The sequence below is a fragment of the Anguilla rostrata genome, chromosome 3 (genome assembly GCF_018555375.3).
Source record: "Anguilla rostrata isolate EN2019 chromosome 3, ASM1855537v3, whole genome shotgun sequence".
Taxonomy (NCBI): domain Eukaryota; kingdom Metazoa; phylum Chordata; class Actinopteri; order Anguilliformes; family Anguillidae; genus Anguilla; species Anguilla rostrata.
Window position 1 is genome coordinate 40,964,118 of NC_057935.1, and position 72,089 is coordinate 41,036,206.

The following is a 72,089-nucleotide window of genomic DNA, read 5'->3' on the forward strand; positions in this document are numbered from 1 at the left end:
CGCAGTTCAGCAAGGAATGCACTTCTGGTTTCAGCATCCAGATGAAAGCAGTTAAAGCCACACATTTATGTTGATTTTGGATCAGCACAGGGTAGTAGGGTACCAGATCTAAATAATCTGCTATTGGTTGACCTACTGTATTCAGTTGGCATACCATCTGAAGCAACCGAGCAGTGTTTTGAATGTTGGTTAATGTTAGCACTTGTTCTTTTTGGACTATTCAAACATTTACTACTCTTTGTTTCTCCCTAACAGAGCACTAATAGCAGGTCTCTATTAGAAGGGGGTGACCTGCTGTACTTTGGAAATGTGAAACCATTGCCTATAAACTTTAAACCAAGTAAAAAAATCACTCATCCTTGAAAACAACACACACACACACACACACAGTGTGTGAGAGAGAGAATGAGACATAGCACTTGAAAACAGTTCTGCAATAAGTAACTACATTTCCCTAATGTCTCAAATTAAAGTTAAACACAGCTTTATTATGGTAAAATAATATTTTAATGAGAAATATTTTACTGTAATCTACTGGCAATATGACCTTACTACAATAGTAAAATACAGTCTTTTTGTCTGTGTTCAATGACAAAGTTTCTCTGAGAATATCCTTATTAATACCCACAAAGGGATGGGAATCATTGAGAGAAAACTACAGTGAGATACCAGAGGCACAGTTCGTCTGATCTCCCCTCCATGGGAATTATCAAAGGCCATGGCTAAAATAAGCACATGGCACGCACGGGAAATTTTCTCTGTTTTCCTTGGCCCATCTTTTGTTGTATTTCATCATTGTTTCAAAATGAAATGGTAAATCTCTCATAGGTTATGAAAGTACAGAAGGGAAGTAGGTTTAGTAGAATTCCGTTCAGTCATTTACCCTTGTCTCATTTTAAATATGTGTTTGGTTATGCATTTCTGTGTCTTGGTGTTAATGTATACCTGGCACTAAGGTCACCTGCATTAGAGTTTATCTTATGCTTGTTGTATATGTAAACATATATGTGCATTATGATACAGTAGCCTATACTCTATTCAGTTCTGTTATGTTTAAAATGCACATCTTGGCATGTGTATTCAGGAATTCCATTGTAATTCACTCACTGAAGACCAGATACTATGTCAGCTGTTGTGTTAATTCCCTTAACTTAGTCCTTTGGATTGTTTGAGGGACAATTAATAGATGCCCACCATCTACTCAATAAAGCCATCATAAATCCAGCTCCTTGTAACCTTCCACTGTTGAAAAAACACCATGGTCTAAACTTTTGCCACAAAGCTGTTGATTCTAGAGTGGCTACATCCATACAGGTGATCTCCACAAGGCTGTCTCAAGAGAACTAAAAGCTGATCAACAGACATGATATTTAGCAAGTTCAGTTAAAAACATATAGCTGTATTCTATATTATTATAAGTTTAGTATTAGAGCCTTTTTATCTGAACTGCACATTTATTACATTGGCATCTTTTTAAAAGGTGCTACCATAAAGGAAAAACTATTTAGTTATTTCAATGCACTTATATTGACGCTGTACTGTACTAATATAACAGAAGCTGTAAAAGCAATAATAATAATAATAATAATAATAATAATAATAATCAACCACCAACATTTAGCACACACCACGGTGATGCACATCAGTCATTCTTCACTCAATAATGCACCACATATCAGCTTAAATTGTCAATGGAGGCCTAAACTGAGGGAGCTTTTGTGGGAATTTTCCCAGGATGGTGCCGGTGCTATGTGCTGTAGGATGTTCTAAGACCACAGTGCGACCTTGGTTCAACATTTCATCCAAAAGACAACCTCCTATAATATAGTGTCCCCATCACTGTATGAGTGCACTGGTTTTCAGATGGTTCCAAAGGGAACACTGCCCCCTACTGATCTACCAACACCACTTATGGAAGCTATCTGTATTTTTCTGGGGACTTTGCAGGGTGGCAGGCTGCCAGCCAATACAGTAGATATTAATGTACTAAACAGAAGATATAAATATATGAATAGTTACTGTATGAAGTACTAACATTGTGATACTATAATAATACTGTTGTTATGTTGCAGAAATACTGTAGCTATACTATAAGCATGATCTGCACACGTTACCCAGTAGCGTGTATTTGACAAAACAAACACTGAGTAGTGTTTATGAATTCTGTAGCCGTACAGCTCAGCCTAGCATGTTCTACACCCCCTTAATTCTTGAGAAAATACAGAAATTTGTTAGGGGATTGAGATTTATGTTATTTTCCATTTAAGTTTTTTTCCAGGCTTAAGCTTGATAATACCATTAATCATTATATATCCAAAGCTATGGCCAAAATAAATACAAGAACGGAAACATCTTTTAAAGTTCTGGCAAAAGCAGGGATATTGCAATCACAAATCGCTTTTGCACTGACCAAAAATGCACTGTCATGACAATAAAAATAAGGAGGAGTGGCTTTTTTACAACCGTCAAAACAACTGCATGCAAATTGAGTCGTGAAATGGCTTAATGAAAAACACATCTGTGTGTCACTGATTTACGCAAATGTTCCTTCCGCACACCTTGCTGTCTGCGAGCCCCTGGGTAACACCTGTGCAGGGAGTTCAGTTGTCCCCATAAGTTCTGATCTCTTAACTGTAATCACAGCCCCTTTGAAACGTTTCACTCATTCCCTTTCATACAGTATGTTCCAGTTAATACGCCCGCCCAGCGTCATCCACAAATCATATTACTGGTTTGAGTGACAATAAGGTTTCCACTTGGCATGCCTGGCGGGAGATGAGCGCATTTTCTTTTTTTTTCCTTTTTTTTTAGCTAAGCGGAAAAATTACGCTCATGTTCTAAAGCTGAAAACGTGCGCATAGGGCTAATGATGAACTTCACGCCTACCTGTTCCTAGTCAATCCGAAAGCGCAGCCTCCTACAAAACTTCAGGAAGAAACGCACAAGTAAAATCATCACTGCGAACCGGACCAGTTCTAAAAAGCGTGCCTTTTCTTCGCAGAATGTGTTTGCTGCTTGGGTTTATTTTTCTATAACTCCTGTCTGGGGTCTGGCTTTGCTCCATGCTCCCTCGGGCGGTGAGATCCTCGCTGCCAAATTGAAATCGCTCCGTACTATTGGAATTCAAGAGGTTTTAGTTGGGACGTGCTTGTCACCTTCAGAACATTTTTGTCTCTGGGATTTGAAAACACCAAGAGCTGCGAACCCCGTGATTCTGTTCCTGAATGTCATTGCGATTGTCTCCATCAACTACACTTCTTCCACGGTGCGACTTTGGGCAAGTTCATAAGACTTTCCACGCGTTTTGGCTGGATATTTCCCCAAACTGTTCAAACCGTTCTACGGAAGCTGCATGATTATCAAGGTCCTAACGTGCAGGTTTGGGTGTTGAATAATTAATTTTCTTTTTTGGGACATATTAACACAGGATGACCCCAGTAACTCGAACTCAGCTCGGCGTGTTTTTCATCCTCCTCTGTCCGGTCAACATAATCGGGTTGTGGTGGTAAGTTAATCTTCAAAAATAAGTTGTGTATTGCCGTGAATTAACTTTCTGTCATAGCAGTAAATAAAGCAATCGTAAACGAATAAACACTAGTATTGTTGATGTTAAATTAATTGTCGAAGCTGTCACGTTTACTGGTATCTATATATACATTTTATTTGCGTCTGTCCAGGTAAGGTGGAGAAGCATACTTGTCGGAACTAGTATGTGTTGTTTTTAAATGGTCCCTTTGCTTGCTTATATTGGTGGATATAATAAGCCATGTTGGTTTTTATTAGTGTTAATTCCTTTTTAGATCAAACGATTCTGTATTCAAACCTTTTGGGCGTATGGACATTAACATGAGTTCATGCATGACATATGCTTTTATACATTAGATTCATTATTTGCTACCTTTTTACTTTAAGGGAATTTATAATAAATCATTTTTTTAATAATTAATTTTTAAATAACACAGTATCAGAAACCAACAGATAACTCAATTTTGGATAACATGTATATGAATGAAAATGAAGATTGGAAATCTCTGACATGAATGTCTGACAAGGTTTGAGGAGTGTGTTGGAGATCCACCACGAATGGAGTGGAAAGAAAGGGTCAGTGTAGGAATTTTTGTTGGACCTTGAGACAACATATCTGGCATCATAAATGAGTCCTTGTTACATACATGTATGCATACGTGTGCACACACTCCCACAAACAAACACACACGCTTGTACACACACACACACACACACACGTCTTCTTAGTTAATAATGAGACAACCATCATGTTTATGCTATTTTGGTATGGTATGGTAACAACCAAACTTTCCTAAAGGATGTTCTCTGAAAATCAAGTCTGGGTCTTGAGAACTTGTAAGGTCTTTTTTTGATGGACAGATGATAAGCGCTACTCCACTTGGAGTATAGATTGTGCCAAATAGGACAAAGATGCTTTCATTTAGGAATTTCACAGGCAGCTGCTGGGACTACTCCCAGCTCTTCACATAAATATTCTCTGAAAAAAGATTATTATTACATGGGATTATGTGAGTTGTGTACATAACAGTCACCCACACCCCGGACTTGCATTATACACACTGTCCATTTATTCAGCTGGACCTTTGCTGAATCAGATAAGTACCTTGCTCAAGGGTGCAACATCAATGTCTGTGAATCTTTTCGAATCAGTGACTGAACATCAAACTCATAGTCATCTGGTTACTTGTCTTATTCCCTTGTAACAATACCCACTGCTCAATACTACTGATTTGGATGACATGGTATTCACATTGAGTAAAAGAGATGCTCCCATTGAAATCCAAAAAGTCCTGTCACAGAACAGTTTGATTTCTCACAGACCTTAAGGGCAGAACTGAACTCCTGCCATCCAAGTTTTGGGACAGTTCACCTACCTTGGTGTTTCTGGGTCACGCTCTGGCTGACAGCCAGGAACATACTCCACAGATGCAGTCACAGCCTGGTCTCACTTGCGTTCTCTCTCTCTCTCTCTCTCTCTCTGTCACAAAGCTGGAGAACTACTGAGATGGAGGGGTTTGGACCACCTGTAGTTACAAAATACTTTATCAATGTTTCTCAAACTGCAGCACTAGAAACAGCTGGCTGGATACAAAGTGGGTGGCACATATCTCTGGCTGAGACTTTATTCCCATCCTGGAAGCTGTTTTATAAAACCCCCACTCTTCAAATGGGTAGGAGAAATAGGAGGCCAGTGGAGGATTCTACATGGTCGCATTGCAAAGACTGAAAGACTAATTTTATCAGAGAAGTTTAGCCTTTACGCATTGCTGGTGAGTGCTTTTATTACCTTGAGCCAGAATCTAGACATTAAGGAGGGTCAAAATCTAGGTTGAGAGATGTTTTGATATAAACTCACTGGTTTAACTCCAGTACAGCTGGGGTTTTACCTGGGTAAAGCCTGGCTATGTACTAGTCAGCTGTAAAACTTTCATTTTTCAATCAATTGTCGCTGGGTTTTCACCTCAACATTTTGACCACGTTTTTCCGACTTTTCACAGCAAAAATGTTCAGTTTTTTTGTTCATTTTATTTTGTATCACTTTTTATTCAAGGCTGAGAAACACTCATGCCCAGTTGACAGAGGCTGATACTGTGCTATGCCACCATCTTAATCCTAAATGATAATGTAAATTCATAAAATACTAGATCGATAAATGATGGTAAGGCTACAAACGGGTGACAAATTAAAGGAAACATCTGAATAAATTAGTGGATAAACATAACAAATGCTGATGCTTCTATACAGGTGTACTGCATGATACAATTAAGCAATTAACATTCTATCATGCTCTGTGGCATGTATAAAAATGCTGAGAAGGCCCAGTTTGACCTCAATTTTGTATCAAGATGGCGAGAGGAAAAGATCTAAGTGACTTTGAAAGAGGGTTCATTATTGGGGCACGGATGGCAGGAGCTTCAGTCACAAAGACTGCTTAACTGGCTAGTGTTTCAATAGGAACAGTGACTAAAGTGACATCTGCATTTAGATCTATGGGAAAGACATCAGTAAAAAGGGTCGAAAATTGTGGTTGAAAGTACACATTCGATGATTGTGATGTTTCTGCATTAGTGCGATCTATAAGGAAAAACAGAAGAGCAGCTCTTGACTGAGAATGTTAACGCACACACATTGTTTTGTTTCGGTTTGCAGTGACATTGCTGGACTTACTGTCAGCTCAGTGAGAAGAACACTAATTGTAAGCAACCCTAGCCAAAGCTAACTCTCGAATAATGCCTTGAGAACCATGTCAAACTGCAATGATAAATTTTGTGAAACAATCTGCTCTGAGCTGCAGAGCACTCAAGAAGGGCACCATGTGAAGAAGACCTATATAGTCACTTTGGGATCAGTTTCTGAATGGCATCGGGTTTAGGGGCGTGTGGGCTCCACGGATTGCCTGAGGCTCCGATATTGGGCTGCTTATGTCCCTCGTCCCTCTGTCCATGTTTATTAAAGGACACATGATGGACAGCAGTGGCACACAGCACTAGAGTGGCGGTCATTTTAATTTAGTGTTTCGCTCATATGAAGATTTGGTCGTGGCTATGAAAGAGCCCACAGGCCTGAAAACATGCTACTTACGCACTTTCCAGCACTGTCACAGCTGAATTCCTATTGGTCAAGTTTTTATTTTAATGGAAATTGAGCTTGATGGAATTCACATTCATTTTCACAATGAATGAAAATGGGCTTATCATGTGACTGTTAGTATGGGTTAGGTTAAATGCTCTACCTCATGGTCTTTAACTGTTTTTGTGCTTTTAATTTTTCAGACGTCACCCACAGCATGTTGTCAATTAAGTAGATCATTTTCCATGTACAGCATACAATGATTTGTTTCTACAAATTGTGGTGTGCCAGTCAGAGATTTTTGGACTAGTGGCACAAGAATGCTACATAATGAGGAATATTTATAATGCATTACAAGTGACATATTATGGGCCATTCCTTATTTAAATCTATATAACTCTCTCCAGTCAAATAGAAAGCAAGATTCAGAACTGAGTGAGATCTATATTCTTTCTGCAAAACAGAAATCTTCTTGAAATCTGTTCCTTTAAACAATGAAATAGGATTTGAGGAAGAAAATGTAATTGTCTGCTTTTTTTTTAGAGAGACTGCACCTCCTCCTGTAAAAACCAGGTGAATTTTTGTGAGCGGCTTCAAGCGCCTATTTCAAAGCTTGGATTTTGGCACATGAATCCACATAAATTTGGAAGCCTTGACGCAGAATAATCAGAGGATATATCTGTAAGCTTTAATAACATGGGGATACATTGGGCATATTACACCAGGGATAAGGTAACACATGTCTGTGATGTGTTCCTTCTTGCTTTGTTCCCATGGAAACCTTGTCAATAAAGTGTTGATAAGTAGCAATGCTATATCCATTTCCAAAGATGGTTATTGCTGAAGACCTGGGTGCAGGGCAGATCAGAAAAAGCACAGCATACTGTCATGGATTATAGTCTCTAAGCTAAGAACTAGAACCCCTACTGAAACTAGAATTTTAGACCAATTTCTAACGTACCCTTTTAGAGTAAGATCCTTGAGAAATTAATGCTAGAACAATTGAATGACTTTTTAACCTCCAATGAAACTCTTGAAATATTCCAGTCTGGTTGTAGATGCAGGCACAGTACAGAGACTGCTCTTGTAAGGGTAGTGAACGACCTCAGAAGGAGTCTGCCTGTTCTCGTACTATTGGACCTGAGCTCTGCCTTTGACAATGTTGACCATGCCATCCTCGTAGACAGACTTGAAAAATGGGTGCGTATCACAAGCACTGCTCTTAACTGGTTTAAGACCTATTCAACAGACTGTTCCTTTACTGTTAACCTTCGTGAGCGCACTTCTGAGAATTCTAATGTCATATGGTGTCCCTCAGGGATCAATTCTCAGGCCAGTCCTTCTTAACCTTTATAAGCTACCTCTAGGAGGTGTTATCAGGAGGCACAGAGTGCAATTTCAGGTATGGTGATGATACCGAGCTTTACAGCTTTATGTCCCCCAGTGATAAAAGGCCAATAGGAGTCACTTATGAACTGTATTTGAGACATTCATATTTGGATGTCAAAAAAAAAAATTCTGCAGTTTAATCAGTACAAGACAATGCTGCTTCTTGTAGGCTCAAAGACCCAAAGAGAAACATGTATTACTTCACTCGGGTCTCTAACTGACTTTGCCAGAAATCAGGCGAAGGACCTTTGTGTCATCATGGACACTGAGCTAGCCCTTGATACACATGTTAAGCACATAAAGAAATCGGCTTTTTATCATCTTGCTAAGGTACATCCATTTTTAAAACAGGAGAGTGCTGGAGAAACTAATAGGTGTTTTTATTATGAGCAGACCTGACTACTGCTCTTTCTTCTGGTTTGTCATTATCCATTATCAATCATTTACAGTTATTGTAAGTCTCTTCATGGCCTAGCACCCCTACCTATCTGACTTGCTTTCAAGGTATGTGCCTACCAGGGCCCTCAGATCCTCTGGCAGTAACATTTTATTCACATCTCTAGATACAGGTGGTCCTTGGATGTTTTTTAAAACTATGACATGCCTTTTTAGCATTGCTTGTACTTGAATTCTTACTGCTCCTCAGCTCCTGTTTTAATAGTTTTTATGTTCTTTATTGATCTGTTCTTTTAATTCATTGTGATTTTATGCTGCACTGAGATGTATGAAATGTGCTATATAGAGCATGATTGATTGATTTATTGATTGATGTGAATATATTTATAAAAAGTTTGTGAAACACACTACAGATAAATGTCATCCCAGGGCATGAAACAAAATATTACATACTGTACAGTACAGTTATAGCAGCATTCTTTTATGTTATCACTGAAAATCGATATTTTGATGAGTTACTGTGCTGGCAAATGGGGCTCAGGGGAAAAACTGACTAATTTAAATAAATTATAATAGACAAAATATATAAATATAATAGACATTTTGTTCATTTTTTAGAGGTTTTGAATATTATTTTAATTAATAATTATAAAATGTATTAATTAATTAATATTATTAAAATGATTAATTATAGTATTGTGTGTAGCATTACTTTAAAGGTGTGCAGGAAGCCAAAGGAAAGAAAAATGATATTGCAACCTTAATTTACATAAAATTGTGACAGCCCGTTGTTAGTTAGCCCATTGTATTTCTTTCCGCTGAGTTGCTGTTTTTGCTCTTTCCTTGAAAATGAAGTGAAAGCCATTTTAAAAACTGAGAAAATAAAGAGAAAGTAATAAAGTCAATCAATCTGTTGACATGACATTTAAAATTATTATTCCTATTGCAATACAAATGTCAGTTTTCAGAATGAATGGCATGACATTGTTAAAGTGTACTCATCACAATGTGATGACATGAGTGTTCTCTTTTCTCTGTAGGGTGATGGGAAGCCCTTTGGTCATGGACCCCAACAGCATCTGCAGGAAGACTAAGAGGCTAGCGGTCAAGCAGGCCGAGCTGTGCCAGAGGCAGCCTGAGATCATCAATGAGGTCATCAAGGGCACGAAGTTAGGCTTGCGGGAATGTAAGCATCAGTTCCGCTTCCGTCGCTGGAACTGCACCAGTCACAGCAAGTACTTTGGAAAAGTTCTGCAACAAGGTGAGGACTGAATGTGTAGCATCCAAATGTACAGCCATTTATACCTGAAATGTCCATAAAGCATATCTGTCAAGGATATTAGTGCCTGTGTTTCAGGCTGCACTGGCCTACTTTAGCTGTGACAAATTTATGTTTAGATGCTCCTCTCCTGCATCTGATTGCCCGCTACTCTATATGTGTCTACTATACCTTTACAGTTGGTAATAAATGCTACATTAAATGGCTGCATTAACTTTGGCCCTGCTGTGCAAATTTTCTTAAAAACTGGCCATACTGAATTAATGTGCATTACTGTGTGTCTAGCAGTATTTCAATTCTCATAGCTGCATTAAAGCTGTTCCAGTCACATGTTTGCCACTCTACGGGGATAGGTCTGCTCAAGGTCAAGTTTTGAGCCGCTGCTCAATAAAGCAAGAGATATTCGCTGCCTGAGCAAAAGACAAATCATCCCTAGACAAGGGAAGTTACTCTTATTGCATCACAAGGAGTGACGTCACCGTCTGTACTGACTGACTGTTCATGTGGTAACTTGCATCTCCAAATGTTTCTGACACTTGAACAGATAATGTGGATGTCCAAAATATGAATTCAGCTTGCAGAATACGCTAACCTAAATTTATTGTCAACAGGTGAAATGGTTGTTTACTGTGAAAAACTTTGACTTCTATGTTGGTCACCCCCTATTCATTAATAAATAAAATAATTTTCTCGTTCATATGCCCTAGATATGAATTAATCCTGGGAAAGAAATACATTAGTTAATTGCTTCTTCCCATAAGTACTGCATTCCCCAGTGAGGCTGGGCCAATAGTCACCTCACCAATGCAGACCTCTTGGCCTTAGCCAGCAATGGTGCGACTGAGACTCAAACACCCAGTCACAGGGTTCACACTTTGCTGTTGGAATGAGCATCTTCACAGCATGGAGGCCCAAAAATGTCCCATGTTCACCCATCTTACGAAGCAACCCATGCAAATACAGGCTCGTGTTCATCCAAAAAAGGACCTGTGTAGATCCAACAGAATCCCCTGTGTTCTTCCTCTGCTGAAGAAATAAATACTTTTTTAATACAGATGCTGTTCATAAAAGCTGATCAGATTAAATCCTGGTTAAATCCACAGTTTCCCAGAAATGATCATGACTCAGAGGACAGAACTGCAAAGACAGTCACCCAGGGCCCACACAAAGTGGCATACATTTTTCTCCCTTAGCATAAATATCTTGGGGCTAACATCTTCTTTTCAAATGTGTGAACTTATTATCTTACCCCCAGGAGAAAGTTTTTTTGAGAGTTTATGCCTGTTGCTTTAACATGTTGTCCATAATTAGGTAATTTAGGATACTCACAGACAATATGTGGGGAATATTTTGTTCCAATTACAAAAAAAGGGCCGTCTGTGTTTCCTTCTACCTTTTAAGTAATGCAACAACAATGCTGTCATTCAGGCATACCTGCTTCTCTGTCAGTCAGACTTTACACAGAGTGACAGTATGTGTGTGTATGTGTGTTTGTGTGTGTGTGCGCTTGTCCATGCGTATTTGTGCAGGTCTGTGCATGTTTATGTATTTGTATATGTGTTTGGATATGTGCAGTGTGCGAGCGTGTGGGGGTGGGGATTAAAGCTTTGGTATTTTCTTCCGGTGTGCATATTGTATTATGAAACACAACCAGGCTTTGACTGGATGCTAATTGGTGAGTCACCTTTCCTACACAAACCAAGCAGAAAATGAAGAACATCTCTCCTGGAATGTTGCCATGAAATAATTCCAGATCCAGAGAATCCAGCTCAGCCAATATGAAGATTTTACTTCCAGCAGTTTGATTTGCTTTTCATTTTTTCATTTGTGTGTTGTCTTCAGCTGGAAAGGTCACCCAGTACTCTGCTTTTTGGGGATACTTGGTGATACACTGCCCTTGGCTTGATAATGTAAATACTACAATAAGCCAATTGATTGTTAGAAATTCATCTTTAAAAATGACTGGCAACAGATTTCCCGAGAAAATACAATACGTTTTGTTACACTGTATTTTTTACAATATTAAATATAATTTTGTAAACCTTACTGTACCAAATAAATGACTAGTTTTTACTGGTTTTACTGCTCCAATACACAACATTTTTCTATCACCTTTATAAGAATATACAGTATATATTCCACTTGTTCCAATTCTGTTACACAGCTGGTGATTTTTCTTTACAATTGGAGAAGCACGTTCATATTTCTCACTTGTAATGTGTAATGGTCTCCTACAATGTATGTCTATAAAAGTGGGTAATATAGTTTATAATATATTATAGTTGTATAATAATAAAGGAAAGTGAACTGAACTACATTATATCAACTTCCCAAAGAGTAGCTAAATATCAAAACTTTCCCTGAACCATAACCTACGAACACATTCATTCTTTGTCTGTGGTGTGAAAGTTCATTGGATTATAAAGTAATGCCGTGCAATCTCCAAAGGACTGAATTCCCCACCATTTAACATAATATACAGTCTAATACTCTATTTAACCAGTGTGTGATTTACTGTGAATAACCACAACAATGCAAAGCATTGCATACACCAGTGTAATATTAACCCAGTATAACTGAAACCATTTCTTCATTCACTACAGACTCACTAAGTCTCAGATAACAAGATGACTGACTGAATGACTCAAAGAAAATAAGTCATCCCATGGTCCGGATATGAAACTCATCATATGTCAATATTAATATGGTTATATGAGTGAGATGTGGTGACAGAGCTTCAGGTTGAGCTGCTTGTGAGCAGAGGCTTGGCATCCTTCAGCAAGGTGATATCATTAAAGCTTATTATCTCTCTCACACTGGCCCACCTTACATCTAAGTGTCTTCTCTGCCCTTTCCTTGGAGCCCAGGTATCTAGCCCTCACTGTTTTTCCTCAGCTTTAGCGTTCCTTGACGTTCCCACTGTGAGCAGGCATGGTAGTGATAGTCACACTTCCAAAGGAACATAATCCCCCAGCAGTTAATGAGGCCATCAGCTCTGTTTCCACTGGGTATCAGCTTGCTCCAGTAGTGGGATGTTTTTCTTGGCAGAGCTGATTACAGACTACAAACTGCCAAAATGGAAGCATTGCAAGTTTCACTTTTAATATTTTAAAAGGAGCGTTATTCCTCAGGCTAAACACTGTGGTAGCTCAGATGCAAGGGCTCTTCCAGAATGGACCCGCTGCTTAGGTTCTGGATGGGTTCTGCACATTTTGCATTCAGCTTTAAGAGAGCTGGGATGAGTCCTTGGGTGAGTGGACAGGGAGTTACTTTTAATATCAGGACTCTGGTGAAGGGATTGTTTTATTGGTTCTAATGAATTCCATTCTAGGAATCATGTGATACGAAGCTGGTAGCGTGGAACTCTGACCTCATGCTCATTCCAGAGCCAGAAACAATAAGCGAGACAATAATTTCATCAACATCGGCAGAAAAGACTGATGCCTTGCTCCTCCTGTCCTGCAGCATTCTGAATTACTGTGCTGTTGTATGACTCCATGTTTTAATTTCTGTTTACCAAACTTTGTACAGATATAAAGATTGTATAGAACTCGAATGTATAGGCATATTCAGAATATTAACAATGAGAGAAGCGTACAACATAAGAGGCTGAACCTGCATGTATACTTGGGGGATACACAAAAGGACTATGATGCTCTGGCACCCATTGGCATTGGCACCCATAACTGTTGCTATTATCAGAAAAAAACTGTACAATTCACAGAACACCAGCAGTTACAGCAAAGCACGTACAAATGCAAGAAATCAGTGACAACGTATGCTGTCTGGGTCACAGCTACTTGGTCTGGTTGAATACTTTGTTGGACAATTTCCTGATCATAGATTGAAATCGATTCTGATTAAATATTTGCTAAATTGAAGGAACCCTATTTATGATACTTGAGATGTGTCTTAATTTGATTTTAGTAAGTTTGCATTGGCCCACTTCACCAAGATCTCTGCTGCCTGTTCAGAAAGTCTGACGCTTCTCTTCCTTGCCATTGTTTTCACTCATTTACACGTCTTGGACTTGTGCTTTTGCAATACAAGGACAAATCATTTGGGTGTGGTTATTTGATTTGGTTTGTCAGTACTACAGCGAATCAGTCTTTAATATAGAAGATTTGTAACTGATTCACAATAAGTAACATAACTGCTCACAATTCTTTCTCAGTGGATCATTTTGGCCAAACATTCTTATTTTATTAATGTACTGAATTGTTGCTTTATAGTAAAGCATTTTATCACAATTTCATTCTATCATTGTTAAATGTGTTTTTGTGTGTGTGTGTGTGTGTGCATGCTCACATGCATATACATACAAATGCACACACGCACGCACACACACTCACACACATCCATTACAGCTGCATAGCACATTCACAAACAGTACAGCAGAGTAACAGGCATCGCACACATGCACAAACACACACACACAGTCACACACACCCATCCATTACACACAAACATCCATAACACAAACCCATCCATCCAACTAGATTCTACAATGGTTATATGGACAGGAGCTGGTAGCAAATGACCCTGTGTTTGTGAAGTCATTCCATTCCATCCCATTCCATAAGAGCTTTAAATAAGCTAGGCTAAGCTGACAGGAAGAGACATTTCTGACACTTTCATGTCTGACATGTTGCTTCCTGACAGTTCCTAGTCTTTGCCTGTATTTACCTGAGGTAAAATCTCACATTATTTGTTTGATGCTCTTCCTGGAACAAACTTGAATGCAAGTATTCACCAAAAAAAGAAACAAAACAAGGTGAAAGGGAAACTATAGTCAGTTGTTTTTTAATCTGAGAAATGCACTCTGCTACCCGAATGGGCTTTTGTGTGTGAGCATTTCACGGTATGAGGGATAGCAATAACATCTGAAAGGATTTTCTTATGGTTTTTAGTATTGAGGTGCTTATGAGATTTACACTACTTTGTAATTTACATGTAAAAGAACACAAGCTTGTTTGAGTCCCTTTTGTAATTTACATATAAAAGAATGCTTGCTTGTCTTTGTCCCGTTCACAGCAGGTAGTTGCATGTTGTTGTGGCTGTGGAACTGGTTGTATTGTTCATGATTATGCACTGTTTGTATTGTGTGCCTGTTTCTCCTTATGCTCTTAATAATGGTCAAGAAGGGAGGGTGTTCAATGCACAGACTCCCCTGACGTCCCTGTCCCGTGTGTTTTATCTGGCAGATATTCGGGAGACGGCGTTCGTGTACGCCATCACGGCAGCGGGCGTGACGCATGCGGTGACCCAGGCCTGCAGCATGGGCGATCTGCTGCAGTGCGGCTGTGAAATCACGAGGAGCTGGGCACCTCCGAGGCCCGCTGCCAGCACCGACGCCAGCGCCGGCACCGAGCCCGTCAAATGGGAGTGGGGCGGCTGTGGGGACGACGTGGAGTTTGGCTACGAGAAGTCCAAGCAGTTCATGGACGGCAAGCAGAAAAGGGGGAAGAGCGACATCAGAACCTTGATGGATCTCCATAACAACGAAGCAGGAAGACTGGTATCTGAAAAGACCCGCTATATAGCTCATATATTTATAAGTAGCTAGCAGAAAGCTATTTTGCATGCACAGATATTTTTTTTCGGGCAGGCATCAGTGCATAATTTCATGGTGTTTTTTGAAGGTTCAACAGCTCACTAAAGAAAAGTATTCCAGTTTTGACTCATTGATACACTTACAACATTTTTCCCTCACAGCCAAGAGTTTTACTACGAGCCCGGATCTTCCCTGATAGTTCTGCCTAAGTGGGCACACAGCACACACTTATAATATATAATATAGCAGTGAACCACAGAATATTTATATTTTCAGTGAGCTCTATAATGTTTGGGACAAATACTTTTTTCATATGTGGTTAAAGTGCACATTCTCAGCTTTTATTACTGGGTATTTTAATGTAAAATTGAGAAATGACAGCACTTTTTTTTACATGTGGAGCCAAAAGACCAAAAAACTTCCCAAGATCCAAAGCATCCCCTCATTTGTAAAACATGGTACTGGCTCAAGTTGAAGCGTACAGAAGTGTCTTATTTGCTCAAGTTCAAGCAAACATCTCCAAACTCATTGGATAGTGCTTCATCCTACAGCAAGACAGTAACCTCAAACATACTGCTAAAGCAACAAAGGAGTTTTTCACAGCCAAAAACTGGAAAATTTTGGACTGGCCAAGTAATTCACCAGATCTCAATCGAATTGAACATGCTTTTTATTTGCTGAAGAGAAAGCTTAAGGCAATTAGCCCCCCGAAACAAAAAGGAGTTGAAGATACAGTAGCTGCAGTACAGCCCTGGCAGAGCTTCACCAGAGAAGATATTCACCTGGTGATGTCTATCGGTCACAGACTTCAGGCAGTCATTGCATGAGAATAATATGCAACAAAGCACTTAACATCATATTTTCATTTATGTTGCATTAATATGTCCCGAATATTATGATGCCCTGAAATGGGAATGCTGTGTATAAAAAGTGCTGTAATTTCTACATAGTGAGTGAATACACTTTAACTTTATTAAATACACTTTAATTAAAGCTGAGATTCTGCGCTAATTAAATTTAAAATTGTTGAGTACAGAGCCAAATCAAGAAAAAAATATGCCTTTGTCCCAAACGTTATGGAGCTCACTGTATGTCTGCAGCATTTATTTTTCAAAATCTTTACATTTTAATTGAGTTGCATTTTAGAACTCCACTCTAATGCAGAGCACAGATGTTTTCATCTACCTAATGACATACAACAACCCCACGTATCTGCTTTAGTAAAACTGTGATAGTCATATGCCAGTTCTTTAGGTAAAACTGTGATAGTCATATGCCAGTTCTTTAGGTAATACTGTGATATTTCAATGTCAGTACTTTAGTAAAACTATGATGGCTCCATGCCGCTCCTTTAGTAACAGTATGATGGCTACATGTCAGTACTTCAGTAACACAGTAAACTTACATCTCAACATAAATAGTGCCACTGGAGTTATAAAACAAATTCCCTTGATTGTGTGAATCCGTAACATAATGTTTCCCATTTTAAAAGTTGAAAGACTTATTGGTTATCAAAAGGTTTCTTAACTTTGGCTTTCTTGTTAGGCTGAGCTCACAGCATTGTAACCTGTTGAAGGCTGGGGATTGTCTGGTCTTTACTATACGCATGACTGCAGCTGTTAATTACACTGAATTTTAGTGAATTGTGTGGGCCTCACCTGTGTTTGCCCTGGGTCAGAATCAGTTCATCGGTGTTTGAGACCTCTCCATACCACTAAAGCCCACCTCTGCAAGGGGTCAGGAACAGGTAAATGAGCAGGTGGGGTAGAGAGAAAGGGATATAAACAGAGAGACAGAGAAAACAGGGAGTGAGAAAGAGATAAATGATACTGTAGGTGCAGATAACAAGATTAAGGGTAACTCTTTACAATGCCCAATCAAAAGGTTAGAATAAAAAAAAAGAGACTGTACCATGGCATTTATCATGGGCTAAATTATTATGAGCTCATATCTGAACCATCTCTGCCGTCAAGACCTGTAAGCTTTTAAACAGCCAGAGGCTGAATTCCTTCAGAATAGCATCTTGGCTTTATCTCACAAACCTATCTGTGTGTCTTGACTACAGGCGGTGAAGAATTATATGAGAGCAGAGTGTAAGTGCCACGGGCTCTCTGGCTCCTGCACGCTGAGGACCTGCTGGAGGAAGATGCCTCACTTTCGTGAGGTGGGAAACCGACTGCTGGAAAGGTTCAACGGGGCCTTCAAGGTAATGGGAGGGAACGACGGAAAAACTCTGATCCCCGTTGGACGGAACATCAAGCCTCCCGACAAGCAGGACCTCATTTACTCGGCTGAGTCTCCAGATTTCTGCCTGCCCAACCGGAAAACGGGGTCGGTGGGCACCCGTGGGCGGGTGTGCAACAGCACAGCCCTGGACATGAGTGGCTGTGACCTGCTCTGCTGTGACCGCGGTTACAGGGACCAGACGGTGGTGTACGAGGAGAACTGCCTCTGCAGGTTCCACTGGTGCTGCGTGGTGCAGTGCAAGAAATGCTCTGTCAGGAAGGAGCTCAGCCTCTGCTTGTAGAATCTTCTGCATAGATGGGTCTACAGTGCTGACTACAAAGACCATTTAACCGGAGCTCTCAACTCTATTCTCATATCCAGAAAGTTCCTTTGCTGTCAGTGCTGGAGTAGCAGCAATGGATATTCTGTCTTTGGCCATGTCCATTCATGAAAACCTATAACGGTGTATGCAAAACAAAAAACTTTCAGCTTTAAAACAATGACAGAGACTTAATATTTTGTTTGTTAAACAGAATGCAGACAGCTTAGTCTCTGCTTTTAGAATTCATTTTCAGCTGGTACAGATAAAGCAGTTGCAGCTAGAATTCAGAAACACAAGCATGGCTACTTGGGTGACAGTACGAGCCAAATAATAAAACTGACTTTTAATGATAAGGTCTATTTCTAGAATTGATTTAGACTGTGAGTCTGGCACTGTGAAATTAACATTACTCCCCAAATGGGGTAAAGTAAGTAAGCAGACATGTTTACATTGTTCTCCCGAAAACAGAAAACTCATTCTGTTGACCAAATCACATGGGGCTTTAAGAGGACAGCATGTTTTTGTTGTTTTTGGTGGCCAAAAAATGTCAGTGTTTGAAATTTCAGAAGTAAAAAGGGAAAGTGTGCATCCTTGCAGAGATGCACACTGTCACTCAGATGTGATTAGAGGGCCTGTATTTTAAACATCTTACAGTAGGAGTGCTGATCTAGGTTTTTCCCTGTTCATACAATAAACTTATCCATTATGAACTAAAATACAAATGATCCGAGATCATCAGTTTATGAAGACAGGCTATATTAGCATTAAGTAAGTTGCATTGCAAGACAATGTGAAGATTACGGAACGGAACGTGCTCAAAAACTCAAAAAAACACTTTGAATATAAGAGATGTGTAAACCAGGATAATGTTTTATATCTGTACAAATTTGTTTATTTCTTTAAAGTACTGTATGTCTTTGTTTTGTAAAAAAAAGAGAACAGTCGGAAATATAAGTTTATGAGCTGTAAAAAGATTTATCTTTTAGTCTTAATATTTTACGTACGTTTGTACAGTGTGTGGTTCCTGTAATGCACTTTTGTTGAACATTTATAAGGTGTATATACTTTTTTTTTTTCTTGCGCAATGGGCTGTCTCATGCCTAACACTGCCAATAATTGGATTCATGAGGTCGGTGATTTGCTGAATGAAAGCCCTGTCATTGAAGTCCAAACATGGGCCATGGTCCCATTCTTTTACTCAGTTGTATTTGACCTGGAGAGATTTTTCTTAACTATTTCAAGATGGTGGAACTAATTCAAATAGCCTGACATGAGAAGGCAATTGTTTTGTTTTTTTGTTGCTTGTGAAAAATACATTTGCATTTTCTTTTGATATTTGATGTAATTTATGTTTATAATGTCCTGCTGCAGTCTACATTACAGTGCAGTCTACATTACAGCTTACAGATCTCTCATCCCAGTCCATTTCTGCTTTACTAGTGAGCTGGTTAGGTGGCTAACTAGCTAATTGCATTTACTTGCTGGACACATCTAATTGGCACAGCTTTATTGCACATTTCTGTAACTTCGGATTCTTCTCCCTCAAACTGCCAAGAAAACCATAATTTGTCAAAAAGCCATCAATAATGGAGCTATAGTGAGCTTTGAAAATGTTGGAGACGAAGATATATATATATATATTTGGCTCTGTACTCCACAATTTTAGACTTGTAATCAAACAATTCACGTGGCAAAAGTGCACATTTTCAGCTTTTATGAAAGAGTATTTATATACATTTTGATTTCACCATGTAGAAATTACAGCACATTTTGTACATAGTACCCCTTTCTGATTAGTCTGGTACATCTGATTGTTTCTTTAGTGCAGGTATAAGAAAGCTTATAGTATCTAGACTTGATTCTTGGCTTTTGCTTTCCATTGGAGTTATTTGCATTTGTCAACATGAGTTGTGCCAATGAAAGTCAAGGAATCCATTATGAGGCTGAGATATAATAAAAAATCAGTCAGAGACATAGGCCAAAACTTAGGCTTACCAAAATCAACTGTTCAGAACATCATTAAGAAGAAAGACAGCACTGTGAGCTCAGTTATGACAAAGTTCTGGTTGGCCAAGGAAGGTTTCTATGATTAATGACTGTAGAATTCTCACCATAATGAAGAAAAACCCACAAACATCTGTCTGACAGATCAGAAACACTCTTCAGGAGGCAGAGGTGGATCTGTGACTACTGCAGAAGACTTCAGGAACAGAATGAAGCTGCAAAATGTAAATCACGAATTAGTCGCCAAAACAGGATGGCCAGGTTACAGTTTTCTAAGAAGTACCTAAAAGAGCCTGCAGAGTTCTGGAAAAAGACCTTGTGGACAGATGAGACCAATATTAATGAAAATGGCATGTGCAAAATAGATTCAGTGATGATGTAACTGCTGATAGTAGCAAGCTTTACATAACAATATGCCCCAAACATTATGGTGATATGATGCCCTGAAATGGGGGGGCAATGTACAATACGTCTTGTAATTACTAAGGCTAAAGCTAATTATGGAATCAGCAAATGGTACTGCGTGCTATTTGCATTTTACATATGAAGCACAGCTTAAAAGGTTCAGTTCAACAACAAAAAAACATTTAGTGCATTGCGTACACAGTAAAATGTCCAGTGTCCAATTCAACTCTTACAGAGTTCATATGAGTTCACTCTGGCCATAGTAGACTATATAAACTCTGTAAAAGTAGATTTTACACTGAACATTGTACTGTGTATCTTTATTGTATGAGGGGAAATTGCCATGTAAGAGCGCAGGCTATCCAGCACTATGAACAAAATGTGTATATTCTAGCTGTGGCAGCAATTGCCAAATGAATTAATCCAGATGCGAGTGTAATGTTTTAAGTAGCTTGATTCTTGTTGGGATGGAATGGGAAAGTGAGGGAGGATCTATGTTTCTATGTTATAATTTTTTATTTTGCCCAAAAGAGTGATTATTTCTATGGCTGGGTGTTTGTCACAGAAGTGCAGGTATCACAGATTCCATTATTTTTGTCTTTTTTGGCAGTGCCATAAATATTACTGTTTTAGTGCTTTCTCTGATTTTTGTAAAACTCTTCCTGTAGCTATCGTAACATTGTAAGTGACAACAGACGCTCAGATGACTCAAACATCGGAACATGTACCAAATCTTAAAAAGAAAAGAAATAAAAGCAAACCCACAGTAGCTCTGTATTTTATTATTTTAGTAATGCAATATGAGCATGCTCTGTATGCTCTGTTTCTAACAATGTTCTTTTAAAGTAAAAAGACATGCTCTTTCCATGATGGACAAATCCAATTTAATGCACCAGCCTATCATTCCATTTGTTTGTATTATTTAGCAACTTGTGGCAGCTGCCCACTGATTCTTTTGAAACTTTAAACCCTTGTTACTGTTGCCAAAGCTGTGCATGTTATTTCAATCATTTCCTATGGCTGCACATGAGATCTATTGGTTAATTTAATAAATTAATGGTTTAAACACTGTGATTAATGCCTCTTTTTTTCAGTTTTCCATGATTTTTAACAACTTTGCCATGACTGCTCAGTGACTTTAGCCAATATTTTCTGTGATAAACACCCAGCCTTAATTACTTGGCTGCAATAATGAATTAATAATAAATAATATTAAAAATCTGCAATGTTTGATAATTTCTTGTTTGGAAAGTTGAAATAATGTCTCTTGTTGCAAAGACTCTCTCAGTGCATCTTCGAAGACTATACCTGTGTCTTTGTCTTGCTTGCGCCTTGATTTAGGCTCTTCAGGGGCGGAGACATTTGATGCAAAAATTGACCCTTGTTGATTGTGCAAACATTAATAAATTCAACAGAATACAAACAACCACAATTATAATATCTCTGCCCATTTTTTGTGCAACCTTAAATGCAAATGAGAGAAAGAAGCGAGCGCATCGTGCAATGACTCATGGATATGCTTATTGCGCTTCCAGCCCCGTGGGCCTCTTTGATACATAAGACATAATACATAATTTCAGAATACATCACATATGCTCCTAAAAATAGCCGCAAAAGGCTTAGTAAATGTAGCCCTATGTCTTTGTCCCTAGCATCATGGAGCTCACTATAACTATATTCATTACCATATTAAATAGCTAGCTAGCTCCCTTGCTTTTTTAACCTAATAATTTTACGGCTGGTAGATAGAAAAATTATATAACCAAATATACCTGGACACCCCTTGGTCTGGGGCTGTTTTTCATGGTTTGGGCTAGGCCCCTTAGTTCCAGTGAAGACCAATGTTAATGCTACAGCATACAATCACATTCTAGACTATTCTGTGCTCCCCCAACAGTTTGGGGATGGCCCTTTCCTGTTTCAGCATGACAATAGCCCCCAGGCTCACAGAAAGGTTCATATAGAAATGGTTTTGTCAAGACTGGTGTGGAAGAACTTGACTGGCCTGCACAGAGCTCTGAACTTAACCCCATTCAACACCTTTGGGATCACTTGGAAAGCCAACTGCAAGACAGGCCTAATTGCCCAATCAGTGCCCACCTCAGTAATGCTCTTCTGACTGAATAGAAGCAAATACTACAGCAATGCTCCAACATCTAGTATAAATCCTTCCCAAAATAGTGGAGGTTGTTATAGCAGCAAAGAGTGGACCAACTCCATATTAATACCCATAATTCTGGATATGATATTGGATGCCAGGTATCCACATACTTTTGGCCGTGTAGAGCATACAGTATAGTTTCAAATTACTATCAGATGTACATGCTATAATGTACCTTCCATCCTGCACTTATTGTGTCTTGTATCATTGTCTTGATGTTGTAGCTTGTAATGCTTCCTAGTTTGACTTAGCATAGGCTAGGTCAGAGTAATGTTCACTGTGTGAACTGGACTTAATATGCTAATAGCTATGAATAACTGTACAAAATGAGTATTGTGCCTTATCGGACCTGTGTTTTGTAGTTGTTCCAATGGTATGCACTTGATGTACGTGGCTTTGGATAAAAGTGTCTGCCAAATAATTGTAAAGTAATGTAATGTATCACAGGAAACACCTGATTGATCTAATGTTGGATTTTGGTGGATATGGTGATACTCTCTGCAGGCCAACCCTGGCACATTACTGGCTGTGTTGCAATAAACTATTGCTAATCTCTTAATAACCACTGTTGCTCCAGTAAAGCCAAATTACCTATCCCCAAACAATATTTCATCAATCAACAGACAATGTTGACATTCAGGAGATGCCATTCCATTTCCCTAGAGCCAGCTTCATAGGGTCGGTTTGGCTCTTTGTCAACTACGAGAGATGGCACACAGTTACATGTAGGCCTATTTTATAAAAAAAGTAATGAAGTTGTATTGCCAAAGGCTTAAGGCCAGTTTGGAGGATTGGTGGCCAAAGTAAAAGCATTCATATTCACCCAGTGGGTTACTGAAAAACAACTCTAATGTTTTATCACTGATATAAATGACATTAGGACATATTGTACCATTTGTAGATTTGTTTAAACTGTTGCTAAGATATGATGATTAAACCTGTTATGTACAAAACCTCTTGGAATACCTTCAAACTCTGGCAAATATAATTAAAGTTATGCTATGGTAATAAGAGACAGGTTCAGGCATGGGCAGAACATTACTCCAGTAATGGGAATGGTGCAAAATAAGGTTCTGCATCTTATTGAAAATATGAATAAGCCCTGTATAAATACAATAAATAAATACATGCATAATGACTTGTATTACGATTTCTTTGTGCATTTGGTGTTCATATCATATCCAATTTGAAGGATTATAATTCAACATTTCTAAAAATAATAATCTGGTATTATATTAAAATTGTATCCAAAAAAGGTTTGGTAATGTAATTTAACATTTTTTGTCATCTTTCTCCTTGTGATTTCTATTTATGTGTTTATCATTTCCATTGATTAATTCACAGCTTCACAGTGCAAATTTACCTTAGACATAAATGTTGTTTAAATGAGGCTCTTTGGGAAGATGACTATAACACTTCTGACACTTTTTCTGTTGACCTTAAGTACAACATGTAAGTGTTGTTTAAAGTGGTCTTATATAAAATTATTCATGACTGAACAACTTTCATGCCTGTTCTTTCATGGCATGAGATTTTATGCTCATTTTCTAGATTCTTTTGCTCCATGCCTATCCTTTTGCAACTTGGCATAAAAGAGGTGTTGTTTTGAGTTATTAACGCAGTTGGAAAATGCACCCACTCTCCGTTTTAGCCTTGCAAGTCGGCACAAGTTAATATTTTCCAGGAATTTGGAGCTAGTGGTATTAAATGCAGAGGAGGGTTGAAAACAAGAACACATCCAGAAGCGCCTTGCCTAAAGGTATGACTCCCCGACATGGGCATGGGCACATTGATGTGGGCAGGCATGCGGAGCCACTTCTCAGAGCGGAAACTATTTTACTTTAGTAGTAGTTTATTTAGCCTTTATATGTTTATATGTTTTGCTCAATTTCATTCAGCCTTCATCAATTAAGTCTCCCTGCTATATACACTGCCAGCACTGTTGTGCATGTGGAGGCACATCTGTCTGTCCTTGTGAGGCACACATGGTCCTACTAAAGGGTAGCCATTGTAAGCGCATAGCTGTCACACATCTGTCATGGGGCAGACTCATTATCTTCTATCATTCAAACAAGCAAGAGTCTCTGTAGCATTTAACCATCACTATTATGCACATAAGTAACTTACTGAGAGTCATTATTAGAAATTCATTGATTTGGCTTGTGGGGATTTTTTCTAATGGCTCCCATTTAAATGGTGACATAGGATTCTATCATATGGATTAAAAATCGCTGTTGTTACAGAAACACTGTCTAATATCAGGACAGCAATGCACTACAAATAGAATTTCAACCGAAATTAGAAAGAAAATAAATCCGGTAACGCAACACCACAAAAGGCATCCAATTCTGAAAGGTACTCTATCTAATTTGAAGTGCTTAATCTGTGTGAATCTCCTTATAAAACCCTACTTGGATACACATCCAATTCTTGCAGTAATGCTTCCTTAAAGCAGTAGATTCACTCCCATGGTTAACCAAGAGACATCTCCAAACCAGAAAAACGTATTCTTGGTCTGGATCTTGGTCTTGACCCACAAGTCTGGATCTTGGTTTTAGCATGCGGTCTTGGGACAAGACCAAGTTCTCTCTCTTCAGCATGCTCAAGATAGTAGTCATTCCACTGTACCACTAGACTGTGCCATGACATTGCCACTATGGAGAATTCACTGATTGCTAATTCCTTCTGTTACTCACATTAGTCAACACTATGGCTGCCTAGTATTTGCTGGTGCCTCACTTTACATTCACGTAATTCAAAATTATGAGCGATGGTTTAATGATGTTGTGTCCCAGAAACTCATGTTTATGCAGGAATGATCCTGTTACTTTAGGCTACTTCAAGAAGGCTGCTAATAGTAGTTGTGAGGCGCTATTAGCAGAGGTGATCTAAATTGAGTAGCCGATGAATATTATATTGGTGCTAGAATGATTAGTTTTTCAACAAAAATAAATAAATGTCACATACAGTATATATTGCAACAGAAATGCTGACTATCTCAAAGAGTTTACCCATAATTCCTGTTAAATCTTTGTCACTACACTGAGTTCAATTTCACCTTGTTCCACCATGACAGTGGAATGTTCTAACTTAGCCATGCTCATTCACTGTTTGATGCAGTAGAGGCTGTTGCAGGTAGGCAGATGAGCCACTCCCTCAACAAAAGCCAAGGTAAAAAATTTTTAAAGCTCATTATGACAATATATAATGATAATTCAAATTAATTGTATAATGACAAATAATGGACATGTGAAAGCAAACAGCATTGTTATCAGAAACAGTAAATGTTTTCGGCAAAGGCAAATATCAACTTGTTCATTTAACAACAATCACAAGAGCAATACAAACTGAAACCTTTGTTCTTGTTTGTATACGTTTAATGTTCAAGGGGTTAGTTGACAAATTGTCTGTGCTTCTAGCACTTTGTCTCTCTTGGGACTGTATGGTCCCCTTCTAGGGAATTACTGCACTTTGATCTCTGATCCTTGAACTTGTTTACATTGTAAGTCGCTGTGGATAAGAGTGTCTGCCAAATGCCGGTAAACTAATGGAGAAAAAGGCCTGTTGAAGGCTGGAGAAACACCAGTATAGGTTTCTGTATCTGCAACATAGTGCTATTCATGGAACCCTGCATGCTGTAATCTGCAAGTGGTTCTGGATAAGAGTGCCTGTATAATGAATACATTCAGAGCCTTTTTCTTCTTCCAGCAGATGGCTTTATCACATCAGAGTAAAAGAAACAGCAGGACCGTTCCAGTAAAAATGGCACGACTTCGCCCACAGACCTGATTCCGAAAGGAAATCATTGCTAACTTGTAAAGTGGCAGTTCACCCAAAGATTTCTGTGGCCTCAAAGCACCAGAAATTAACATTTGAAAAAGTCAACATCCTCAGAACTTAATTTCATTGAACAAATTCTACCAAAGTTCAGCAACTGTGTAGCCTATATCCGTGCAACTAATATGAAATTTGAGTGATAATAATGTGACATTGGAATAATGCTACCTTTTGTAGGTTCAAAATAGCAACTTGTTAGCAATGTACTGTACTTTATTATGGCACATAAGAGCATTGAAATTCATGGTTGAGATATGAACAGGTGTAATTTCTATGATATAAGTTTTAAAAGTATTATGGCTTTAATAAAGTAAGGTGCTAATGAGTTGCTATATTGAACAGTCGCATTCCATCACATTACGTCACCACCACTCAAGGACACCACTTCAAGTCCACCTGCATGAGACTTGCTCGATTATGACCTGCATGGTGGGCACACTTCAGTAGAGGAAGTAGTTTGATGAAACCATGAACAAATTATGCTCTGTGGATGTTCGTGAGAAACCGCCGGGTTATATTGGGACATTACAGTTTAATTTTTAGAAACAAAATTTTTGGCGCTTTGAAGCAACACGAAAATGGCTGAACCTGTTTTTTTCAGGTCACACAAAAAAAGATGTATTTTATTTTCAAAGAACATGTAATGGAACCAAAAATAAATTGGAAGAAAGGAAAAAGCCAACTAAATTATTATCTATCTGGAGCTTGACATTAAAGTGAGATATGTATTTTAAAATGACCTGTATTTGCTTTTTCAAATATTTGAAAATTATACTCAAATCCATCCTCCTTCCCATACGTGTCACATGCTTTCCCTTGCCAGCACTGAAAATGTCAATTCCACGTTATACACACTAGATGGTGCTGTTTGAGCAGTGTCCTTTTGTCAGCAAACGTATGAGTGGAAAACAATGTCTAATTATTTAATCAAGAGTTGTTCTGGAACATTCTGTTATGTCCTTGCTGAATTTTGGCAAGCTGATAAATAGTTTTGACTATTTCTTAATGATGTACACCACTAGTGATGTATTGTCACCCTGTGAACTATTGTCCAATTTCTCCTCTTAACTGACCACTTCCCACCTTAACTCTACTTCCTGTGTAGGCTTTCTCTCATCTCTCCCTCAAGGCTTAACTGTAATATTTAGATCTCTATTTGGATTCTCCTTCACCCTCACTTTGAGTACACTGAGTACATTGTCTCAACAGCATTACTTCTGTAAACACATGCATTTTCAGGTCAATTTCAAATTTGCCGTTTTACTGTGAAGCACACATCTTCCTCTTTTACACTGCATCAATCTGTTAGCATATATACAGATGATATATACTATATCATCTGTATATATACTGATGATTTGATATTTGAGCTCTTGGAATTTTTTAAATCTTTGGTTGTCCAAGGAATTGACTGGCTTTGTGGCATACACCTTTACACAAACCTAGCTTTACACAGTATACTTGTACAATCATTCACTCACACATACATATTTATCTCTACACAAACATATACCTATATTGATATAAGCACAGACATTACATTACATTATAGGCATTTAGCTGACGCTCTTATCCAGAGCGACTTACAACAGTGTAACCAAACTCAGGATCAAGTCCACTTAAGTCCATTGAACAAAATGCAGATAAAAAGCCTTTACTATGATAGCATACATTAAGGAGAAACAAGATAGTCTGAACCAAAAATTTATTTATTTATTTATTTATTTATTTTTTTTAATAGTTATGGGAGGGGGTTTAGGGAAGAGGAGAGAGGTACACAGAGAAGAGGTGCGTCTTGAGTTTCCGTTTGAAGGTGCTCAGACACTCTGCTGTTCTGACCTCCACTGGAAGATCGTTCCACCATCGTGGGGCCAGAACTGCAAAGAGTCGAGACCTTGTTGCTGCTCGTGTTGGGGGAGGAATCAGCCGCCCTGTAGTAGCCGATCGGAGCGATCTGGCCGGCTTGTAGGGTCTGATCATCTTCTGCAGATAACCAGGAGCTGACCCCTTGACTGCTTGGAAAGCAAGCACCAGTGTCTTAAACCGGATGCGAGCTTGCACTGGTAGCCAGTGGAGGGAGATGAGGAGGGGAGTGACGTGGGAGTCACGAGGGAGGTTGTAAACCAGACGTGCTGCTGCATTCTGGATGAGCTGAAGGGGTCTGGTGGCTGATGCTGGGAGGCCAGCCAGGAGGGAGTTGACATATGCACACAACTATGAATGCATATGGTACCCATACCCAAACATAGGCTCACATGTATATATGCATGTACACACATGCACATAGGCACACACTGAATTGTGTCTATTTAGAGAACTATTTGACAGGTGTCTGTCTCGGGTTGGGCCTGTTTGTAATTATATCCTCAGGTCCAACTAATGGCCATGAATGTTAATCAAACCTTTAAATCAAAAGCATTGTAGTATCGTCTAGTGATTTGTTACTGTCATCATAATTGTGGAAATATAATTGCTATTGGAAAATGTCTCACTCCTACAGATATTCATATTAACACATCTCACAATCCTCTCTGGGTAAGTCATCTGCATTGTGCATGCAGACAGTCCAGCACATTAAGCATTTCAGCCTACACTGTAATTATATCTGTTCACTGATAACCACACACAAATAATGGATAAAAACAAGCATGGTCTAGTTTCCCTGAAGCTTAAGTGTGCATGGGCAAGCATAGTAGGTCAACATCATTGTCAAGAGTTGGGTATTGAGTTAATTCCAAACAAAGCCTTAATAAACATCTGCCTTGCCGAGACTTTGCTTGATGTGGGCTAAAGTACTCAGGCATACCCATGTCACTCCAGAAGAGGGAGCCTCAGATTGCACAGTTACTTCGAATCTCATCTATCAGGCTCAGTTACACACCTTTGCTTTCTCACTCACACTCTTGGAGGGGCTGAAACCTTTCTATAAAAACTGGTACAGGTTGAATACATGCAATTATATGAAATCTTAGGGAACAACATGTCATCTCATCTGAATCAGTGAATGTTTGTGATTTGAATCCTTAACTCTCGTAGTGCTTTCTAACATCAAATTAATATGGCACTGGTAAGGCCAAGTTCAGAATTTGTATATAAGCAGACCGTTAGAAATCAAATTTAGATATCAAATTATGTAGGTTAAACTATCTCAAGCTTTGTATGAGACAGAATACTGATTATTTTCTGGCTGATGAATGGCAAGAGGAAAAGATCTAAGTGACTTTGAATGAGGGTTCATTATTGGGACACAGATGACAGGAGCTTCAATCACAAAGACAGCTCAACTGGCTAGTGTTTCAATAGGAACAGTGACTAAAGTGACATCAGTAAATAGGGTTGGAAATTGTTGTCAAAAGCGCATATTCAATTAACATGATGCACACGCATTAGTGTGATATTTAAGAACGAACAGAAGAGCAATTCCTCAGGTGACAAAGAATGTCAATGCAGGACACGTTCAGACTGTGTTAGCATAAGCCCCTTATTACAAAGATGATGGAATACCTTTGATGTTGGAATATACAAATCAGGGAATATCTTTTGGAAGAGTGGTGTTCCATTCCTCCAGTGGAGTTCAAGAGACTTGTAGAATCTATCCCAAGGAGCATTAAAGCTGTTCTGGTGGCTTGTTGTGAAACAACACCTTACTAAGACACTTTATGTTGGTTTTTCCTTTAATTTGTCACCCGTTTGTAGATATACTGGCACACTAAGATATGCTGTGATACAGACCTCATTTAAATAAATAAAAAAATTCACAAACTTGAACACTAACACTTCATAATTGGACACAGAAAAGGCAGTTTCCTGAGGTTCACACTAAAACAAAAATATTCCCCAGGCCCATATGTAAGCTGTTAAAACTGTCCTAAAATGGGCATTTCTCCAAAATATAGTATTTCCACAAAGACCGGTCACTTGATTCACAGGCTGTAGTTCTACTTAAAAGATTCAATTCAATTCAGACACAAATGATTCACTGATCCCCTTTCAAGCGACTAAACGCCATGTCAATTGGGCTCTCATGTTCATACCATGTCTACCATTTAATAAAATGGAGATAAGTAAACAGAATTAAAAGCCATAATTGGCTCTTTAGTGGTTACAAATTTCTGGGACATGATGTGGAAGAATGTTAATAAGGTAGCAGCAGGTGTAGTTCAGTGGGATTGGATTGGATTATATAACATGTGTAATATACAATAATTTTATGTTGAGGAAAATACACTTTGTCCTATTTTAAGAGAAACTTTCAAATAAGAAGATCACACAATTTATTCTTTGGGTAAGCAGAATCCCTTTGAAAGGTTGATCATTTCTTCTATGCATATCACCTGCCAACAAGTTCTTATTTCTCAACCACACTGTCTTTCTTCTTCCCATGTTTCCCCCTCTTTTTCTTGCTAGAAAATTGTTACTGGAGACAAACATGCAATTGCCTAACCTCTACTCTTTCCCTCTCATTCCTCCTCAAGAGATGTGGGGTTAAAACTTAACGCAAACTTTCAATTCAATTCAGTTTTATTTGCACAGTCCTTTTTAGAGAGGAGCTGTCTCAAAGACAGTTTACAGAGGAAACAGAAAGTAAAATTGGGCACAAATCAGGCCTGAACCCCCAATAAGCAAACAATTCAGGTAAAAACACTTTGCTTTGGTCCAAATCAGCATTTTCCCATTGGCTCAGTTTGGTTTCACATGGCAACATTTCACACAAACCAAAATGCATCAACAAGCCTTGTGGGAGCTGTCACTTCCCTCATTGGTCCAAAATCGTGCAAGAAAGGAAACTCAGAAAGAAAGTGCTTTTCTTAAGGATAGCTATCCAAATCCAACATGGACCATCAGCTGAGTCATTGTTTGGGCTATATAATAATATTTTGTTCTAGACATTATGCGCCGCTGCCAAAGTTTTTGAACTTTCATACAAAGTTCGACAGACCTGTCAAATATTCTCTCCTTCAGCCATTCGCTAAACATTTTAAAGACTTCAGTATTTTTATGCATTTTCTCTAGCAGCTGGCAGGCAAGACAGATTCATGTTGCTTTCCAACAAATTCATCCTGAGCTCATAATGCAAAGTGCAGCTGGCTACGGCAGCTTTATCCCAAAAATTCACAGTGCTTCTTGTAGTTGACTGGGCTATGTCCTCACCATAAACAAACCACTCCAGAGTTGTAACCGAACCGGGAACAACTTTCTCAACAGGGTCTTGGTCTATACCCAAATGCGATTGGTGTGTTCACTCCTGCCCAAACGAACCACACCAAGGGGGTATATGGTTAATTCGCCCAAACAAGGGAAATGTGAAAGTACACTTGTCTCTGACATGAGTAATTTCTATGGTTCAGCTCTCAAATGATTACATCTCTGTATAAAACCTAGAGTAAATCATGCTATTGATTCAAGTACACTTTGCAGTTTTTGTTAGTAGGCTTTGAGCTAGTATCAGTTCTGTTTCAACAAGTTTCTTTTTCAAAATACATTTTTACTTAGAAAATTGCCAATTATATTTCACCAGGCAGTAAATGTATACAGTTCATAATAGAATTAGTGACTGAGTGGATTTTTAAATAGGATTGTCCTGGTTTAAGTTAATGTATTTATATAGCCCATTTATACATAAAATGTCTCAAGTGGCTTTACATGACCACATTTGTACAAGTGGCTAAAAGCATTGTTAAACATAAACATAACATTCAAAAAATCAAAAACATTGGAGCAACACACAAACTGTACATTCATATTATTTACATATATAGTCTACATACATACAGTACATACATACATAAATGTAAAAAAGGAACAGGGGGCACAGGGTTGAGGGTAACCAGATGCTAAGGAGACAAGTTTTGACTTAAATGCATTCTTAATTTCTTTTGGAGTGTTTCACAGAATGGGGGCACATGGGAGCACATCATTAGAAAGCTCTGTTTCCTATAGTTTTCTTCTTTGGTTATGACACAGATAAGAGGTTGATGTTCTGTGACTGCAATACCTGTGATGCTATATGACACAATGAGTTCTGACAAGTAAATTAGTGCAAACCTAAGCAGCATTTTATATGTAAGCAAAAGTACCTTAAAATTGGATCTGGCTTGATTTGTGATCCAGTATATGGATGCTAAGGCAAGTGTTATACGATTGAATTTGTAGTTTTAGTAAGAAATCTGGGAGCATTGTTTTGCACACGCTGAAGAGTTTTAGTGGTAGCAGATGGGAGGAGAGAGAACCAAACATTACAATAATTCAGCCAGAAGGAAATAAAGGCATGACCAAGCGTTTCAGCATCAGGCATCATTAGGATTGGCCGAGCTATGCTTCTCAGGACGAGGTTTTGGTGCTCTCTTTGATGTGTGGGTCAAATGACAGACTGAGATCAAACGTAATGCCTAAATTTCTAACTGAGATATTCTTACCAACATTTCTAACAATATTCACACATAGATGCTTTTGCACAGTTGACCAGATAACTAAGATCTCAGTTTTGGTAGCATTAAGAATCGGAATTAGATACACCCATTTTTTGATAGTTATGGATACCATGACTGTGAATAATGTTTGGCCTATCTTCTGGGATCTTTTGTGACTTGGGTGAGTTGTCATGGCACTCATGGAGAAATCTTGGCAGGAGGGCCACTCTTGGGAAGGTTCACCACAATTTTAAGTGTTCTCTATTTGAAGATATTGGCTCTCACAGTGGTTCGGTGGCATCCCAACGCCTTAGAAAGCTTTGTAACCCTTTTTTGAAATACCCTTGTAAATGAAATATTAAAAATGTTTTTGTTTACTCAGTTCCCCTTTGTCTAATTTTATATTTTGTCTAAAGATCTGTTCAGTGTAACAAATATGCAATAATATAGGAAATCTGCAAATACTTTTTCCCGGCACTGTAAGGTTTCATTAATTATTAACTACACACAAGTCTAATTTGACAGAACAGAATCTGACCAGGAACCAAGTTGCCAAGCAAAAGTGCTTCAGTTTCTGGAAATTTCCAAATTCATGGGGATGAACCAAAAATGTCACATCCAAGGTTGTTTTGTTTCTTCCAGAAAAAGGTCTTCACTGCAATCTTTATATGTATCCTGCAAACCATCTGGTGATTAAAATCGTAGATATGACTGCCCCAGTATAAAAACATTAAACAAAATAAAATACAAAATATAAAATAGCCCATTTTTAATCAAGAAGCAAACTCATCTAAACACTTGGAGTCTAAAAGCTTTAAACTCTGTCATGAACTGTTGGTGGGCCTTGAACAGTTGTTCCAATGAAAAATCCAGCTGTCTAAGCATTGTAAAATTTAGATATACTTTCTGTTTTGAAAGTTTGCCTGAATAAGTTATCTTTAAAGAAATAAATAAAATGTAAAAGCACTTGAGAGATCAGCTTCATTTATACAGAGTAGAACTTTCTCACATTAATTAAAATACATCAAATTTATTTGTTCATTATTTATGTTCAGGTAAACAAAGGTGTGTGTTCCAGTTGGACTGGATGCTAATAATGGCCTCAGATGAACTGGCCACAATACACTGTTTTCATTTCCCATAATAGTGCAGTAAATCTAATAGGACAGAAATCCCCTGAGAACAATGAGGAACAATTAAAATCAGTGCGTATAAGAGACTGGACCACATATTGTCTTGGCAGCAGGCTGCGCTCCAGCTGGGACATGTATTTTTGTTTTCCTGGAGATTGCGACATCTTGCAATTGTGCTGGGAAAAACAAATGTCATTGTGATGGTTTTTATTTGGTTTAAAGACAAAAAGTCATAAAAATTTAAAGGGTGTTCCAGGTCCAGTTACCCAGCTGAGGTCAGTATCGTCTTGAGCAGAAGCAGGTGTGGCATTTTCATCACCCCATGTGGGATTGTCTCTAATTGCATTACTCCTGTTGATTTGAGCTTGTTTCAGCTGGGGTGCATTAGGATGTGTGACATCAATTTATGCATTGGATATGGCATTGCTCATCAGCTCTCTACACATGTGACAGTGCTCTAAGCGCAGGTCAAACTTGACTTCCACAGCACAGTGCTATGCAAGTGTACGATCTACAAAATTACCCTGATTGGGTGCATAGAGTTGGTGTGATGTGTGGGATGTGGTGCAGTGACGTGTGGGCTTCATGACCTGGTGAAGTGGAGGTCAAGGTGCAGTCTCAATCCCTTCCACCTGTTAAAGTTAGATGGTCTTACACCAACTAGGAGCCATTCTACAGACCTACCTTCTGAGTGCTACAGTGCACAATGCAGTCTATACTGAGGGGCCTCTCATCATCCTTAAAGAGCCAGAGTGGTACTCAGAGTGGTATTTTGAAAGAGTGATCCCCAGGGCTCATTTCAACAAATGCATGTTTGACAGTACAGTTCTCATTTTTAAAGTTACAGCATTATTTTGGGAATCATATGAACAACTCATTTTGATCTGTCAGAGATGAGGTTATACCTTCATCCAGTTCAGATACAGTTAACGTTTGTGTTTGATTTGGGTCAATTTGACTTATTTTTTAATTTTAGTCAAACATGAATGACTCTGTAGCAGTCGGTCTGCCGAAGAGGTGGATTGGTCTCGGGTGTGCCGGCTGGTGGAGAGAACACACACACCTGGGCTGCGTTAACTAATAAGGCCAGGTGCTTAAAGATGTGCTGCTCTCCACAGTTTGGGACCGAGTCCGGGGGCTAACACCGAGATAGCAGTTATGATTTTTGTTTCATTTTATTTTGAGCACTGAAAAGAAAGCAATCCTCAGCTGGGTTACTGGAGGAGCTGGACCTGGCCGGGAAGGCGGGTCAGCTACAGAGCAGGGGAACTGAAGTCTTTGTTATTTTAGTTTGTTATTTTAGTTAATTGTTTTTGCCCGGAACCCGTGAGGGGGAAGGGTGAAGTTGTCAGTTTATTTTATTTCGTGTTTGTGTGGGTGCTCTCTATCTCTCCATGTAACAGACAACAATCTCTCCATGTTGCCCGGTATTGCCGCATCACCCTCCCTGAGGTGTCACGCTTGGCATGTGACAGACACTTTTGAGAGATGTATTTCATAACCAGACAAACCACAGTAAATGTCATTCTTGTTTGCGTTTCTATTTGTTGTTGATCATCTGTATGTGCTTCATGTCTTTTTGCCTATATGGGTTTGAAAATAATACGATGTAGATTAAGCAAATTGAGAATGTCAGTTCAGAACAATAAATGCCAATAATCTACTTCATGAAAACCTTGTTTCATTTTAATTTTTCACAGGTAAAGATGATTCATGCCCTTCATGCCTTCAAATTAATGATCTAACAGAGGTAAATGGCAACCATTAACCAGATACAGTATATTGTTTACATTGTTTGGAATTGAGATAAAGATAGTATATACTAAGTATTTTTTTCATAAAATGTATTCTTGTATTTCTTTAAAATCCCAATATATTTGGTATATTTGATTCAGGTTAACTGTATCACAGGTGCCAATAAGTAAACAGAACACAAGGGTTAAAAGAAAACAAAAAGGTTTCCTAAATTCACTCAATTCAGCTCATAGGACATCACACATACAGTTTAGTCTGTGTTCCCCTATCAAAAATAATATTATTGTAGCTTATCACCATACACAATGCCATACACAAGGAACAGAATAGTTGCAGTATGTGGAGTTTTCACCAAAACCTCAACCTCATAAGTTTATGATTTACAAAGCCATGACTTTACATAAAGTTGAATGAGAAATTTCAACGACAATTTTAAAAAACCAGGATAATAAAAAATTGTGCAAATGTCCATCTGCAGCCTCTGGTGCAGCAAGAATTTACCATCCAGAAAGGGGCAAGGGAGTATTAAATCTGGACAGAGGAAGTGGGAATGCCTCAGGCTATGAAAGATCACCAATAACAACAAATACCAACAACTGATTTTTCCCCATTTCTTAATAATGTGTGTGTGTGTGTGTGTGTGTGTGAATGTGCACTCGCACGTGTGTGTGTGTGTGTGTGTGTGTGCGTGCGTGTATGTGTGTCGCTTTTTTATATCCTTTCAGATCATGCCAGTGCCAACTGTGGCTGGCGGCACAATTGGTGATAAAAGTCCCCAGATACGGGAGGGTTTCAGTCAGTCAGGATGATGCTATTTTATTGTGCACAAGTTACCTTCACTGGCTGATCAGGAATCCATGAGTCTGCCTGCTAAGCAGCAAATGGAGACTCCTCTGACTGATGTCTGTGTGAACTACTGTGTGAAAGGAACAGTGATTGGCATAATGTGCTTTGGAGGACAGCATGTGCTTCTCTTTGCTCTCTTGTGTCAGCAATGGGCACTGGTGTAAAATATGATTGGCCATTCAAAACTGGGAGGAAGGCCATTTAAAAAAGTGATTCAAACTTTCAAACTCTTACTCTCTCTTCTTCAAGTAGGCCTCTCAATCTGATGTCCACAGAAAATGAGCACCTAAACAAAGATCATTTTTAGGAGAATGTTCATTTTCTCTAAAGGATTTTTCTTGTGAGACCTATTATTTCTTTTTCCATTTTCAAAATTGTCTTTCTTAGTAGTTTATTGAACTTTATAATGAAGGATGACAAAAAAGCTCAGACTACCTGTGAGACTCAGATTGAATAATTACAATATAATATTCCTTGTGTCCATATGACACAGCCATGGTCATTCATTACTGCCTGTTGTATCTTCCTCAGAGTGCACACAAGCATGTATCCATTGTATGTTAGTGTGCTGCATAGTTAGTGTGCTATTACATTCATGCTTGACAAGCAAGCTTGGCACAAATACATGTTCAACACCCCAGGCATCTGGATTTACAACATTATTTAGGAATTGACTAATTTGATTCAGCTCAACAGATTTTTTTGCGTCATTGACACATACACATAGCAAATCGCTCTCCATTGTTTACTGAAGTAGACATTATGGAGTTGCACATTACCAATATAGTAACGTGCTACTCTGCTGCATATGTGGTCATACCACAGAACTGGAGTGCTGCAAGACTTGTTGTCTGTGGTCCATCATACCAAGCTATTAATTTGTTTGAGTGATGAAATTAGCCTTAAGTATCTTAGTTCTTTTCAGATGTTTGGTAATTACACATTTGTACATTTAATGTTCCAGACATGGAGGGCGTTTAAACAAGACCCAAATGGTCTGGAGGCGTACGCTCTTACACCACTCAGACGTGACGAGGCAAAGCCGTTGTGGTGAAGCACATCTCAGCGGTTTTAACTTCTGCACAAATCGCATTAACACATTGCAAAAAGCAAATGTACGATTAATCCATTTATAAGTGAATTCACTCTTTGTGTATTAGTAATAATTACCATTCTTACAGCAGTTGACTGACAGATGCAGTTGGAAAATTCCTTGCCTTTCCCAATGTAATGTATATAATGTTTATTTGTACATATATAATATTTTCCATATTATGATTAATCAACAGATTACAGATTATATATTGGGAATGCATGTATGACAAGACTTCTATGTCACACTGGCATCCTTAAAACCTTAACATGGTAAAATAAAACTTTTATTTCACAAAAGTCATTTCTTAAACAACAGATGATGCAAAAAAAAACAACACAATGTGATTCATCAAAGAAGACGAAGAAATAAAAATATCAGATATCACAAATTGTGTGTGTCCCCAAATTAAGCAAACACACTATGTTACTGAGTTTCACTCATCTGGAAATTACCACGCGCTGCTTTTTGGTATTCGGCAGAAATTATTTTACTGTCACGTGACGTAAAAAGTGGGCTGGGACAGGGCTAAGCGGTGGAGTTTAGAACGCTTTCAGGACAAGTAAAACATCACAAGCCAGTGAGAGTGGAGATACTGTAGGGTGTTGCTATACTATACGGTCTGCTGCTTTCGGATCAACTCCAAACCAAATATCGCTTTATAGCCGTAGAGTAAAGAAGTGAGTTTTCATTCATTCCGTCTTCAAAGTAATTATACTTCTGAAGTATAATTCTGAAGCATTATGCTTTACGCCACCAATGTTAGATGTTAAGTTGGTTTTATGTTATTCCAGGTGTAAATGCAGAATCAAGTTGACTGAATAACACATGTCCTCTAACACATGTTGCCTGGAATTTATAATTACAAGGGGAACGTTTTCTTCAATAAAGCTATCATTGTTAAAGGACATTTACGGAGAGATTCCATTCCTTCAGCTCTTCAAAGGCATCGAAAGTGCGGTGAAAACAAAACAAGACGAAACAAACTAAAAACGATGGGATTCTTATTAGAAATGTTTTACCGATTCTTGATGGTTGTGACCCTGCTCGTACAACGGTAAGTGTAAGATCAATACCATTCATACAAACAGCAAGCATTGTTTTAAGTGTCCGCATGATATCTGAGCTGGGTATTCTTTCCTTCAAGAGTTTTAATGTTTAACTAATTGATATGTGCTGGCAGTGTGTGCCTCCAATATAAATACAGTACATGCAGTAATTTCTATTGGCATATTTACGTGGCCATTCCTGAATTCCGGTTTGTGTGCAATTAAAAGTAATATTGGTGAAAGCAGCATAACGTGCTAATTTATGTTATGTTGGGCTTGCCAGGGTATTGTCATAAAACTTGTATCCATTCAACCTCGGAAAAACTTATGACTAGTTTGTGTATCCAGTTGCTCCTCTGTTTTTATCGAACAGAAATGTTGCACACAGACTTACTTATTTACCTGAAACTTTTTTTTCCTTCTGATTCGTATATTTTCACTTGGAAGTTGATAAGTACATGTCGTTTGCATTGAGTAATTCGTGAGAGTGTGCGTTTTCCTGATTCTCCTATAAAAGTATATGGCATATGTTTACATTTGAATTTGTTAAAAATGGGTAATTTTATTTGGCTAATATCCCACTGTAATCCAAATGCATTTAGTTTAGTACAGTAGCACCACTTGATCTTGGGTTTGTGTTACTACTTTATTTACTTACTTAATTACTTTCCAAAATTTTAACATGTAAAAATATCATTCAGTGCACTCTGAAACATAATTTTATCCTGAGAAAAACATATTAATTTGACTTATAACGCTGCATGGTCCAAACTTCTAAACTCATAGAATTAATAGAATTTAATACTGAAAGGAGTACGCAGGCCTACTTAAAAGAAATCAGAATTAATATTTAACAACAATTACAAAATAGCCAATGCAACATTGCAAATATGTACATCCCATATAACCCTGCTTCCTCCATGTCTGAGGTTTGTTTCTTTCTTTTTGTTCCATACAGGTGGGTTTAGAATGAGCAGAGCCAGTGCAACTGAAAATCAGCCCTTGTGTGTTTCAGGGTAGACTCCAATGAGATCTTAGGACTGAAGATCCCCTTTGATCCCATTCTCAATGCCAACACCGTGTGCTTGACCCTGCCTGGCCTGACCCGCCGACAGCTGGAGGTGTGCATGCGGAACCCAGATGTCACCGCATCCGCCATCCAAGGCATCCAGATCGCCATTTACGAATGTCAGCACCAGTTCCGAGGACACCGATGGAACTGTTCCAGCCTGGAGACCAGGAACAAGATCCCGTATGAAAGTGCGGTCTTCAGCCGAGGTCAGTCTCTGAAGCAGTCCTCATACCACAACAGAACTGAACTGGAAGAACACCAGATGGCCCTTCTTTTTGACTAAATTACCTAGCGGTCTTATGTTTCACATAGCATATCAGTTTAGCAGTAAATTATGGATGTTTTGTATTTATGTGTTATTGCTGAGTTTTTCTTTGCAGACGTTCGTGTGAGGCTACTAACAGAGTCTGAAAATTAAACATTTCCCTATTATTAATTTACAACAACAACAACAATAATAATAATAATAATAATAATAATAATAATATTGAAGGCATTGCACATTCTTTCATCACTATAAAGGAACAGGAATTTACTGTCAAGCCATGAAAAAGGCAGTGTGAAAAAGTGAGTTTACTGCTATCCACCTGCATATCAATATTAGTGTTCATTAACTCTCAAAAAACTACAGTGCAAGTAAGACATGGATGCAGGTGGCACATATAGAGGGTTATGAAAATTCAATAGGTAACCTCAGAGTTACACCCTTCACAGGTAGTTTTGAAGACCTCACTTAGTGTGCAAACAATCTGGGAGCTTGGTACCCATGCACATTTTTGGTTCAGATCCGGTGATTGAGAAGGTCATGACATAGATAATACAACCACTTAGATGACTATTTGTGATCTGAGGAGGGGGAATTGTAATTTTCAAAGACACCTCTCTCTACAGGAAAGAAAGGCTTCCTTATTTTGGAAAATGATCAATCTGTACCATTAAGTAATGATTGTCATTGACTTGGTCATCTAAGGATGAAAAGCCTACCCAAATTATTCCTGGAAAATGCAACTCAAGTCATTATGGAACCACCAGAATCACTTCCCACCAGAATGCACATATCAAAGTATTCTAAACATTATTTGTTTTGAACATTATTTTACAGTCTGCATACTCTTTAGGAGTATTGATTGACACTTTGTAGACAGGCGTCTGTGTTCATCTGCCTGAAACTTACTGATACAACTTGTTGCCCTCCATTGAATCTTAATGTAAGTCAAACAAATTTGTATTTTTCACTTTAAGATATTGCCCAATAAAGCAAAACAATTAAAAAATAAATAAATATACCACCTGCATCTTTTTCATTCAAATTGCAGAAGATAAGTAGGTGTAGGTTTCATTAGTAGTATTTGAATGGGAGACCTCCTGAGAAAACTACTGTTGCTGCTGATAGGTCTTGCTCAGCCAGTAGGGGGCACTCTTCCCTCTAGACCAAATAGAAGACCCAGCACAGTGATGGGAGCACTGTGCTTTTAAGTGCTGTGGTCATTAAAGATCCCACGGCACTTTTCAAAAAAGTAGGGGTATTACATTTGGTGTTCTGGCCAAATTATTCCCACAACATTGGCTGTCTACATCTGGCCACCTAATCACCCCCAATATTTATGATTGGCTCTACAATCCCCTGCATATCTACCCAATTATATTCACCCGGTTGTCACTGCAAAAGGGAAGTTTTCTCAGCTGAAATACCCCAAATAAATAGAAAGATGAATAGGGTTGAATTTGAATTTACAGTATGAATGCCTGAGTCCAGGTCTGTGCCTGAACACTTTATAGTGGTCTAATAGTTCACTGGGTTTTAAACAATGGTATCAGATACAAGCAGAGAGATGATATTATGCAAAGTAAAAACTGCTGCAACAGGTAATTAGGTGCACGTACGTAATAAGTGCATAAACAGCATGAAATAGTATACCTTTACAGTTCCGTCTATTTTAATGTTTTGCATACATCAAAACAAAAGCAAAATAAAGGCCCCATTGTTTGACATTTGGCATATCTCCCTGCTTGCACCAAACTATCAGTAGTAGCACTTATTCACAGTATGTGCAAAGCAGATACGCTACTGCCTTGTACTTTTTCTGGCATTGTGTTTCCCAGGTAGGCTAAGAAGAATCAACCCTGTGGAGCAGGCCTTCTCTAAGCTGACTGATGCTTTTGCCAGTGTGAGGGCTGTGAATTTGCTCTCAGCACTTTCCCAACTCTCAGTGGCAAAACGCATAAACCTGTTCAGTTGGTTTCTGTAACTCAAAGTGACAGTTTCCTTCAATCTTTAATTCATTTTCCCACTTCCTCAGCCATCAGCTCAGTGGGCCGTGCCCCTCACTTTAAATTATTTGTTGGATAGTCTCTGGCCTGTTGGGGAGTATATCTAAAACAGCATTTCCATGTCAGTGTGTCTGGGCTGCTTTTAAGTGCCATCCACCCCCCCATGGAATCACAGAAGTATGGAGAAAACAAGGAGTACTCTCCAGATGTGTGTGTTTCTGTGTGTGTGTGTGTGTGTGTGTGTGTACATATGAGTGTGTATATATACATATGTATGCGTGTATGAGTCTTTATCTATTTCTGAACCAATTTCCTAATCCTGAAGTCTTTTTGCTCTCAGGGCACATTATGAGAGTTTTCTTTTAAAAATAACTCAAATTCCAGGCATAAGTTATTTCACACATGATTTAACTGTTTAAGGATGATAATTCCGTTTTCTCTGAGGTGGACAGAACAGGATAATAAGGTCAGGTAAGGCTGTCAAGCCAAGGTCTCTACATTACCCATATAAAGACTTGATTGTCTCCTGATTTTATCTTTTCTCCCAATTTGGAGTGGTCAGTTGTATTCATAAGCCCACAAAAGTATAGTCTCTGCTTTCAACAAATCAAGACTGCAGGTGCCCATTTGGCCAGAGGACGTCCACAATGAGACAAGGACAATCATATTAACAATCCTCTCTGCCTGGGCTGCACTCCCCAAAAGACAGATCTTTCCTCTCATTTGAATAGTATACTATCTTGAGAATTGCAAGACCTTGCATAAAACTATCACCATTAAGCCTAAACTTGGATTTTTTCATGTTTTAATGGCATGGCCCTGTTCTCTGTTCCACATGTCCTCGAAAGTGACCTTTTTATGACAACATTATGGGTTAAGCTTGCTCACTATTTTACCCAGGAAATGGGTGAAGCAGCATTTTGGATGGTCTCTGTGAAAAAAAAAAAAACTGAGGGAAGGGAAATTAGCTCACCCACTGTAATATGTTTACTATGATATTTACTATGATGTAGACCATAATAAAGCAAGATTGGAATCTGCATTTGCGCCAGAATGCACAGCTACAAGGCCGCAACACGCATGGCTTGCCCTGCATCATCATGGGCCCAGATGAGATCAGCAGATAGGATTATACCTTCAGTAGTCAGAGTAGCTGTAAACACACTGGGTGTGAACAATGCACCCCTTGGGTGGAGAATAGACAACTCAAAAGGCCACAATTCCTTCGCTTTTTGTAGGAGCTAGAGCCAATCTGATGCTCACCGACAGATCATTTGGGTTTAGGGGGCATTAGAGGTGAGTGTGAAGTAGCCTGTTGAGTAGCATGTACTCAGTTCACTCATTCCTCTCCCCTGATTTCTATCATCCTAGATGCACCAAAAAGCCTTATAGTGGTACTTTGCTGTATTGTGGCAGCACATGTTCATAGGTGGTTTATCTTTATCTGAAAGATACTTATCGGTTTTGCACACACAATACACAGTACTATGAGAATCCTTGCCTTGAAGAAGAAGAAAAAGAGGACAAAAGACAATTGGTTGTATTTTGAAGAAAATATATTGTGTGTGCCAAATAAATTTTATAAAAAAAAGAACATGCATTGGGGATTGCTGGGTGGTTCGACTGTTAAGGCCCTGCTTCAGTGAGTCCCACAGTCTTGTATTGAATCCTGACCTGACCAATTGTGGCCAGCAGCCCAGCAGAGTGATGTACGAATTTCCATAGCATTGCTAAGGAAGGGATGCATTTGTTCTGTCCTCATCGTCACCGTTGGTTGATCAGGAGTACACAGTCTCCTTGCTTAAGCTGCCCATGAATGTGTATTCCTCCAACTTGTATTTGTGCAAGCTCAGCTGTGGAAAAAAGCAACAACTGACATCACATATTTTGGAGGAGAGCATACACTTGGCTGCACTCTCCCAAATTGATAGCAGAGATTGCAGCCATGAGCATGGCAGGTGAATGTGATTGCACATTCCAATTTTTTTTTTAAAGATGCGCAATTAGATGTCAATTAGATATGTGTGTCATGTCACGTTTCCAAATAGTCTGCCAGTGGAAATGTTGAATTTTTCATCCTCTTCCCGTTCAAGGCTTCAGAGAGAGCGCTTTCGCATACGCCATTGCGGCGGCGGGCGTGGTCCACGCCGTCTCTAACGCCTGCGCCATGGGGAAGCTGAAGGCCTGTGGCTGTGACGAGAAGAGGCGCGGGGACGAGGAGGCCTTCAGGATCAAGCTGAACCGCCTGCAGCTCGAGGCTTTCCATCGGGGGAAAGGCATGGTGCACGGCGTGATGGACCACTTCCCGGCTGATGCCCTTGGACCCCAGGACTCCTGGGAGTGGGGAGGCTGCAGCCCTGATGTGGATTTTGGGGAGAAGTTCTCACGGGACTTCCTCGACTCCCGCGAGACATACAAGGATATTCACTCCAGGATGAGGCTCCATAACAACAGAGTTGGCAGGCAGGTGAGACGTTTGAATTTATGCCACTAGCATGCGGCTCAGTGTGTATCATTGATTGTCTTTAATTATGTGAGAAGACAGGAGATATTTATTGCCACTCTTCCCTGTAACATAATGTTGGACAGGTTACTTTGGTGATATTTGAACAGAACCGGGACACTCTGAATCACACAGCATGGCTGATAGCTCATTGATGATGCAACCTACTCTAGATCGAGGTGCCTGGCTTGTATTTCCTCAGCTGTAAATGGATCTCTGAATTTATACTGTGCATTTTTTATCAGTTTTGATACCACAGCATTATGAATCGTCATTGTGCAACCACATATCTTGGTTATTAATGATAATTTAAGATTACTCAATAAAATTTAAATATTTTAGGATATCCTTTAGACCTTCCTCTCTGTTGTCCATGTGATGCTGTTCTCTCTGATCTTCTGGCAATTTTTAGAGTCAGCTACGACCTCAAATGTTTGTGAAAGTTATAGCCATTTGCAGCTGCTGGGCGCTCACACTTTAAGCATGCTCAATTTAATGTACTTATGAGCTCTGAGCTGCTCTTAATCCACTTGTACACATGGCACATCGCAGTGCAATTCTTATGTAGGGAACCTGTTTTGAAACTGAAGTAAACGTCCATGGTTTCTGTGATATTCCACCTCTCTTTGATTGTGGTGTTTCTAGAATAGTGTCCTTCCATGTAGAGTACCATGCCAATGTATTACTTGCGATGCACAATCTCAAGCTATGTATTTCTCATGTATGTGATTAATGGAAGTTCTGTTGTTCTCTAAGGAGCTGAGGGGCTCTGTATTTCTGTAAGGAACTGAGATAAGCTGTACAGCAGTTCTGTAGTTCTGTGAGGAAATTAAATGAGCTGTAGTTTGGTAGTTCTCTAAGGAGCTGAGAGGATCTATAGTTTTGTACTTGTGTTAACAATGTACCTACTGGAATGTAATTGCAATTCATAAAAAAAGTGCCTCAAGCCAAATTTGTACCTGTAAAGAAATTTGTAACCCACTGGACCTCATCGTCATGCACCTCATCATCTTTGAATAAGCAATACACATTTTCTTTCCTCGGGCCATATTATCAGTTTGGTGGCAGCAGAAGTAAAGAATAACAAAAGTATAACAAAAAACATGAAGGAAAATATGCAGTGCAGGTAGTCTATTATCCAGGCTTCTTCGATTAATCAGTAGCAATCTCTTGTATGATGATCCAGGAACACACTTTGATCTGAGATTAGTTCAGAGTTTTGCTCTTGAGTCCTCATCACCGTTTTTCTTGTTCTGTGGAGCCTATTATATCATCAATCCTTAACATAGTGGCAACTGATATGATAAGATCAGCAGTACTTGCTCTCTGGCAAAAGAAGAGGTGAAGCGCACACTGGTAATTTGGTCTTAATGTCTTTCGGTCAGGTTTTTTCCTTGAGGTTTTTTTGATTATTGAGACAAATGCAGTAATGTGGAAGTACTCAACCAGGACAACAATGTGTTCCAGGGAACAGCGCTGCATTAAATGTAATAGGATACATGTGATATGAACCGTCCAGGTCAAAGAAACATGCTTGCATTTATCTGCAGAAGTGTAGTAGAATCAGAACAATCAAAGCAGAGCTGGCCCAGCCTACATGTGATGTAAGCAGAAGATTAGGGCCCTGTGTGTGTGTGTGTGTGTGTGTGTGTGTATGTGTACACAGATAGGTGACAAATTAAAGGAAAAACCTGAATAAATGAGTGGAGAAACATAACGAATGCAGATGCTTCCATACAGGTGTACTGCATAATACAATTAAGTAATTAACATCCCATCATGCTCTGTGGCATGTATAAAAATGACACAAGACTAAAACCATCATTGGCCAATTCCTTCAGAAAACAAATTATATGTAATGTGATTGCTTCCATAGAAAGACCAGGCAGATCTGGGATAACATTCACTCTTCTTTATTGAGCAATAGAGCAAGTCATCAGACCAGAACAAGCTGCCAAGCAGTAGAGATTGCCCAAAGGTTATTCTCTGGGCTGAACACACAGCCCGCAGTTTCTCCCCACACAAACACACACATACAGACGTGTGGGTGATATTGCTGTGACATCACTATAGTAGTCAAACAACAATGGCACAGAACACACTTAGCCGTTCAATAGCTAGCTACCTAACTTGTTTAGCTAGCCACAGCTACAGTATTTAATAACCAAAATCATTGGATTATTCTATTGTACCTAATGTGTTACCTTACATATAGTTGGATGTACGTCATTTTTAAACTAAAAGTGATCCAAGTAAAGGTACTATTGCTGCTTACAGGTCCATCTTTAAATGCATATTTGCACATTATTTGTACACTATTTATGGAATGCCAAATGCAACATTACATTTTATGAAAAAAGTCCATTTTGTATTACATTTCATGGCAAGAAATGTATTTTGTCATAGTAAGCAAGCATTTTGCGGCACAAAATGTATTTCGAAATGTATAACTCAAAAGTGTATGTTTGTGACACTGGGCGAGTATTTTGTGATATGAAATGTAGCTTGTGCCATGAAATGCACTTTTGCGACACTTGGTGAGTATTTCATGCACAAAATGGACTTTCATGGTAAAGAAAAAAATGCTTTGTATTTTGATTAGCTTGTGTAGTCCTGATAAGGTTCATTTTCCAGTTGTTGAGCTGCCATTACTGATCTCAATTCATAAATTCCTCTTATCTTTATGTTTTGGGAACTACTGGTGCATGGAATGTTGGCATTTCACAGCAGGTTCTATGACAAAAAAAATATGAATGACATACAATTGTTTGTTTTCTGATATGATAAGTGCACATACGGTAGCTTGAGCTAACACGGAGGCTACCCTACCTAGCTAGCTGCCTATATACCTATAACAGAAGTCAGGCAAAGTGATTCAGTTAACATTTGCTGGCTAATATTTGGGGGTGAGAACATTAATAAGTAACAAAAGAATGGCATAATTCAAATAAAAATGCAAAAGCTCGCTTTGTGTTTTCATTTTCAAGTTAATGTACACACTTTACCTGACAATTTTTATTTTTCTCACTATCTACGACACAACCTTGTCATAATTTATATGAGAGTGAAAAAGCACATTTGAAGTAGTAGTTTCTTATCGTAACCACATTATCCATGACAAAAATGAAATGATAATGTATTTGGCTATTTATCATTTCACTTTCATGTTTTTGTGGCAAGGGTGACATAAATCCAAAATGAAATTGTGGCATTGCTTCCATTTGCATTATCATTTTCATGTAGTCTTGCAGAAACCCTGCCAGAATTCAAACTGAAAATGCAGTCCATTGATTGCACTTTCATTCAAGTCAAAAGACCTGTCAATCAAACTGTGTAGGGGTGGGATCAAGGAAAGGGGCGTTACAGTCCAGTTCAGTGTAATGGCTGCCACTGTAAATACTGGCTAGCAACAAATACTAAATTACATTAAATTAGCTTTAACTTTGTTAGTTAGCTAACATTAGCAGCCAGAGTTACCAAAAAGCCTGGTGACAACCTTATAGTGTTTGCTCTATGTACATTTAAAAGAAAGAAGCCAGGCAATAATACGTTAGAAAATAATATTTGACTAACACATCCAGTTTAAACATCCATCCATCCATGCATTATCTATACCCGCTTATCCTGAGCAGGGTCGCAGGGGGTGCTGGAGCCTATCCCAGCATGCATTGGGCGAGAAGCAGGAAATAAAACCATGTAATTTGCATTTATGTTAAAGTTCCTACTCATTAACTGTATGCCAGTTTTATTAGCAATGTCGAGTGGCATCTTTGTTGGGACGAAATATCTATAATCCACTTATTTCATTATTTCACTCAAACTTTGTAAAATCTGATGGAAACACTATGACTCAAAAAAGATTGTGTTTGTTGCTGTAAAAGTGAGGTCCTTCCAGTTTGTTCTGCTTATCTTCCTTTTGAGTTTAAATCCCATTGAATGTTGCCAGAGACGATCTCGGATTTCAGTCTTCGGATGACAAAATAAAGCTTTTTAGAAAAAATCTTGCCTGGTCAGGAGTTTACAAAAAAAAAGGGTTAGCAAAAAAAATATTTGAGCCCTTTCTATCTACAGGATAATGAGTGCTGACAATCAGCCTGACTGCATTTGGGCTTAAAATAGGGGGCATTATCGCAAAGTGTGAACCAAACTTAAGACTGAGGCTGGGGAAAAGAATGAACTTCAGCATTCATGGGATCCAGCATATTCTTTTTATTTTTTTTATAAGGCCATTGTTTTTGTGTGACTTCAAACTAGTATAAATATATCAAAAACCATAGAGACTTCATCTTGTATGCTGACTAGCTGCAGATATTATAGATTAGCAGAAAGCTGCTTGCAACTAGAAAACAAATTCAGATGAATTCCGACTAAATATACAGTGTATTTATAGCCATCGTGCTCTCAGAGTTGTATTGAACTGTTCATAACTTTCTTTTCAAGTATTGTGTACTATACTGTTTATCCTATACAGAAAAAATAAATATAGAAAACAGTAGGGATGGATGCAATGAACACAGTGAAATCTCCCTTCTTGTTTGGGTATCAGCCTGGACCAGACTCAGAAGGACATCGGTTACTGTTTTGAGTAGGTCATTACTTTCCAGATTTTTCTAAAAGAGGGTGGTTGGTAATTTGGTCCTGCCTCCACTGGAGTGTTCACTCGCAGCGAACAGAATTTCAGGTCACATACTTATAGGAGACAGAATCACTGCCAAAATTCAGTCAAAAGCCAAAAGCTCACAAAAGGGGCTCCATCCCAAATGACTGCTCTGGCCCAGCTTTAAGACAGTGAAGAAGAAGATGCATTGTGCTGGCTGATTGCTCCTCAGTAATTTATTATGAAAAAGCTGCAGGCTACACAGTAATCATGGGCTGCCGTTGGCTCTTCCTGCTATAACTTGGTTGGTGTCAAGCAATGTGAGGTAGTGCAGCAGAATGGTGAAGAAACTGGGCTTGAAACTCGAATGTTATAGATTGGATTTCCAGGTGAATCACTGCTATTGTAGCCTACCATTGAGGTGCTTAACCTGAACTGCCTCAGTTAATATCCAGCTGTATAAATGGATTGCATGTAAAAACAAATAAGCTATGCAAGCTTATCTGGATAAGTACATCTGTTTAATCCCTAAAATGTAAGAATAGGTGCCCTGCGGACTGGTAGCAAATACTGCCTGCACATGAAGTATACTCCTCTGGTGCAATAACTGCAGAGCTCACCCAGTGGATTGTCCAGTCAAAGAACTGGCAGCTGACTGCATGTGTTCTTGGGGAGAGAGTGTGGTTGCCTGAGGTCTCCGTAACTGACAAAGAATGTTACAGGAATAAGACAAGCGTATGAACATAGCTGGTCATTACAAACTGGGGATACAAATCTAAATAAACTAAATTAAGCACGTATTTGATATGGAGCCAAAGTTACATATTCTGCACCAAAGCAGATGTGCTTTAAAGGCACTAAAAGGTTGGTGTGAAGTATTTAACCCTCAGGGTAAATGTTCACATTTGCAGTAAATATTCACAACAATGTATACTGTAATTATGTCAAAACAGATCTTTGTTAAAGCTTTTATGACATACTCAGCAGTTACACATGTATGCGTTTTTATTAGTTGAAGTGATTTGACGGTGTGTGCTGGAAGGAGTGTTCAACAGCAGAAATATTTCCAACTGGAAATGCAATGTAGCAGACTGTAAAAACTGCAGATTTCAAAATCTCACTTAACATGGGGAGGAAGCACCTTGGTGACTTCAAACGCTGTAGAGGGCCCCCACCCCAAGCAACCCTCACAGGTCTGAAATAATACATCATACCTACCCCCTTACTGCCAGCCAGCCCCCAGAAGGGTCTTTTTTGTGAAGGAATGTGGGGCATACATGTTGTTTCATGCCCGCCCTCTGGTTCTCACGACACTCGGTCTTGTTAAAAGCTCTAATTAGTGGCTGCTGGCTGTTTGGAAACAGATGTTTAAACCCAGCAAAAGATTTGAGACATCAAACACGGCGGAAAGTAGAAAGAGATTTGCCCTTCCTTCCCCAAACACAGAACAGAACTTTACGACAAGTTTATCGAGGGGAAAAAACATGCAGAAAATAGGGGAAAGCAGAAGAATTTCACTGAACTGAATGGACTGTCAAATAAGATGTGGTACTCTAAAAGGAAAATTTATATTGCAGTGCAAGATTACACCAGTGTTTGCAAGAAAAGTGAGTTCAAATGTAAAAAGTGTGACTGTAAATTGAAGTGTAAACTAAGCTTTTGACAACATGTATTATCATGCATTAACTTGCAGTGATATATTTAAGCAAGGGGCACCTTTATTTATTTATTTTTTTCCTGTCTCTCTAAGCTAATGCAGAATTCCCACTTAATGCAATTTTCCTGACCACCTGAATTAGTTGGATGTTAAAATACTGATGTTGGAGGTATGGTTTCTTTTCCCTTGCTTACAGGGTGGTTGGGATGCAAACAGACCACCCTAGCTCAGTTGGGTCAAGACAGCTTGGATTGCTATGATAAAGACTTATGTGGAGGGCCACATGGGACACATTCAGTGCTGACCTGGGGAATTATTTATCAATACACAGAGTTGTGTGTAAACTGCCTACTCTCAATATCATGCTAGCTTCATGATTTATCAAAATTTAACATTCACTTTCAGTTTGGAAATGTATAAATTAATTTCTGATTAGTACATGTTGATGAGAGTGAATTTATATAAAACTTGATTTAATACATGAATAAGTAATAAATGCATTAACACTGATTTGCATACGGATTTTTATGACGCAAATGTTAAGTGCCTGTAGCTGTCAGTCCGCCGGAGAGGTGGATTGGTCTCGGCTGCGCCGGCTGGTGGAGAAGGCACACACACCTGGGCTGCATTAGCTAATCAGCCCAGGTGCTTAAAGATGTGCTGCTCCCCACAGTTCGGGGCCGAGACTGGGAGCTAACACCGAGAGCGCAGGTTTGAGTTTCGTTCATCTTATTTTAAGCACTGAAAAGAAAGCAATCCTCAGCTGGGAAGCTGGAAGGGGCTGGACGTGGCCGGGTAGGTGGGTCAGCTACAGAGCAAAGTGAAAAGTTGCTGCTCTGTTTTACTTTCTTTTGTCTTTGTTATTTTAGCTTGTTTTAGTTTATTGTTTTTTCTCGGAACCCGTGAGGGGGAAGGGTGAAGTGCTTTATTTTATTTAATGTTTGTGGGTGTGCGCTCTCACTCTCCATGTGACAGAAACGGTGTTCCCCGCTACTGCCGCATCTCTCCTCCCAGGGCTATCACGCTTGGCGTGTGACAGTGCCCTAATGGGTGAATATTTGGTTCTACCCTTGCATTAAAATATGAGAACAACAGGAAGTATGCTTTGGATTGTAAAACTGAACTATTTCAGAACAGCAGCATGTATTTAAGTGCCTACACTCTGAATGTGCCACCAGCATGTTGTGTTTGATCTCAGCCTGGTGCCACTTTATTGTGGACTTTGGTCCTCCAATTAAAACCAGCCAGATGTGTGTTTTAACCCACTCCTCCAACAATCAATTTTGTGTAATTGCTTCAAAACATCTTCCCCCATATAGAGAAAACAATTTGCTTATATTAATCACCGTGATGATCTGCAATAACATCTTGTTAATAACATCTGAATAAATCTTCTGCACATTATTTATTTGTTAAATGTATTGTTCCTGTGCATTGCACAAATATGCACAGAAGGCAGCTCATAAATCCTAAATTTAGAAAATTAACCCCCCCACACACACATATACTGACAGAGCGATGCTTACATAGTGTTTGTCATAGTGTTTATCGTTCAATGACTTAAGCAGTTTAGTGACTAATGAACTGTGTGGATGATGAATTAATGGGATAAAAGGAATGTGTATGTGCGAAGTTGGAGCTCTTAAATAGGGTCTAACATTCACATGCAATAGTGACTGTTTCATAGACCCATAGGCATTAAAATATGCCAAACTTATGAAAATGTATAAAATACTTATGGATTGCTGGGTGACTCATCCTCTAAAGGCACTGTTCTAGTGCACGGCTGAGCTGCACAGTGGTTTAAATTCACTAGCATCACTCATTGAAGTGGGGGATTTCAGTTGGCCGGGAAGACAGCGTCTCATTGTGCACTAGTGAGCATCGCTGGTTAGTCAGGCCTGTGCTCTGCCTTTTAAGCTGCACTTGAATCGTCTTCCCCTGACTTGACTGTGTGCCTCTGTCTCGTAGACTGTGGTGTGATAAGAAATGGTGGCTGATGTCATGCTTTGGAGGAGAGAAAATGCTTGTCTGGGAAACATATTGGGAATTATCTCATTATAAATTTGTTTAATGATAGAAATTCTTTATGTCATTTGGGAACATGTCTCTTTAACACAGATTTCTGTAATATCTTTATCATGCTTTATAGACATGAGTCTGGGACCTGTCAGCTTAATAACTGAAATGAGCATTGCATTGTCAATTCTTTGTAGTTATTCTGTACAAAATTAGTTTTGCACCCAAATCATAATATTCGTTTTGACTGTTTCCTGATGGTACCACAGAGAGGAACCACAGAATTATTTATTAATTACAGTTTCTTAATTGTTCACAATACCATAGGAGGTGTTATGAGAGACTTTGGGCCATGCATACTAGATGAGTTTCAGTCTCACCAGAATCAATTTCCCTGCATGCAATGAAGAAAAAAACTGTGCCTTTTAAGCTCTGCTACATGTGAAAAGTGTAATTAGTAGGCAGTCCCATTCGCTGTTTGCATAATTAGCTATAGCCATAGTAAATAAGATGATAACTTCACGTTGGCTGCACCAGCATATCCCCGTCAGGCCGCTATTTGCGCTTTACATACAGTACATCTGACCCTACATGTTCTGTAAAGGCCATGTGTGACTAAACTGAAACATGAGACAGATAGGATGTGGGAGTATCTGACCACATCACAGATCACAGATTAACAGACTCTATAACCACTTTTTGTGGGAAAAAAAGTCTTCCTCTCCACAGTACAATAAAAGACCTTCCTTAAGCCTAACACGGTAAACAATTTGTCTACCCATTATTGAACACATCCATAACTTAAAGAATGTATATCTATATCAGAGTCCTACATAGATGGTTAAATGTTTTGTTCTGATGATCTGCAGTTAGCTTTGGCTAAGGTGAGATTAAACATAAGCGTTTTCCCACCCATCGTTTTTGAACAATTTAATTTCTTTTCCTCCCCAGTCCATTCATTCAAAGTGGTATGTCTACCCCACACACGTCTCACAGAAGTACCCACACATCTCACATAAATACCCACACACGTATCACAGAAATACCCACACACATCTAACAGAAATACCCACGCACATCTAACAGAAGTACCCACACACATCTCACAGAAGTACCCACACACGTTTCGCAGAAATACCCACACACGTCTCACAGAAGTACCCACACATCTCACATAAATACCCACACACGTATCACAGAAATACCCACACACGTATCACAGAAATACCCACACACATCTAACAGAAATACCCACGCACATCTAACAGAAGTACCCACACACATCTCACAGAAGTACCCACACACGCCTCACAGAAGTACCCATACACGTCTCAGAAACAAAAACCGAATTTTGCGCATGCAAAACAAAAACAACTGAGAAACTGAGTGTACACTGAAACCACCTGAGGATATTATGGTTAAATACCTCTTGCATTTTGAATTGCTTATTTATTGTCAGGATTACTTTAAATACAGTCCTGTACAATTTGAATATCTACATTATTGGGGTACTGTAGTTGGTTATTATTTTAAGTAGTATTTCAGAACGGTCGCATTGGTCAGCAGTACTACAGTATGTGAGTGCAGAAAGTTGACTGTGATGTTTCCTGTTGCACTCTGGGCAGGTGGTGGTGGAGCACATGAAGCGCAAGTGTAAATGCCACGGCGCATCGGGTAGCTGCCAGCTGAAGACCTGCTGGCAGGTGACGCCGGAGTTCCGGGCCGTGGGTTCCCTGCTGAAGGAGCGCTTCCACATCGCCACCCTCATCAAGGCTCACAACAGGAACACAGGCCAGGTGGAACACGCCAACAGTCACAGCAACAGTCACTCCAACAGTCACAGCAACAGTCACTCCAACAGTCACAGCAACAGCCACTCCAACAGTCACAGCAACGGTCACAGCAACGGTCACTTCAACAGTCACAGCAACAGCCACAGCCACGGCCACGCACCACACCGGCGCAGGCCCAACCTCAACGAGCTGGTCTACTTTGAGAAGTCGCCCGACTTCTGCGAGAGGGAGCTGGGCTCGGATTCGGCGGGGACGCAGGGGCGGATCTGTAACAAGACCAGCCCCGGGATGGACAACTGCGAAAGCCTCTGCTGCGGCCGGGGCCACAACATCCTGCAGCAGACCCGCAGTGAACGATGCAACTGCAAGTTTCACTGGTGCTGCTACGTCGTATGCGAGGAGTGCAGGATAACCGAGTGGGTCAGCGTTTGCAAATGACACAAACAAACATATGAATAAGAAACCAAGTACTTGACTGACTTTGAGCAGGGGAAGACTGCAAGATTCCGATCCGCAATGGACTGTTTGAGCTCCGTTAGATAAATGGGATCACGGAAATGGAAGATTGGAACTGTGTGGTGCCATAGGAGCAAAATATGACAAGAGCCTGTCGCCATAGTTTGGTGTTGTGTATTTTTGCGTCTGCACCACATTTTATTGAGAAAGTATTTTTGAGTGAAATAATTTAATATACAGGCTTTAATTTAGCAAGACTGAGCACTTGCTAGTATTTAAATAGGTTATATTAATGATGTAATGATTATATTGATTATATTGTTCTAAACATGAGCATTGTTATGAAAGAACTGCATGGGATTCTGATATTTTTGAAAGAAATTAAACTGGACTACTATATGGTCTGGTATCTAGAACACGCCAGTGCCAGATAGCAAACGTTCAGGCCACAATGTAATTAACCACAGTGCTGCTGAGGGAAGAGAGGGATTGTCCATGTCTCATCACTCACCAGTGGCCCGTTCTGGTCAATTGGGTGCCTACAGTCTGCACAAGCTGTTCATTATGTGTCCTCCTCTGACTCATTGTTTAATGAGTTTGACTGATTAACTGAGACTGTTGTGAAACGAAGAAGCAGTTTATCTTATGGTTTGGAGGAGAATGTTTGCTTGTCGATTGTCTTACAGTTGGTTTCAGTGATGAGCATGAAAACGTAAATAAAACTGAGCTTTCCAAACTGGGCAAAACAGTATTAATATATATATATATATATTTTAAACTGAATAACTAGCAGGTGAGAAAAAACAATGGTACTTCATCTTACCCTCCTTGTTTTGACACTGTTGCTACAGTAGACTGTCAGTGTAAAACACTAGTTATTCTGTAGATAATGGATGTTTAAAAATGCACTGCCATTGTTCACATATGCTTGGATTCCATTAAATCACATTGCAGGTTGTGAATAATACCTTAATTTTTATTTTTTATATTTTTTACAATCCAGAAGTCACTAATACAAGTATAGCTGCAGTTTATGGGAAACGTAATGCTTTCCAAAATAAATTAGCAACAAATGACAGTGTAGTAGTACTGGGTTGGTTTCTAGAACATGTGGGTTTTACATTCACGTTTTCAATGTTCTTGTACTCCATAAGAAATTTGTATTGACCTGTATGGAAATGAAAAACATGTAAGGTCTGAGCTCAAATGTGTTGTCAGGCGGTTTGATAGTTAGAACACTAGTGCAGTTTATTATTAATGTATACATCTATTTAAGGTTTGATGAATTATGTGTTATTTTATTTTTGTAAATAACTTAATATTTGTATACATAAGGAAAATAAATAAATAAATAAGAAAGAATGACAGGGGTTGAGGGTGAAAAATAAAATGGCAAAATATTTATTTTATGTGAAAAATAAAAGGTGGGGAGAATAGTTTTCGGACAAATTATTCTGTTATGTTGTGATAACTCAAAATATACTTGTAGTAACTGAGTCTTCATTTCATTGTTTATATGGTTTCTTAAAATCATCCCATGATCTATTCTCAACTTCTCAGACTCAGTTTCCCATTAAGGCAATAACTGTGTTTCTAATAGAGGGTTCCATTTTAGTCTCATTTCCATTTAAACTCAATTCCATTTAAACGGAGAGTTGAATTTCCAATTACAGCGAGGGCTGCATTTTTCCATTTAAAGCAAATGCTTTTAAATTGCTTGCTTTTAAATTCAGTTCCATACAAAGCAAAGAATTTCAGAGCAGCTCCACTTAAAACAAGAATAACAATTAATCTCAGTTTCATTTCGTGCAAGGACACATTTAAAGTCAGAGGTTTGAAAGGAATGCAAGTGAGGATGGTTACATTTTATTATAATTACATTAAATTATTTGATTTGCAAAAACTGATTAGAATAATAATGTTCAAATCTCAGTTACTGAAGATATATTTTTAAGAAATAGTATAATTGGTAATGACTCAACCACTTACACATTTCCTGCATGTCATCTTTGTGATTGTTGTTATTTTTGTTGAGTATCCAAAAGAAAATATTGATGTCATGAATGTCAGCTCTGTGCAAGCTAGCTGTTCCCAGGGGTCATATAAAAAACCCCAAAGTCCTCAATAAATTGTTATTGTGCGTTGTTTTCAAACATAAATAAATCTACCATATTTTGTGAAAATGTTATTTAAAACAGTTTTTCTACATGCAAAAACTGAAGGTTTCTTTTTTCCCCTGTGCTATGATAGTTGAACTTATACAGAATGTCTACATTTTTAGCTGTTTTGTGTGAAGACTACTTGAACTGTGAGAACTTGTTCTTGCCTTAAAACTTCACATTTGACAAATGCGTTTTGCAGTCGGCAGAGATATCCCTCAGGCATCTGCCAGTTAACAATGAGCTTCACTGCCAGCCAAATTACAGTGAGGTGATCATTTAACCTTTATATAAACAGTCAGTATCATAAATTAACTAAAAGCACTTATGTAAGATTATTTTAACCTTGCTTTTGGTCATTTTTGCCTTTCATCCATCTGAAAGTGTTCCTTTCATCCTGTGTCATGACCATATGAATTATGAACATACATACAAATTTGATGAATCCTTTGTGCCTAAGTTCCCTTGCGTGCAAGCACAGCACACTAAAAGAAATGACCAGTAATCAATCATCTATTTAAACACAGACACTGACACCAACGCAGATCCCCTCTGTGAGTCATGACTTGTGGAGTTTATTTAAAAGATTTCATGGGAATACCCATAGTAAAAAAAAAAATCTGAATATGATCCTTTAATCAAGGAATTCAGCATTTGCCCTTAACTTTGCCTCACAAATAAATGAAACAGACTGATGAAAAGCTAATTTGGTCAATTATTGAATTCATTAAACTTTGCTGATGGAAATAATTTTATGTTCAAATATTGAATGCATCCAGTCCAAAGACTCCCAGTACATACATGTCCTCCATGATAGTCAGTGAAAACTGGACATACAATAATTGGTTTCATTAGTTGCACAGTACATTAATCTTTCAATGTCAAAAACTAGCTATGATTGAAGAAATGGTAAAAAAAAAAATGTAATTAAAATTACTAAATAAAATTTAGTAATTTTAAAACACTGACTTACAACACCTCAAGAAAATATATACAGATAGTGACTCAAAGTACATACAACGTAGTGTAACACCAGCTGCAAAACAAGAAGTAAATCAGTAAAACAGTGTTGACCTTAAGTTCATTGTCTGCTTCAATGTTGCCTGAGAGTAGAGTGCATACATTTGTCGTTCCCCTCATGCTCTCTCACCGATCTGTCTTCACTGGATCAGTTCTGACAAAGTGTCTTGCCTACAGCATAATTGCATCTCCTAGGATTTGATCCTGCAAATGCTCAGATCCTGAAATTCTTCATAATAACCCCAGCATGCATTCAGGGTATGTGCTGCTCACTCTGTGCTCACTTACTGTGAAACATATATGAACACATAGTCTTGCAAGTTGTGGTAGGCATCAACAAAATATACTTCCTAGGAACATAAAAACTATGATCTATGAGTATGACCCTTTGTAACCTGATATGTTTTAAATGGTCAGCAAAAATGTATTGTGCCCCTCACTTGACCTTGTGTGATATACACTGCATCTTTCTACGGAGCACAAAATTAGCTCACTAAATTACTAAATTGTTCTGTGTCACTTGTGATATATTTTAAGTGCCAGGAAAGTTTTTGAAGAGGCACTGGAGAGGAGAGTGAAAATGCTGATATGAACAAGCAACAATTTTTAGGTGAACGCAAGGAAGGAGAAAAGGCCAGGCAACCTGCTGGAGAGCAGGTAACTTGCTGCCATAGCGTTGCAAAATAATTGCTCCCAAAATGTGAAAAGCTCTGTTAGAACAAAAAAAATGAGGGCTCAAGAATGTTAAACAAGTGTTTTTAGGACGTGAGATGAGCCATCTCAAAATTGAAAAATGTGAAACAAGAGATTCCAGGATTGAAAATGTTCTCTCAGAACATGAAACACTCACTCCTAAAATGTGAAACAAGTTTTATCAGCACATAAAATAAGGGCTTCCTGAATGTGAAATGACTGTGAAGCCTATCCCAGTGTGCATTGGGTGAGAGGCAGGAATACACCCCAGACAGGCCACCAATCTATCGCAGAGCACACACTCATATCTATGGGCAATTTCTAGTCTCCAATGCACCTACCTGCATGTCTTAGTGTATATCATTGGGCTGTGGGAGGAAACCGGAGTACCCGGAGGAAACCCACAGAAACTCAAATGCAAATGCCACACAGAAAGGGCCACACAGGACTCGAACCCAGGAGCTTCTTGCTGCGAGGCAACAGCGCTACTGCACCACTGTGCCAAATAATACTGCCTGGTCGACTGTGATCAAAAGACTTATCGGGTTGAACAAACGTTACAATCTTGAAAACCCAATTTCAAAATTATATTAGCCTATGCCAGGTCAGTGTTAATTTTCTACTGTTGCAAATTGGGTCAACCTATTTCATGTGAAACAAAAGAGCAATGTAATTCCTCAGGGGTGTACTCTTTGTTGGCCTGGGTCAGTTGGTGGGTTTTTTTTTGTTTATGTCTTTTTATTTATTCACCCCCTACCGCACTCCCCAACCTATCTTGACACAAATATTTTTATTGCAGACCATGAAATTACCAAACTGGGCTGAGAAAAAAAATTCTGTTAAAACATGAAACAATTCCACTTCTGCCTAGGTGGGTTTGCACTGCTGTTGTTACCAAAATGGGGTTTGGCCCTAATGGGGTTCTCACACTATAATGGCAAGGCTGGTTGCCCACCATCTGGGAATGCACAATGTTGTTTAGATGTGGAAATGGAAAAAAAAAATATATATACCGGAGTGATTTCGATTAATGGGCAAACAACACACAAGTACTATCACTCATTCATAGCTCAGTGTGGAGGTTTTTTGTGGCAATTTGTGATATGGAATTATTTATCACAAGCTATCATTAAAAAGAGTTAAACGCTTGTTAGCTGGCTATTTATGTTTTATGTTAATGACTAAATTTGTTTTTTTAACAATCCACATATAGCTTATTATCCTATTTTCATTGCCTATTACTTGCTAGGTTCCTGGTAGCCATTTGGCTAGCTGCCACTTAACCGCACACATTAATCGCATTGCTCATTCATACCCAACTTATTACTAAGTCACAACAAAGCCATTAGTTCCAATTAAAGGCTTTCAATTGCTTTCTCTACAATGTATCAGTGAGGCCTTGTATAGCTCAAGGAATCAACAAACACAAAATATCTGTTCTCTATTTTTCAAGGGACAATGAACTGATCTGCTCACTGTAGGTTTATTGGTTAGTGCCAGGAGGCCATTGCATGGATGGGGTTAAAGTAGCAGTAGCCTAATGGTTTTAACTGTGCTCGCAGCCCTCTGTGTAACCTTTGGAAATCATTGGCTCCACCCCAGCAGTAACATTTTAGCCATCATAAAAGCCCTCATTTGGTGGCATTGCAAGATGCCACAGTGCCCCTGGAATGAGATGGTAAATATAAACAGGTAAAGATTTTTTTTAAAAATCCAGATTCAAGAGTGATACTGAGTTGGGTTGGCGTAAGGCTCTTTGGGGTGCTGCCATATTAGCACTTCCCAAAGGCATGCCAAGCACCAGCAGGAAACCAGCTGCCATCAGTGAGTGATAGTCATCAGTGGCAGAGCGTGCACTTCATTTACCGATAGGTAAGATAAGAGGTACAACTAGCTGTTCCAACTGGGGATAAAAATAAAATTAAAAGTCTGAGTGTGGGTTTATGTCATCACTGTGATCTGAGTTTGTTTTTATTTTGGAGCACTTCGATTTTAGACAGCTTTAGAACCTCCCAAAAATACAATCTCAAAAGCTTTGAAATTTAAAGGCAGTTATCTCTTTAAAGATCTCTTTCGGGATACTTGATCTTTGCTAACATTACATTTTTGATTCGCTTGACTTTTTAAAAGGCAGCACAGGAGAAATGTATCGAGGAGTGATGCGTATAATATGTGTACCATACTGCATGTATAAAATATTAAGATCAGGCCATCTAGTACATGCTTTTAACATCATCTGCAGCATGTTCATGGTGACCTAACCTGACACTGTGAGTGGATTTCCTTCTATTTTCCCAGCGGCTCTGTGTGGTGGGAGTTATCAAGCCTGCTCACCCAAGTGACTGCACCACTTTACACTAGATTAGGCTCCGACAGCTGCGCCTCGCACAAGTGTGTAGATGGGAGTGACACCAAGAGCAATTTCCTGAAATATTGATCAACGGGGTTAAATATTTCCTCGCCATCTATGCTAAAAATAGATGCGAGTCGGGGCGCAAGGGAGAAGATCCTCTCCTCCATTTTCTGAAAAACCATTCCCCATGGCCCATGCCCCTTCCCAGGCCACTGGTCTGTCATTAGATCAAATCTGTTCTCTATTTAAGTGCGGTGTCTGTATTGTGACTTCTTGAATGTTTGATGAGTACTGTTTAAATGGGGTCTTGTTGTCACTTGTTGCCTGTTTTCCAGAACATCCTGTGCCAACAGTACAGCAGCGTATTGCATTTTACTGCATTGAAACTGCCCTTGCCAGCATCTTTATGTAGTTTCTTGATTCACTGTGACACAAGCTCACCATCTTCTTTTTATCTGAAATTATAATATGCCATGCACCATTCATTCAATTCTCCTCAAAATGTATTCTGGAGGAAGCTGTAGGGTAGGATTCAATATGCGAGAGCTGACAGATATGTTTTAAACAATGATAAAGACTGGGTCAAAATGGTTTGATACACAGGTGTACACTTAAACCAGCAAATTAGGTTGAACGGTGGCTTGTTCAATTGGAAATTTCAAAGGAAACATGACCCGCTAAAATTTGACCAGAGGGATTACTCTAAAATCAGATACGACACTGGCATGCAGGTTTTCTTACTTATGTCATTGATTTTTCGGTAAAGTTGTGTTTATTTTTGTGTAATTTCATGAATCAAACCAACACACACCACACAGCAGGCGCCTCAACACATCAGAACTAAATTAACAATATGCCAACAAATAAATGATAAAGAAGAATGAAGGTGCATTGAAAAGCTGGTACGTATATAACTTATATTACAGAAGAGATTCATATTGTGGTCATATTGTGGCCTGTAGCATGGCTTAGAATACAGACAGCTGTGACTGCTAGGACCCTCATCCCCAGTCTTGTAATAGATTTAAATGTACCCTTGAAATATGTTTACGCTTGGCCATCATGGATCTGAAGCATTTGTACCCCTGTGCCTGAAATTATCTCCTACGTCCCCATGCTCTCCCCTCTGTGACCTTGTGCACTACTGCTTTGATCAAAGCTATCAGGCCAAAATGAGTTCAATTGCTGTATCATCAACCAACCCCTCAAAATGTCTAAGGACTATAATTAGCAATTTCAGCATTAATGACCCTAAAAACGTAAAAGAAACATCACTCTTTAATCTTTGGCTCTTCGGCATTTGCATTCTTTTTAACCGCTTGCCCACTCCAGCCACAGGATGTGGTTTATGGTTGCCTTTTGTGAAATCACAGCACTGTAAATAGTAAATCTGTTTTATTGATGGATCGAAGAAATGTGGGCCAAACAGTGGAGCTCTGGATAAAACTGAACAGCTAAAAAGTGCCTGTGTTTTTTGGGATTTGGATCTAAACATCATGAGCATCCTGTGGACAAATCGGTAGGCAGCACAACTGGCATCCAAACACCACATGACAACACAGGCCATGGCTGGGTGGTAATGTTCACTGGAATCCAAAAGCAAGAGTTTAAAATGGGCTATACAAGGGGAAAAAAATCTAACAAAGCAGATATCATATGCACATTCCTGAACAATGTCACAATTGAAACGATCTTTGTTGGAAGTCATCCAGACCGCAAATGAGAACAGACTTTAAGAAACATTATGAATTATACATGTGGTAATGGTGTAAATTACATTTCTCACATGTACTGTATATTTAAAGAGATTGGATTCCCTTCATCCATGTCATTCTCAATACCCTTCATGAGGATCAGGCAATTTATCTGAGTGAAAAGGCAAAGTTGGGCTCCTCAGGCAAGCTGAAAGTTTTAAACATCACAAAGATATTAAAGCTAGGTTGCCATTTTAACCAACACTGAAACTTTGTTGCCTGCAAGGAGCCTTATGTGACCATAGTTTATTGGCCGTTTCTGATTCATTAATTTAAATTAATTCACCAGGGTCACATTATCAAACATCAAAGCAGAACTATGATGTCACAGTTATCTTCTCGCTAAACTGAAAAAAATTGCATGTGTCCCAAATTGCAAGGTAAATAAATAATGGAGTATTCAAGTAAAGGAGATTTTGCTTATTACAATCAAGAGAGAATCAAGGGAAGAACTGGACCCTGCAGTATTACAGGAGAACCATTAACTGTTATAAAAATGAAGATCAAAACATGAAACTTGCATATCTTCACTGATTCATTATTTATACAATTTATGATAATCTTCATAGAGATCTTCACTGAATGCAAAACAATACTTTTATATACTTTAATTTCAAAACTGTATCTAGAAAAGGTCACTAGCAACTTCTTTCATGTTCATGGGAAACTCTGTCATGCTTAATGGGTATATTGAAGGTACTTGACTCAGCAAAAGACAAATATTGACTAACGAGAGGAAAGCGATATTTGCATCAAATACGAGATAACAAGGAGCACCTGTTTTGTTAACAGAATTTTTAAAATGACACTGGTTTGCGATACCACTAGCCAGAAATCTGCAAACAGAAACCTAAACGCCAGTAGTAATGACAATGTTTTGTTGGAATGAACTGAGAGAGAGAGAGAGAGAGAGAGAGAGAGAGCCATGGCAATTCTGCTACTTTAGTGTTTTCCTACCATAGAGTTTTTCTTCTCACCAGGAGTTTTGTTGTTGTTTTTGTTGTTGTTATTTTTTTCTAGCTCACTTGCTCACTTTGTGGGGGTTCAGGCCTTGTCTTTGCCCAATTTTCCTTTCCATTTCCTTTGTAAAGCACCTTTGTGACATTGTCTCTAAAAATTTTAATTGACCTGAAACAAAAGTTCAGAATTCTGTGCTTAGACCTGCAGAGTTTATTACAAAGATCATTCCTGACATATCCCCCAACCCATAGCTCCCATGCCAGATTCAGGTATTAAATAAAGCTTTGTTTCTTTTAATAGAATATGCAAGCATGCTGTAGACAAGTCTAATCGGATATACCACAAGGCTCCTTTTCAGATTACACTGAGTGTCTACTGCTGACAAAGAGTTGTTTCGCAGACTTTCAGGCTGTGATTTATCTGGCCTTAAATTGCCACCAGACAACACTGAGAACTGCTTGTCTGAGAAGGCTTCCGGGCTTCTCCCAGTGATCTACCTGACTAACTCATCCCTACAGCCAAAGTTCATTCTGCATCAAATGCATCAAAGGCATGAATACTGTCAAACCGCCAGGATGGTTCTACAGATGCTGTAGAACAAACAAAAAAGAAACCGTTATAAACAGTTAAATAATGGTCAAACACAACACTTTTTTGGTGCTATACAGTATTCTTGGTGCTGTACTGTATGACACAATAGACCATTTCCAAAATTATGATTTGTCTTGCGGTCATTCTCATTTACCTTTTAGCTTAAAAAAGTTACAAATTAGTTGCAAAAGTTACAAAATATCCCAAAATGGATATAATCTTTGACACTATAACAGCCAAGGCTGTCAGTTTGAAAATTTAAATGACTCAATAAATGATGCTGTGAAAAATAGGTGGCTGCCCATCTGTGACTTTTATTATAAAAGGCAAAGAACCTGGCATGCATACTGCCTTGTTTGGAATCCTGATAATAATCTATGCGTACAGGCTTTATGCAATTGACTGCCTTCATCTACTGTGTTTTCAAATGCAAACATCAAATATCATGCGAACGTGGGACAAGAAAATTGAGAACTCAATATCAAAAACACTATTATTATACACCCTCGATTTAAGAAATATATCAGCTTCATGGCTACTCACTTAAAAGTTTTTTTTGACTATAGTCTACGAACATTTCAAACGTGCAGAAAACGTATTTCAAGCACTATTAATTAAATTATCTGTGATGGTTTCTTTGACAGCAGTTGTCTTCTTATGTGAGATGAAAATATTGCTGAAAAATGTGCCTGTATGCTGTTGTCCAATGGTAAGGGTCTATTTTTCATATGATGATTCAGAATGATGCAATCGGTAGCCTAGTTTTGTGGTGAAATTCGAAGGTCAGCTAGTTAGCTAGTGAGGAAGATAGCAAAGAGGAGGCTTAGCTGCAATGAAGCTAACTGAAATGCCTTATGAACACAAAAGTAGATCTCAGTAGAGAAAATGGACTGGTAGTAAAGGCAGCCAAGTTGCCAAAGTGGGATGGCTTTTATTAAAAGCAGATGCCAACCTGTGGCTCAACTGAGACAGACCATCTATGTGACTATTATCTACAGCCAGGCTACTGCTGTCAGTAGGGATATAGCAATAATAAACCCTGCTCAACTGCTGTCTTTCTGGATTTTAGACCTGAGATCACTCAACACAGGTCAATCTCCCATTTTGCAACAATGCTTATAGTGGAACACCATTTGCATAACATTTACCTTCGGTAAGGTATGTAGCGAAATTTACTGCACTGCTATTACCTATTTATGACATTTGCTGTCACAACCACAACAGTGGAGTGCTCATTTTCAAAATTAAAATTAATCAAGAGCTATACAGTATGTGAGGGGCAGTATAGGGCAGGATAAACGGATTGGACTGGCTACACTTTCTAGCAATGCATGTTTTCCATGTTCTTAGTACATTCCTAAGATTATGAGGGTTGTATGATACATATACGATAAAGTCAATGCACAAAAAACAAGTTTTTGCGGTACATGTTTCAAATTATGTTGTTGCAACTAAAATATGTGACTTTGTTTCTAATATATTGCTAGTCCATGTTTACGTTGTATAAATGTAATGATAATTTTGACATTCAGGCTGATAAATGGATACATAAATCCAGGCTGCCCCCAACGTTAAGAGTTTGTCAGAAGCTAAAAGCAGTTCAAAATATGGTGAATTCTGAGACTAAATTCTTAGTGAAATATTGGTTAAAATGGTTCACTGTAAGAGAACACAGCACAACAGTTCAATTTAATGGTACACTTTGCATGCCATAATATATGTGCCTGGAGGAGAAATTAAATATATTGGGCTTTACTGTCATAACAGATCTTAATTTTTCTAAATATAGTCCTGAAAGTGGAGGTGCCTTGGACCAAATGAAAGCCACTGTTTAAATGGTGCAGGGATGCAACAGGTGGGTTAGTCATAGTCTTAAGTTTTGGTTTTTGGGCATATGCCTCCCAAATGGATTACATACAATGAAAATTGCTGGAGAAGTAAGCCACCTCCTTTGTTAACAAGGGTAGGCAGGCGAATATACTACACTTTCTCCCATAATCCTCAGGTGCCAAACTGATCTTGATGGTATGACAAGGCTTGATATGCCTCAAACCCCATCCCATTTAATTGGATTTGTTAGAACGACTCACAGATAAGACCCAACGGAAAGGGAAGGGAGGAGCAAAGGAAAACCCCGACAAGTTTGAAGGACAGCAAAAGGTCCGCCCAGGCCCACACACAAATGTTTGGGCCTGTCTGACAGACTGTGCCAGACACTACGATATACCCTGTAGGCAGAGATATGAATTACATGGCCTATTCTAATATGTGTCCCTGTTAAGATATTGCTGTCTGATGAACTGACCTGAAATTATCAGGTTCACGGTCATGAAAAAAAAGTGAAGGTGCATTTCAAAATGAGTTAAGCTGCTGAATTTATGCCAACATGAACATTTTCTCTGATGAGCAATGTTTCCATGGTGGTGAACTGCCAAATGTGTGATACCTGCCACATCTTTGAAATAATACCATAACATATGAAGCAGAGTACTTTCATAAGACCTATGACATCAGAGTATTATTTTACAAAGATTAAAAATACAAAGGGCCAAACAGAGTAGCTTGAAGGCACTCAAAACACACAGTGACATTGTATACTCTTCATCCAGCAGCTAGGAGCCTCCTGTCACTTTGACTGATGGAATGCGTTTAGCCTAATTGATATACAGATTCATTTCCATTTGACTTCAGGACAAAATGATGAAGTCAACGTTGTAGTGTTTTATTTCTTTTGTGTGTGTGCGTGTGTGTGTGTGCGCGCATGCGTGCGTTTATAAACACCTTTCTTTTTGATTATGTTCACCTTTGTCAGTACATGTACTGCTGTTCTATCAAATGGTGTAGCGTACCTGGTTTATGTTATGTTGAAAACATTAAGATTCTGCTGGTGAAAGCAAATTATCCAGCCCTCCGAAAGAAAAAACCTCTCTCCCCAAAGCAGGCTTGGTGGTTAAACAAAGACAAGCGAGTCACTGGATGTACTTTTTAAAATATTGTAAGAAACAGACAGTAGTAACATGCTGTTTGCATGGAATGGCAATAAGACCAAAACAAGTGCTACAATTTAGAAAGAGGGCCTGACCTGTGGTGTGATGTTCATGTCTGCATGACTTTAATCCGAAATAAGGCACGGAGTGGGGAATGGAAGTTATTGGGAAGTTCTTGAGATTGCATTCAAAATCACATTCTATGTACTACATACTGTATACAGATGGGAAACAAATTAAAGGAAAAATCAACATAAAGGGGCTGATTTACTAAGGCTTTTAGCACACGAAAAACAAATAACACAACCAATTATTAGTGCAAAACAAATGCCATGACCAATCATTGGTCATGTTATTGGTTTTGCACATGCTAACGGTCTTAGTAAACCAGGCACAAAGTGCCTTAGTAAGGTGTTGGGCCACCATGAGCCTCCAGACCAGCTTCAATACGCTTTGGCAAAGATTCTAAACACCGTTCTTTAAAATGATATTCCCTCATTTGGTGTTTTGATGGTGGTGGTGGAGAGCGCTGTCCCTCCAAAATTTCTCATAAGGTGTTCAATTGCATTGAGATCTGGTGACTGTGAAGGCCATAGCATATGATTCATATCATTTTCATACTCATCAAACCATTCAGTGCCCCCTTGTGCCCTGTGGATGCGAGAATTGTCATCCTGGAAGAGAGCAGTCTCGTTAGAATAGAAATGTTTCCTCATAGGATAAAGATGATCACTCATTTGGCTTATGCACTGCAACCCTACTATGTTATCCCTCTCTATGTAGTTATTGATGGAATGTTCTTGCTGACAGTCTGATCGCATCCATACATTCGCAGTTACTTGAGGAAGAGTGCCTCTACTGTTTTTCCTTACATATTACACTAATGCACAAGCATCATGCTCATCGAATGTGTGCTTTAGACCACAATTTTTACTGATCCCTGTTTACTGATCTCTTTCCCAAAGATCTAAACGCAGAGGTAATTTTATTCACTGTTCCTATTGAAACACTAGACAGTTAAACAGTTTTTGTGACTGTAGTTCTTGCCGTAATGTCAGTAATGATCCTACTTCAAAGTCACTTAGATCTTTTCCTTTTCCCATCTTGATCCAGAATCGAGGTCCACTAGGCCTGTTCAACATTTTTATACATGCCGCCAAGCACGATAGGATGTTAACTGCTTAATTGTATCATGCATTACACCTGTTTAGAAACGTCTCCATTCGTTATGTTTCTACATTCATTTATTCAGGTTTTTCCTATAATTTTTTAACCGTGTGTATGTACACTATAAATCAGCATACTTAGTATGTGACTAAAAAGTGTGATTATTGGACATACTATGTTGTCATAGCAAACACACAACTTCCCTTCAAAACTTTGTGCGTTGATGACGACCACAAACCAAAGATGTATCTTTGTACAGACCAGTTGATGGCATGTGAGCAGTACCAACCGGCATCTTGCCCTGTCTTGAAATTACCGCTTGGCAAAAAAACAGTGCACATTTAAGTAATTCACGTGACAGTAATTCTGCTGTGTATGTTGCAATAAAAACTAGCTAGTTGATGTGACTTTCTGTAAGGAAAACAGAAAAAGATTTAAAATGTAAATATAACTATTGGTTTTACCTACTTTCAAGAAAGCATAGTGAAAGGTTTTGTTAAAAAAAGGATTTGTTAAAAAAAACAGTCAAAGATGAATACAGGGACATTTTTAGAAGTTTGTGGTCAGGCAAATCCTGGTGGCTAACGATCTAGCAGAGAATTACCATTAGCAGAGCATGTCCCCTGACAAGGAGCTGGAGACACACTTCCACAGGCTATCGAGAGTGCAGTGGTGTGCTGTATTTAAGCACAGTGATTGATGAGGTACTGTAGGCGGCGGTGGCGGGGTAGGGCCAAGGCCCACTCTGAGAGTTAGGTGAGCACGGAGCACATGGTTAGTGGCAGAGGCACGCGGCGCAGAGCACGGAGCAGCCGCCAGAAGCACACGAGTGAGACGAGCCATAAACGCAGGTCTTTAATCTCGGCAGAGCAGCTGGCCGTGGCTGAGAGTGTGGAAGCACTCATTATCTGCACGTTTCTCCAGAGAGCCCTCTAATGTGGTCGCACATCTGTGAGTGGCGTGCCTCTGCCCCATCGCTTGGAAGCAAGGGACTTTCCAAAAAACGAGTGCGAGAGAGAGAGAGAGATCCAATCCTGGGCTGAGCCTGTTTGTTTTCACCATTATTGCTCCAGCTGCAGACTACCACGTACAGTAAACACACAGAACATCAAGCTTGTGTGATTGGGCCTTTTAATCTATAGTCTGCAAATGAACTGAACTGTTTCTCTAATGGAGAGCAAAACTCAAGCATCTATTGTGATTTAGAGCCACCGGTAAAATCTTAATGAAAAAAGAGGAATGGTTTCCACGTCACTCTGACTCGAGCATCAACTGTGCTGATTTACTGCACTTTTTATGGTTTTTTCACAAGATATATTTCCACTCTTATAGTGCTGAAAGTTTCTGAAAGGGAACTCACTCACATAATATATGGAGATATAAACCAAACTCAGAGCTAAATATATACATTTCAGTAAAGTCACGTGTGAAGTTTCGTGTAACAGAAGCATCCAGAATCAACTGATAGGCATTGATCGGCGAAAAAGCAGGATATAGTAGAATTGTCATTACAAAGTGATCTTAGCACAAACACAGACTAGCACCATTTATACCAGACCACATGATAGGGGGCATAAATTTGAAAAGGATGAAGATTTGTTATTTTGTTTAGAATTATATCCCAATTTTCTCTCCAAATTTGGAATGCCTAATTACATTTGTGCAGCCATTTAATCAATGATCCATCCACATTCAATTTACGAGAACACAGTCTAGCACTTTGTTCCAAAGTATGTACTACTAAATTGCAGTTGCCACTGAGACAATAATATTCATTATTACTGGCCCAATATTTTCTAGGTGTGAAACAAATATAAGAAAAATATTTGGTACTACTTCCTACTTCGAGACTTCAAAACATGAGAGGGCGGGAGAGGGAGAGGGGCGGTCTTGAGCGACTCAGCGACTGTCTATCACTCAGGGCTCATGTTCACTGTGCACGTTCAGTGAACGAATCACTGAACATGCACCGTTCAGTGTATCCCTGCGAACGACTCACGTTCGCTCACAACTGAATGAGAGCTCAACTGAACTGACCGAGAAATGAACAGATAATTTCAGGAAGTAATTCAGTTCAGTTCGTTCACCCAAAAGATTTGTTCTTTTGAATTAATCGTTCGCAAACGACACAGCACTACACTGCAAGTCTCATGATTCAAAGTTGCATGTGCGTTGCACCTGTATCTTTGAACCAGGCACGGGCTGAATTCCAACAAAACAGTACAGATGTGCACTGTGGCACTGGCAAAAATAGAGTCTATGCATTTCAGCAGCCAACGACATGACTATGAGAATGAAGAGCTGCAATGCTATTTTGCTTTTAACGTTGAGGTGCACATCAGATGAAACTGGGTCTCATATTTGTGTTGAAGCACTGAAAAACTGGTTATTATACCACTGATGATGTACCTGAAGGACTGTGACCTTAAACCGATATACTTGATATAAAAATGATATAATATGATATCGTATCATAAAATAAATGCAATTACCTTGCCGCTAGGAAATGTTTGTTTTCCTGCAGTTTCTTGTGGTCTGTGAACACAGCACTGGGCGCACACTAGGGTCCATGTGATAATAGCTAGGTGTTCTGCGAGCCTTTGAATTTAGGAGAACTCCACAGATTTATGAAAACTCTGGAAATAGGCCACATACACAGAGTGTGGGAACTCCAAGGACAAATGTCCAAGCACCTTGGGGGAGAGGGCAAAAAGAGAGGGCAAGTGGAAGAGACAATGGGTTGTCCCCAATTTCATAAGTTTTATGTTGCATGTTTCTGAGGTTATAGGATTGGCTCACTGTAAACTAGGCATCACGCTGAGGGCAGTATTGTAGATGTCACTTGTGTTTCCTGTGGAATGTATGGAAATGTAGTTCTGTTGTCCCTGAAAACGATTTTGACTCTTGAAACTCACTTTTGCATAATTTTCAAAAATGAGTATCCTTTCATCAGTATAAGGGTTTAAGCTATCTAGGGGTCCAAAAATCTACCCAAAACCTCAAGAAAAATGCATAAAATAATTTTTGTCCATTACAAAGCATGTAAATTTGTCCCTAATGATGGTTAAAGATAAAACACTGATATCACATTGAAATTTGTATATATATTTCTATGAACTCCCAGATAGATGCTTTTGTCCAATGTGTCATGCTAGTTGCAGATGAGACTGAGCGGGGGGTGCTTGTTAAATGGACGCACTACATGACTTAGAAACTCCATATTAGGCTTAGGTATCATCTAATAAAAGCTAGAACACAGGGTTTGTTGTTTCCACTTAGAGTTTGGTTGCAGGAGCACTGGATGTCTGAACTGAAAAATCTCAGATCGCTAATGTGCTGGCCACTAGGAGGCTTGCCCAGAGGGGTTAAATGCTCCATTTCTAGTATATCAACTTTAGTGAAATTCTTAATAATTAAGATTTGAGAGCAGCAACACCTCTTGATTCTTTGAGTGGAAACCTACTTTACTACTGTGTATAGAAATGTTGAATTTACCATGTTGCAGTTATTAATTTGAAACCTGTCTGCTGAGGATCGAACTACAAGTGGGTCTGGGATCAATGTCACTGAGGCCAACAAAC

At 39.0% G+C, this 72,089-nt stretch overlaps 2 protein-coding genes across 2 annotated transcripts; both read left to right on the plus strand.

The window, feature by feature from the left end:
* The first annotated feature begins 2,614 nt into the window (after positions 1-2,614).
* LOC135250846 (protein Wnt-6-like) lies at positions 2,615-21,393 on the plus strand. The gene is made up of 4 exons (XM_064327606.1): positions 2,615-3,505; positions 9,423-9,643; positions 14,866-15,179; positions 17,281-21,393. Exons 1-4 carry the CDS (start codon positions 3,429-3,431, stop codon positions 17,740-17,742), a joined length of 1,074 nt encoding a protein of 357 aa, XP_064183676.1. The 5' UTR covers positions 2,615-3,428; the 3' UTR covers positions 17,743-21,393.
* A 16,591-nt stretch (positions 21,394-37,984) lies between these two features.
* LOC135250847 (protein Wnt-10a-like) lies at positions 37,985-57,007 on the plus strand. The gene is made up of 4 exons (XM_064327607.1): positions 37,985-38,464; positions 39,472-39,734; positions 43,893-44,266; positions 54,201-57,007. Exons 1-4 carry the CDS (start codon positions 38,250-38,252, stop codon positions 54,804-54,806), a joined length of 1,458 nt encoding a protein of 485 aa, XP_064183677.1. The 5' UTR covers positions 37,985-38,249; the 3' UTR covers positions 54,807-57,007.
* Positions 57,008-72,089: the final 15,082 nt, after the last annotated feature.

What these genes read in the sequence shown, in the direction of transcription:
- LOC135250846 (XM_064327606.1), top strand. Translation starts at nt 3,429, where the DNA reads ATGACCCCAGTAACTCGAACTCAGCTCGGCGTGTTTTTCATCCTCCTC. An exon ending in TGGAAAAGTTCTGCAACAAG is followed by an intron (nt 9,644 to 14,865) that starts GTGAGGACTGAA and finishes TTTATCTGGCAG; the next exon opens with ATATTCGGGAGACGGCGTTC. An exon ending in ACAACGAAGCAGGAAGACTG is followed by an intron (nt 15,180 to 17,280) that starts GTATCTGAAAAG and finishes TCTTGACTACAG; the next exon opens with GCGGTGAAGAATTATATGAG.
- LOC135250847 (XM_064327607.1), top strand. Translation starts at nt 38,250, where the DNA reads ATGTTGCCTGGAATTTATAATTACAAGGGGAACGTTTTCTTCAATAAA. An exon ending in GTGACCCTGCTCGTACAACG is followed by an intron (nt 38,465 to 39,471) that starts GTAAGTGTAAGA and finishes TGTGTGTTTCAG; the next exon opens with GGTAGACTCCAATGAGATCT. An exon ending in AAGTGCGGTCTTCAGCCGAG is followed by an intron (nt 39,735 to 43,892) that starts GTCAGTCTCTGA and finishes TTCCCGTTCAAG; the next exon opens with GCTTCAGAGAGAGCGCTTTC.